The sequence below is a fragment of the Fringilla coelebs genome (assembly GCF_963513975.1).
Source record: "Fringilla coelebs genome assembly, chromosome: 19".
NCBI lineage: Eukaryota > Metazoa > Chordata > Aves > Passeriformes > Fringillidae > Fringilla > Fringilla coelebs.
This window is the reverse complement of record NC_140045.1, coordinates 12,411,526-12,481,423: the sequence shown is the minus strand read 5'-3', so window position 1 is coordinate 12,481,423 and position 69,898 is coordinate 12,411,526. Positions and strand designations below refer to the sequence as shown.

The 69,898-nt window shown below is 44.1% G+C and overlaps 3 protein-coding genes across 9 annotated transcripts in view; all 3 read left to right on the top strand.

Annotated features, from left to right (window-relative positions):
• LOC311161147 (myosin heavy chain, skeletal muscle, adult-like) overlaps positions 1-11,729 on the top strand; it is a gene marked incomplete at both ends in the record, with an annotated part of 15,646 nt that extends 3,917 nt beyond the window's left edge. For 2 of the 4 annotated variants that reach the window (XM_084218468.1, XM_084218467.1), the window contains 27 exons: positions 1-33; positions 707-877; positions 1,606-1,900; positions 2,028-2,110; positions 2,597-2,684; positions 2,778-2,895; positions 3,092-3,215; positions 3,302-3,438; positions 3,540-3,795; positions 4,771-5,013; positions 5,202-5,378; positions 5,464-5,609; positions 5,697-5,787; positions 5,876-6,265; positions 6,502-6,628; positions 6,728-6,846; positions 7,116-7,312; positions 7,674-7,857; positions 7,944-8,109; positions 8,277-8,401; positions 8,558-8,866; positions 9,589-9,792; positions 10,162-10,287; positions 10,382-10,552; positions 10,644-10,748; positions 10,886-10,981; positions 11,574-11,729. The exon at positions 1-33 is cut by the window's left edge and continues 117 nt beyond it. In XM_084218468.1, coding sequence (XP_084074594.1) covers positions 1-33; positions 707-877; positions 1,606-1,900; positions 2,028-2,110; positions 2,597-2,684; positions 2,778-2,895; positions 3,092-3,215; positions 3,302-3,438; positions 3,540-3,795; positions 4,771-5,013; positions 5,202-5,378; positions 5,464-5,609; positions 5,697-5,787; positions 5,876-6,265; positions 6,502-6,628; positions 6,728-6,846; positions 7,116-7,312; positions 7,674-7,857; positions 7,944-8,109; positions 8,277-8,401; positions 8,558-8,866; positions 9,589-9,792; positions 10,162-10,287; positions 10,382-10,552; positions 10,644-10,748; positions 10,886-10,981; positions 11,574-11,729 — 4,437 coding nt within the window. Of the gene's footprint in view, positions 34-706; positions 878-1,605; positions 1,916-2,027; positions 2,111-2,596; positions 2,685-2,777; positions 2,896-3,091; positions 3,216-3,301; positions 3,439-3,539; positions 3,796-4,770; positions 5,014-5,201; positions 5,379-5,463; positions 5,610-5,696; positions 5,788-5,875; positions 6,266-6,501; positions 6,629-6,727; positions 6,847-7,115; positions 7,313-7,673; positions 7,858-7,943; positions 8,110-8,276; positions 8,402-8,557; positions 8,867-9,588; positions 9,793-10,161; positions 10,288-10,381; positions 10,553-10,643; positions 10,749-10,885; positions 10,982-11,573 lie in introns of all 4 variants that reach the window. The other 2 variants (XM_084218466.1, XM_084218465.1) reach the window with 1 other exon arrangement.
• Positions 11,730-22,144: 10,415 nt separating this feature from the next.
• LOC311161046 (myosin heavy chain, skeletal muscle, adult-like) lies at positions 22,145-36,183 on the top strand (the record flags this gene model as incomplete). Of its 2 annotated transcripts, none has more annotated exons than XM_084218304.1 (38): positions 22,145-22,348; positions 22,437-22,580; positions 22,672-22,828; positions 23,145-23,172; positions 23,270-23,384; positions 23,470-23,562; positions 24,634-24,697; positions 24,790-24,888; positions 24,982-25,085; positions 25,166-25,304; positions 25,552-25,670; positions 25,767-25,916; positions 26,624-26,794; positions 27,035-27,341; positions 27,425-27,507; positions 28,002-28,089; positions 28,183-28,300; positions 28,511-28,634; positions 28,720-28,856; positions 28,958-29,213; positions 30,153-30,395; positions 30,497-30,673; positions 30,759-30,904; positions 30,992-31,082; positions 31,171-31,560; positions 31,676-31,802; positions 32,039-32,157; positions 32,432-32,628; positions 32,899-33,082; positions 33,169-33,334; positions 33,508-33,632; positions 33,890-34,198; positions 34,350-34,553; positions 34,804-34,929; positions 35,024-35,194; positions 35,286-35,390; positions 35,530-35,625; positions 36,028-36,183. In XM_084218304.1, 38 exons carry the CDS (start codon positions 22,145-22,147, stop codon positions 36,181-36,183), a joined length of 5,832 nt encoding a protein of 1,943 aa, XP_084074430.1. The 2 variants fall into 2 exon arrangements, with proteins under 2 accessions (XP_084074430.1, XP_084074431.1); XM_084218305.1 differs by having other exon boundaries at positions 27,035-27,345; positions 27,432-27,507.
• A 17,694-nt stretch (positions 36,184-53,877) lies between these two features.
• On the top strand, positions 53,878-68,313 carry LOC311161190 (myosin-1B-like; the record flags this gene model as incomplete). 3 transcript variants are annotated; one of them, XM_084218542.1, is made up of 38 exons in its annotated part: positions 53,878-54,081; positions 54,169-54,312; positions 54,404-54,560; positions 55,169-55,196; positions 55,294-55,402; positions 55,488-55,580; positions 55,679-55,742; positions 55,827-55,925; positions 56,031-56,134; positions 56,221-56,359; positions 56,706-56,824; positions 56,916-57,065; positions 57,639-57,809; positions 58,050-58,356; positions 58,540-58,622; positions 59,039-59,126; positions 59,221-59,338; positions 60,015-60,138; positions 60,222-60,358; positions 60,462-60,717; positions 61,654-61,896; positions 61,998-62,174; positions 62,260-62,405; positions 62,493-62,583; positions 62,672-63,061; positions 63,177-63,303; positions 63,540-63,658; positions 63,907-64,103; positions 64,469-64,652; positions 64,739-64,904; positions 65,078-65,202; positions 65,524-65,832; positions 65,974-66,177; positions 66,834-66,959; positions 67,054-67,224; positions 67,316-67,420; positions 67,563-67,658; positions 68,161-68,313. In XM_084218542.1, the coding sequence occupies 38 exons, from the start codon at positions 53,878-53,880 to the stop codon at positions 68,311-68,313; spliced, it is 5,823 nt and encodes a 1,940-aa protein (XP_084074668.1). The 3 variants fall into 3 exon arrangements, with proteins under 3 accessions (XP_084074668.1, XP_084074666.1, XP_084074667.1); XM_084218540.1 differs by having other exon boundaries at positions 55,294-55,408; XM_084218541.1 differs by having other exon boundaries at positions 55,294-55,408; positions 58,050-58,360; positions 58,547-58,622.
• Between the last annotated feature and the right edge of the window lie 1,585 nt (positions 68,314-69,898).

The following is a 69,898-nucleotide window of genomic DNA, read 5'->3' as shown; positions in this document are numbered from 1 at the left end:
GTCCTGGACATTGCTGGCTTTGAGATCTTTGATGTAAGGATTTCAGGTTTGAGGGCTGCTCTTGAAGGGAAGGATTGTTGTATCAGAGGACTTGCAAGTAATATTCTTCTGAAGGTTTAACATGATAGTCATTTGTGGTTTTATGCAGAAAAAACCCAGTCATTTTCTTTTCCAGGAGAAAAAAAAATCCTCAAAAGCTCCATCCATACAAGCAGAGAATCATGTTGTTTGTGCAGAAGCAGCAAATAGAATTTTATATATTGTAATATAACAACTATTTGAGCTTAATGTTAAGGATTAAATAACCCAAAATATTTTGAATAAATTTATAACAGAGCTTCTGGAGCAGAACTAGGAGATGCATTGGCAAATATATAATGAGTTAAAGATGTTCAAAAAAATTAAAGAACCAAGGAATAAATAGGGTTTTCAATTTGGAGACAAGAGCATGCACTCATCTTGTTTGCTGAATGAAAAAAGTATTTTATTAATTTTAGCAGATTCACTAAAAAAATCTGCTCTGGAAAAAATCCTTCATTTTCATTATATATGTATTTCTTTCCGGAGCTGCATATAGGTTCTTCTGTTATGGTGAGGTCCTGATAATACAGTTGTTTTAACTGGGGAGATTTATAGAGGGTGGAGGAGAATGGTAAAGAACTGGGCTTATTGATGAGGGTTGGTTGTGTTTTTTTCCACTGAGCAGTTCAACAGCCTGGAGCAGCTGTGCATCAACTTCACCAATGAGAAACTGCAACAGTTCTTCAACCACCACATGTTCGTGCTGGAGCAGGAGGAGTACAAGAAGGAGGGGATTGAATGGACATTCATTGATTTTGGGATGGACCTGGCTGCCTGCATTGAGCTCATTGAGAAGGTATGTTTTAAATTCAAGATGTCTTCCATTTTCAAGAACCCATTGTTTTAAATTTCCAATAGTTGGATTGTTGTATTTGGTTTTAATTGCAGAAATGCATCTTGACCTGTACTATTGCTAATTATGCATTACAGATATTACAAAGTCCACTGAAAACTATAGAAGTAATTCTAACACATTCTCTGCATGGAAGGTATCTTGTTTGCTTGGCTAAATGATATTATATTTAAAAACACAGGGCAGTTCCTAAAGTAAATTGAAAACATTTTCTTAGGGTTCTGGAATAAAGTTATCTGGAAATGGATAACTGGTTAACCATACAGTTATCTGTAAGGGTTCTGTGTGGTTCACAGCAAAGACAGTACAGTTCCTGAAATCTGAGAGGAAGAAACACAGATATTTTGTAGTTTCCTATAATTTAGGGCGCTGATTGAAAATTCAAAACCACAAGTAAATATGCCACGGACACATTTGTGAAAAACACTTTAAAATATATTCTTTCTCCTCATGAAGTTTAACATGGTCTTTGGCATAGAAAACATTCCAAATCATAATGCGAAAGTGTAAATCAAGGAGGTGAATCTTTTCAACTCGCTTTTTAGAAATAAATTTTCTACATGGAAAAGTTTGTTTTTCAGCTTCCTGTCTCTTACTACATTCCCTTTGAGACCAAGTCATAATCATATATTCTACAGGCATTCTCTTTTGTTTATTGAACTATCTTCCAGCCCATGGGCATCTTCTCCATCCTGGAAGAGGAGTGCATGTTCCCCAAGGCAACTGACACCTCTTTCAAGAACAAGCTCTATGACCAGCACCTGGGCAAGTCCAGCAACTTCCAGAAGCCAAAACCTGCCAAAGGCAAGGCTGAGGCCCATTTCTCCCTGGTGCACTATGCTGGCACAGTGGACTACAACATCACTGGGTGGCTGGAGAAGAACAAGGACCCTCTGAATGAAACTGTCATTGGGCTGTACCAGAAATCATCTGTGAAGACCCTGGCTTTACTTTTCGCTTCTTATGGTGGAGGAGAAGCAGGTTATTTTTCTAAATTTTCTTTTTCAACAATTGGGATATGTAACGATACAACAAAAATAGTTATATGGTTAAATTACAAAACAAAAAACTTTTTTTTTTTTTTTATTTTAAGAGGCCAGTGGTGGTGGTGGTGGCGGCAAGAAGGGAGGCAAGAAGAAGGGTTCTTCTTTCCAGACTGTCTCAGCTCTTTTCAGGGTAAAGTATGGATTTTCTATAAAGTGACATAAATATAATGTCAAAACTGAGCTAAATGCACTCAGATTTGTATTGTGGCATTGGTTTTATGAAGAAGTGATACTAAGTATGAAGTGCATTTCATTATGATTCTCTGTTCAAATTCAGGATTCAGTCTTCATTTGGCTCTCTGAACTTTTTATAAAAGTTCACTCCCATTTTTTGGGAAAAATATTTTTCAGAATCTGTCATGTAATATCCCAAAAGGGCTTGAGTTAAAATATTTATAGCATAGTGTTTTACTTCTACCAAAATAAGGCAAAGAATTTTTAACATTTTTTTAATGAAAATACTTTTTAATAAAAAGTATATAGAAGGTTTCATTAAACCTAGACGTCGAATTTGAAAGCTTCTTCTAAGATTTATTATATTAGTTCCTTGGCATATAGATACAAAGTATGCAAAAGTAAATTTCCTTCATCTAAACTACTATGCGTGATCCCACAGGAGAATCTCAACAAGCTGATGACAAATCTGCGGAGCACCCACCCCCATTTTGTGCGCTGCATCATCCCCAATGAGACTAAAACACCTGGTAAGAGCCCCAAGCTGAAAGATCCTTGCTCTGACACATCCATTCCCCTCTGCCCTGCAATCTGTGCCACTCATTTGTGCTCTGCATTGCCAGGTGCCATGGAGCATGAGCTGGTGCTGCACCAGCTGCGCTGTAACGGCGTGCTGGAAGGGATCAGGATCTGCAGGAAAGGGTTCCCCAGCAGAGTCCTCTACGCTGACTTCAAACAGAGGTGAGAGCTATGAAATTAAGAGAGAACTCAGGTGTCCTCACCAAGTGCTCTCCGACATAAAACTGAGTTTTTCAGGAGGGATGAAATTCCAACTTCCTCAGCCTGGTTCTGCTGCAAACACTGCTCTTGGTTTCAGTAAGCAGAACGTTCTTATTACTGGACATTGCCTTCATTTCTATTTCCTCCAATTCCACAGATACAAGGTGCTTAATGCCAGTGCCATCCCTGAGGGACAGTTCATCGATAGCAAGAAGGCTTCTGAGAAGCTTCTTAGTTCAATCGATGTGGACCACACCCAGTACAAATTTGGACACACCAAGGTACAAACCCCCACATTCACGGCCTGCCTGGGGGGGTTTGCTCTCTCTACCTGCCAGTGATGTGCTGCAACATTCCCTCTCTCAAGGTGTTCTTCAAAGCTGGGCTGATAGGGATCCTGGAGGAGATGAGGGATGAGAAGCTGGCAGAGCTCATCACCCGCACCCAGGCCAGGTGCAGAGGCTTCCTGGCAAGGGTGGAGTACCAGAGAATGGTGGAGCGCAGGTACACCTTCCTCTTCTTCTGTTAAAGTCATTTTGCTCATGGAAAAGTGTTGACACTTGTCAGACTGAGAATATTCATTGTACATCTTAATTATGCCTCAGGGAATCGATCTTCTGCATCCAGTACAACATTCGTGCATTCATGAATGTCAAACACTGGCCATGGATGAAGCTGTTCTTCAAGATCAAGCCCTTGCTGAAGAGTGCAGAGTCTGAGAAGGAAATGGCCAACATGAAGGAAGAGTTCGAGAAAACCAAGGAGGAGCTTGCAAAGTCTGAGGCAAAGCGGAAGGAGCTTGAAGAGAAAATGGCATCTCTGATGAAGGAGAAAAATGACCTGCAGCTCCAAGTTCAGGCTGTGAGTAACATTTTTCTATACTTTTATAAGTGAATATGATCTAACTCTCCTTTCTTAATACAGGACTCTCAAATTACATACTAAGCCTTCTAAGATACTTTAAGCCTAATACCATGTATCTAAAGGTAAAATTAAGACCACATTCTTTCTCCACTCAATCTTACTATTGCGAGCTGTAATTTAGAAAGTATGAGTTTTTAGTCTTCATACCTGCATGTGTCTGTGTGAGTTCATAAAGCCATATGAGAGACATTATGTGTGGCATAAGGCCTTATTGTAGTCACTGTAGTGTATCTCGTGGAGCACAGACAGTAGCTTGACTGACCTACTACTCTGCCTTAACTCAGCTGTCAAAATGAAGAGTGGATAAACATTTCTTATGGCAGATCTCACCTCACCTCCTGTACCTACTACTCCCAGAAAACACAGATGCCCATTACAACTTACAATACAAGCATCATCTCCATATGTCTGTCTCAAATGGCTTTTGGTCTCTCAGAACCATAAAAAACATTCTGGCAACACCCTTGAGCTTAAATGTCTGTTTTGGAGAATGATGAATCTCATTCTTTTGTCCACTGACACCATTGGCTAAATATAAAGCTACTAATGGGATTTTCAAATATTTCCTTGGAGGTAGAGTTATTTACATTTCTCAAAACTTCCACATAAATTTGAATTTAGTACATAATAAGAAACAATCACTTTCTAAGGGAGAAAATGAAAATATCAATTAAATCGAAGTGACTTTCTCATATACCCAAAATAAATAGATTGAAATGAAATGTAGTTAAACAGAGCTGTATTAATGATGCAAAAGGTCCAACAAGAAAACTAACTAAAAGCTTTTTCTAGATTTGTAGTTTCCAATGCAATTACACAGTTTGTTTTTTCCCCAAAAGTAATTATGAAAGTCTTGCCAATTTACATCAGTTCCTTCAGTACTAAATAACATTTCCTGCATCTTCCCACCAGGAAGCAGATGCTCTGGCTGATGCTGAGGAAAGATGCGACCAGCTCATTAAAACCAAAATCCAGCTGGAAGCCAAAGTCAAGGAAGTGACTGAAAGGGCAGAGGATGAAGAAGAAATTAACGCTGAGTTGACAGCCAAGAAGAGAAAGCTGGAGGATGAATGTTCAGAGCTGAAGAAAGATATTGATGACCTTGAGCTGACACTGGCCAAGGTGGAGAAGGAAAAACATGCTACCGAAAACAAGGTACACACATTGGCAGTCACATAAAGGGTCATGAAATTACAGACTCAGAGTAAGAGGCAACTTACCAAAAGACATGCTGACTTTGGAAAATCTTGAGCTGTGCGTCTCTGAGCATCCAAAAGATAAATGAAACCTAAAACCAGTGAACATGTTTTCTTCCAAATTTTAAAGCATGCTAATATTTGTAGGTGAAAAACCTCACTGAGGAGATGGCAGCTCTGGATGAGACCATTGTCAAGCTGACAAAAGAGAAGAAAGCCCTCCAAGAGGCCCATCAGCAGACCCTGGATGACCTGCAGGCAGAGGAGGACAAAGTCAATACTCTGACCAAAGCCAAGACCAAGCTGGAACAGCAAGTGGATGATGTAAGCACACAGAGATAGAGCAGGAACAGGACAGGTATGGAGTCCAAGCTGGCTGGCAGAGCTCTGATGGTCTTGTTGTGTTTAGCTGGAAGGGTCCCTGGAGCAAGAGAAGAAACTGCGCATGGACCTGGAGAGAGCCAAGAGGAAACTGGAAGGAGACCTGAAGCTGGCCCAGGACAGCATCATGGATTTGGAGAATGATAAGCAGCAGCTGGATGAGAAGCTGAAGAAGTAAGTGTGGCTCTGGGACTCCTGAGTTCTGGGCTGTAGCACTTGTCTCTTTTCTTGGAGCTCTAACGCGCTTCACTTGTCCCAAAGGAAAGACTTTGAAATCAGCCAGATCCAGGGCAAGATCGAGGATGAACAAGCCCTGGGCATGCAACTTCAGAAGAAGATCAAGGAGCTGCAGGCAAGTCTCTGTTCCTTCCCCTGCCTTGCTCAGGCTCAGCTCAGGCAGGAGGAGGGCACGGCTGTGAAGGGTCCCTGCTGTTCTGCAGGCCCGCATTGAGGAGCTGGAGGAGGAAATTGAGGCAGAGCGAACCTCTCGTGCTAAAGCAGAGAAGCATCGCGCTGACCTGTCCAGGGAGCTGGAGGAGATCAGCGAGCGCCTGGAAGAAGCAGGAGGGGCCACAGCAGCTCAGGTGGAGATGAACAAGAAGCGTGAGGCAGAGTTCCAGAAGATGCGCCGTGACCTGGAAGAGGCCACGCTGCAGCACGAAGCCACGGCTGCCGCCCTGCGCAAGAAGCACGCGGACAGCACGGCTGAGCTGGGCGAGCAGATCGACAACCTGCAACGTGTGAAGCAGAAGCTGGAGAAGGAGAAGAGTGAGATGAAGATGGAGATTGACGACTTGGCCAGCAATATGGAGTCTGTCTCCAAAGCCAAGGTATGGAAAAATATGAAAAACTAGAAATATGAATAATGTTGAAGTATATCTGTTAAAACTATGGACAGATTACCATCTAACTTATGTCTCTGTATAGAACTTGTTTCTAACCTTCTAACTCCAAGGTGCAGTCTATAACTTGCACAACTGTTCCCTTTTTTTGGTTAGAATGCTGCGGTTCATAAGAAGAAGGAATCCAGATAATAATGTTCTTTCATTTTCTGTGATCTCCACAGGCCAACCTGGAGAAGATGTGCCGCACTCTGGAAGATCAGCTGAGTGAGATTAAGTCCAAGGAAGAAGAACATCAGCGCATGATCAACGACCTCAATGCTCAAAGAGCTCGTCTGCAGACAGAAGCAGGTTAGAGAGACTCCCATATGTTTTGGCATGACTCCTAAACCAGCTTGTTTGGGTCATAAATGACAATAAGAATATCTCCTTATTTGTATGCTTCCCCAGGTGAATTTTCACGCCAGGTAGATGAGAAAGATGCTCTGATTTCTCAGCTGTCAAGAGGCAAGCAGGCTTTCACCCAGCAGATTGAGGAACTGAAGAGGCATCTAGAAGAAGAAATTAAGGTTATTCCTGCTTTCTTACCACTGGCCACTGAAAACAGCTGTAGCTTCACACTGCCTAGTGGAGACAGGATCTGCTTAGCATAAGCCATCCTGGGAGATGGCTTTTGTTTCTGCCATAAGTCTGATTAATAGATTTTGTCCCCAGTCTTACATCTGTCTTTCATTGCAAACATTCCTCCAGCAGTCATGTTTGCAGTGTGAAATTAATTCATTGGAAGAGATTTCATGAGACATTACCACTCCTTGACACAACCCCACTCCCTATCTAGGCCAAGAACGCCCTGGCCCACGCCCTGCAGTCTGCTCGCCACGACTGTGACTTACTCCGGGAACAATATGAGGAGGAGCAGGAGGCCAAGGGGGAGCTGCAGCGAGCCCTGTCCAAGGCCAACAGTGAAGTGGCCCAGTGGAGAACCAAATACGAGACGGACGCGATTCAGCGCACGGAGGAGCTCGAGGAGGCCAAGTACGTGGGGAAGCAGGATGGGAAATGACTGGAGAAGACTGAAACTGGTCATGGGAAATCAGGATCTCTGAGAGTGGGTTCAGACAAGAATGGGATAAAGGCATGAATACAGATTTGTAAAAAAAAAGGTGAGAGAGGAAGGCAGAGAAAAAGTGGAGATAGGAATGGAAAATGTAGGCTTTAGGACCAGCAGTGCTAAGACAGGTTTAATAGGTGATAGGACACAGGAAAGGATAATCCTTACATATCTGTGAAAAGTGCGCAGTTCAGAACCCTTAAAGTGATCTACTGTCCTTCCATGACGGAATACAACTTACACCCTTCCAAGCTCTAACACACAACTGTGCTTGTCTCCTCCCAGGAAGAAGCTGGCCCAGCGCCTGCAGGATGCAGAGGAACATGTTGAGGCTGTCAATGCCAAATGTGCCTCCCTGGAAAAGACAAAGCAGAGGCTGCAGAATGAAGTGGAGGACCTGATGATTGACGTGGAGAGATCCAATGCTGCCTGCACTGCTCTGGATAAGAAGCAGAAGAACTTTGACAAGGTCTTTTGGCCTCCAGCACCAGCCCTCCTGGCCAGAGCATGGCCCCGTGATGGCCACAGCCCTGCTCACCCCCCGTTTCTCTTCAGATCCTGGCAGAATGGAAGCAGAAGTACGAGGAAACGCAGGCTGAGCTGGAGGCCTCGCAGAAGGAGTCGCGCTCTCTGAGCACGGAGCTGTTCAAGATGAAGAATGCCTATGAGGAGTCCTTGGACCACCTGGAAACAATGAAGAGGGAGAACAAGAACTTGCAGCGTAAGGCCCTGGCCCTCTGATACTCACTGGCCTTTCTATCAGCAATTACCACCATTGTTCATGGCTCTGTGCCTGCAGGTCTGCAGATCTGCCTGTCACCTTGGTGGGACAGGGCCCTTCCCATTCTGCTCTGTGCCTGACCATGCCATTGATCTTTGTTCCCACAGAGGAGATTTCTGACCTCACGGAGCAGATTGCGGAGGGAGGAAAGGCAATTCATGAGCTGGAGAAAGTGAAGAAGCAGATTGAGCAGGAGAAATCTGAAATCCAGGCTGCTCTGGAGGAAGCTGAAGTACGTGACATCAACCACTGGCATCTGTAGTAAATAATTGAGGAATTAGGGCTGAAAAGGCATGGAACAGAGTTACCCTCTGTTCTGGCTGAGGACTGCAGCTGATATTTCTGAAAATATTTTTGATTTTATTAATGTTTGGGTCCACTTGTCCAGGCCTCCCTGGAACATGAGGAGGGGAAGATCCTGCGCCTGCAGCTTGAGCTCAACCAAGTGAAAGCTGAGATTGACAGGAAGATAGCAGAGAAAGATGAGGAGATTGATCAGATGAAGAGGAACCACCTCAGAATTGTGGAGTCCATGCAGAGCACTCTGGATGCTGAGATCAGGAGCAGGAATGAAGCCCTGAGGCTGAAGAAGAAGATGGAGGGAGACCTGAATGAAATGGAGATCCAACTGAGCCATGCCAACCGTGTGGCTGCAGAGGCACAGAAGAACCTGAGAAACACCCAGGGAGTGCTGAAGGTATGTTACACCAAGAATGTGCACTTTGGGTTTTACTTTTTCCAATACTGCCTTTGCCGCAGCCCTCTAGATACATTCTAGTTCCTTATTAACTCTCCTTAACTGAAGAGCCCAGAACTGGATGCAATACTCAATGTAAGGACACACAAATCAGGAATTCAGATCCAGCTCTGCCTTGGCTTTCGTAATCCTGTCCTCACACATCCTGGCAACATCGCTATATTCTTCCAAAGGCATTTGCTGCTTGTTCTACCATGTATGCATTTTCTTTTTACGCTTCAGTTTGACCTGAACATTCTTGCTCAGCCATGCTGATCTGCCTCTTTTGCCTGATTGCTTACACACATGAATTGAGAGCTTCTGCACACCAGAACAAACATTCTTAACTCTTTTTTTGCTTCTTTATTCTTGAGGGGAGTTTCTCAAGGGGTTTCCGTCCAGGAATTTCTTGAATGACTCAAGTCCAGTCTTCTAAAATTCCGGGACTTGAACTTACTCTTCAGCTATCCCAAATTCTCATGAATCAGCCTCCAACTGACTTTTCTAAGATACTGTGCATAGATGGACAATAAATCCACATATAAATATATTCCCATAATTATATTTATTATACGACCATAATCATTATGGGACTGGTGGCAATTGCCATTGCGTGACAATGCTGTGTCGTCTTATAATTTCTCTTGATTCTTCACCTTATAATTTTTCTTTATTCTGTACAGGACACCCAGATACACCTGGATGATGCTCTCAGGACACAGGAGGACCTGAAGGAGCAGGTGGCCATGGTGGAGCGCAGAGCAAACCTGCTGCAGGCTGAAATTGAGGAGCTCCGGGCAGCCCTGGAGCAGACGGAGCGGTCAAGGAAATTGGCTGAGCAGGAGCTTCTGGATGCAAGTGAGAGAGTTCAGCTCCTCCACACTCAGGTTAGATTCAAAATCTCATGGGCAATTTTTTTCCTCTATAGATCTTCTTCTGTGTAAATTCCTAAATCAACTCTTGTAATAAAGTAATTAATCTGATCCAGAATTATTACACTTGTACAAAGAAATGGATTACGGCAAAATGAGTAGGATTGCATGCGCAGTCAGAAGAGCTGCTTAAAATTTCAGTCATTCTCTACGATCTATCTGTGTATGATCAGACAAGACATCAGGAAGATATCAGATATTTATCAGATATTTATCAGATATATATCTGATATATTTAGAGGATAACTTTACATTGAAATAGTAAATTTCTTAAGTAATTGTTCTCTTTCGGAAACAACTGCACAAAATTTTATTGTTCAACAGAACACCAGCCTGATCAATACCAAGAAGAAGCTGGAAACGGACATTGCCCAGATCCAGAGCGAAATGGAGGATACCATCCAGGAAGCCCGCAATGCTGAGGAGAAGGCCAAGAAGGCCATCACAGATGTGAGTTGGACACTCCTGGCATTGCTGAGGATGAATGTACTCTCCCCAAAATATGTCCAATCCCAAAATGGCTCTGACCTTTCGGTCTGATCAGGCGGCCATGATGGCAGAAGAGCTGAAGAAGGAGCAGGACACCAGTGCCCACCTGGAGAGGATGAAGAAGAACCTGGACCAGACGGTGAAGGACCTGCAGCACCGTCTGGAAGAGGCCGAGCAGCTGGCACTGAAGGGAGGGAAGAAGCAGATCCAGAAGCTGGAGGCCAGGGTGTGTAGGGCTGGGGCTGTGCCTGAGTGAGCGTGTCCCTCCTTGGAGAGACCTTGGCAGGGCAGCTGCAGGGATGGGCTTGTGCTTGCAGGTGCGGGAGCTGGAAGGGGAGGTTGATGCTGAGCAGAAGCGCAGCGCTGAAGCCGTGAAGGGTGTGCGCAAGTACGAGCGGAGGGTGAAGGAACTCACCTACCAGGTAAGGCAGGAGCTCTCCTGCTCTCACTGGGCTTTCTCACAGTGAGTCACATTTTGCCCACACCATCCCCAAGGGCAATTGTTAACCTCAAGTGACGCAGAAACAAGAATTCACTCTCCATTTGCCAAATATTTTAGTCTGAGGAGGACAGGAAGAATATTCTCAGGCTGCAGGATCTGGTGGACAAGCTGCAAATGAAAGTGAAATCCTACAAGAGACAAGCTGAGGAGGCCGTAAGTATTGCTTGGAGAATGGGCAAAAATTCCACTGGGGCAGGACACAAATTGAATGAGGCTGAATACTGGGAGAGGTTTATGAAAGAAACTCCCAAGACATAACTGTCTTGGTCACGCTTTGTGCTATCGTGTCCTGAGGCCTTGGTGAGCTCTGGGCACCCTGCTGTCAGGGACATTCATTAAGGGAGCATCTGCAGCCTGTTTCACACAGGAGGCCAGAGTAAACAAACCAGGGGCCACACCCAGTGACTGACAAGTTCCTGAATCTCTGCTAATAATCAACAGCAGAAAACTTATGGGTCTTCCCAACCCAGTGATTTGCACTGACAATTGGGCAGGAAGCAGTGTGAGAATAAGTACAGAAATGATAAATTGAAGGGGTGAAATTTATTCTCACATGTGACACAGTCCCGGTGAATCTTGTCCCAGCAGGGTCCTGAAAAGGGGAGGAAGAGGAACTCTGTGTGAGGCTGATGTGTGAGCAGTGGTGGGAGGGGGATGGAGATTTGCAGCCCCCCAAGGCTGACTTGCAGCAGGAGTGAAACCCCTGCCCTGGGTTCCTCACCACTGACTCCCTTTCCCCACACAGGAGGAGCTGTCCAATGTCAACCTGTCCAAGTTCCGCAAGATCCAGCACGAGCTGGAGGAAGCCGAGGAGCGGGCTGACATTGCAGAGTCACAGGTCAACAAGCTCCGAGCCAAGAGCCGCGAGATTAGTGGCAAGAAAATAGGAGAGGAAGAGTGAGGATGTCATGAGGCATCAAAGCGACCTGAGGGCTGCACAAAATGTGAACCCTCTGTCACTTCTTCAAGTGTTCATAGCCATGTCTATATGTAGAGAATAAAGAACATAGATTTCGTCGCATACACAGCAGAATCTGTTATTTTGGTCAATTTATTTTCGCAGTTACACAAGTTTGGGGCATTTTCAAATGATATATTTATTTCACTTTAAGCCTTGCATAACAGTACAGCTTTACTTATCCCATCTCCAGCATTTCTCCACTCTGTCTTAGTCTGTTACCAAGAAGGGAAGAAGATTAATTTCATTTTCATATTAGGAAAGGATCAGGACAAAGGCAGGACAAGTACCTTTTCTGTCCTGGCATAGAAAAATTTGTTTTCCTTTGTGAATTGTGTTTCTGCATGGGTACAGTACACAGAGGTTCTCATTCATGGTCCCATTATCACTTGAACAAGTGGCATTTAGAGGGACGTTTCCCCAAGGGAAAACATCTGTAGTCCCAAAAGCATCTGTATGTCTCTGAGTCCTTATGGAGGAACTTGGGCAAGGGGTGATGTGCTGCCTTAGAACAAGGCAAGTGAAGGCCAGTAACTCTAGAAAAGGGCTTGTTACTGAGGAAATTTAAAGATCATACAGCCTTGTTAATACCTTCACAAATATGATGTTAATAATCGGTTTCAAAGAAAAACAAATAATGTATTATTTGGATAAGAGGATATTGCAGTGCCTCACTTCTTCTGTGAGGCAGAATAGCCAATACTAATATGTTCCAGTTGTAAATTAAATTGAACTTAATGAACAGCTTGGTAGAAGTGTGAACAAGAGGATAAACCCCAAGCAGGGTAACATGTAGAGCCACCAGAACAAACTGGGAACAGCTGCACTACTATATAGTTTTTCTAGTACTGAAATGTATGAGTTTTTGTTCTAAGGAATAATTAAGAATAATGTACAATTAAAAAAAGCTAAAAGAGATGGTTTTCATCATGCAAGATGTCTTCAAGTGGAAATAATACTGAGACCATTACAACTTGAAAGGAATCATAAAATCTAACTCTTACAGAGGTAAAAATCCATAGACAATGATGACAAACTGTGTCCTACCTGTCTGACTCTTGCAGCACTGGTGTGGAATGTAGATACCAACTGTATTTGAGCTGACCAAAGAGGAAACAAGGCATCCACACAAGGTTTACTGGTCTGAAGTCTTAAATGACAGGCTGTATCCTGCAAGGCAACAAGCAATACTTAAAATAACGAACCTCACTTGTACTGGAGCCAGGCACATTGCACAGCTGCCAAGGGCAGATTCTACATACAGATACCATTTTCCATTTTACCATTGTAAAGGAGACTTGGTTCTATCACACTGCAGGAGTATTTGTGGGTCCCTCAAGGTCCTGGCTAAGTTTACACCTCTTTATTTATGGGGAGTGCTTCAAGAGGCTGTGAAACTGGTGGGGAAGGGAGCTGGCGGTGTTGGAAAGCAGATGATGAGAAAACAGGAGGATTGAAGCCTTTTGCACTGCATCACAGCAGTCAGTGTTCAGGATTGGGAGGTCCTCCTCCTCCCACACACAGTGAGGTTTACACCCAAGGAATCCTCCCATTTTATAACTAAATATGGAAGTAGTCTTCTAGGCAGCAGTTAAATATATCTAAGGAAAAGCTGATGCCCTGGTTGATTTGTGTCTCTGTAAGTGATGCTCTTCAGAGACATCATCTCTATGTGTGAAGCTGTGAAAACTTCATCAGTGCCAGCAATATCTGGGCAACAAAGAAGGGAAATGACTCCTCTCCTTTTCCCTTCCCACAATATGCTCCTAAGAGATAGGTGGTATTCTTTCTTTCTAGACAAACCCTTAACCAACAAACAACCCCAAAAACGTAATTCAAAAATCAGTGTGTTACAACTGTGGCTCAGTGAAAACATGGAGAACTATTTCCAGCTCCATCCTTCATAGACCTGCTGACAGAGTAGTAAATACCACAACTTTGGGGACCATGTTTCAGTGCCAAGACTCCCTGTTCCCTTTGGACAATATTACAATCTCTCTCCAAAATGAACAAGCTGCTCTGACTGTAGAAGAATCAGGATGCACATGAAGCACATGAGACTGTTGGGGCTCCTCTCTCACCTGTATTTGTTACTATTTTGGCCTGAGGATTTGTTACTAATGCTCAGCTGATGAAAGGGAACATTGCAAGTTCCTTAAGAAACAACACCTGGGGCCAGCATTCCAACTGCACAGGTGGAAGAGAGAGAAATCACACACATTGCACTGTGCTGAGCTGGCCTTGCGTGCAGCCATCCTGGAAAGCAGGGCTGGAATCAGAGAGGAATAGTAAAGGGATGAGTAAGGAAAACCAATTTCTCCTCACTTTTGATTTGCTGCCTTGGCTGGAGGACAGGAGTCATTTTGCATCAACACACTATTTCTGGAGTCAGGCTGCTTGTGAGATAAAATGTGCTGATGCACAGGTAACTGATCTAGGAAGAAACATGGGCCCATAAGTGGCCTAAAGAAACAAGTCTCAGAGAAGGTTTAAAATAGATGCATCTGATGAACTCCACTAGAGCTGCTGCCCCATGTGGACTATGGAGTTCTCTGACCTTCAGCAGCTTGGGCATGGACAGCTGTGCCTCCTGGGCACCAAAGCATCAGCACTTTGAGAGGCACTAAGACATTATATGTGAGTCATACCTCATCATCATTTCTTTTTCTTTTCTGAGTACTAGCTGGCCTTTTTTTCTTTCTAATACTGAACTTTGAACACTGATTTCTGTCATTTCTGCTTCACTTTCCAACATCTCTGACACTTCCCGGCACTAATCTTCTCCCCATTGGCTTATCAGTCTTTCCACCCTGCTCATCTTCTATGTAACTGAAGCTCCAGTGTGTGGGGGAAAATGTATCCTCTACATCACTCTGATATTATTTAGAACTCTGCTCAGATTTCATCCTCTCATGTTTGCTGTACTGGAAGAAGGAGGGTGATTGATCAGCTAACTGTGATGCAATTTCAAGAACTGTTTATCCTAACATTCCAGGTCACAGTTTTTACCTTCCTCTGCTCAGTAAAATGACACCTTCCTCTTAACTGCAGATAATCTGCCACTGCAGCTTTTCAGGAAGCCACTTGGAGTCCCCACTGAAAAAGGATGGCATCACCTTTACAAACTTGTAACTCACAACAGTCCATACCAGGAAAAATAGCACTTTGATTTCTATGAACTGAATCAAGATTACAAGCATAGCAATCACTAAGACTAGAGGAAAAGAACTTGAAGAGAGAAAAGCCATCAATTCATACAAATTACCAAACAAAAAAACCCCAGCCTCCCCTGCCCCCCTCCTCCCCCAAAAAAGATCTCCACCTAAACAGCTGCCCCTACCCCCAAAATTCACCAGCAGCACTATCCATTATGCTTACCTCCCTGGATTTTAGCTCTCTCTCTCTCTCTTAGCCCATGCAGTGAAAATCCTGAACTGCTTTTCATCCCAGAGGATGCATTCAAGTCTGTCATTACTTATGAAAATTATACACTTTCTTCTAGGTCAGTTTATGTTTCTTAATTTATTTTTTTTTTCATTCCCTGCACCAGCATGGATTAGGGATGCCTCATAGATCTCCAAACCATGTTTCTTTGCTGGGCAACTCATCATGCCAGCCACAGTATGACACACAAACAGCTTGCAAGAAATACACTTTACTTTAGTCTGATCTGATTCTTACTGGGTTTTATATACAAAGTATGTCCTTACCATTGCAATGGTCCAGTACTCAGCTAGGTCTTAGCAGAAGAGTAGGGATGAGAAGTTTTGCTCCAGCAGATCAGAGCATCAGCATTTGTTCTCAGCATGTGCTAATGCTCCTGGGAGCTCTCATTTTACTCAGAGGCAGCAGAAATGCTGCTGCAGCAGTGTGAATATTCCCTGCCAGGCAGTAAATCAGAGTCCACAGGGTGCACTGATGCCTCCAGCACGCCCTGTTCATATGACAGCATGGCTGATTACAGCCCTAGCAAGCTGCAGGTCCCATGGGGAAGGTTTTTGAATAAAATATCTGGTGTATCTGATAATTTGAAGTAGTATAAAGCTGAAATGGAAATAGCAGTAGGTTTGTCTGTGTTATCTTTGAGGTTTTTGGAAAGCACAGGAAAAAAATGGAGAAGCCAGTGAATTTCTGGGAAAAATGTCCATCAAGGGCCATGAGGCTCCTGCAGGTCCTTCTCACAATGTGGGGGCTGTGGGGAGCAAGGTGGGGAGAACATTCTTCATCTTCCTTCAGGACACATCCACACTAAACACCTTAATCCTTCCACCACACATCCCCTCAATTACACATGGATGGTTCTCCCTCTGGCAAGGCAAAGCATCTGCTCACCATCAAAACAGAACATTACTGTTCACCAGTCCCTGAAACCTTTAAGATTATTCACATTCTACTTTGTGGAGTTTCCTCGGGACTGGGAATTATATTTAGGAAGTCCAAGGCTCAGGCACATGCAGTGGAAGCCCTCTATCAAAAACATAACATGATAACACAGGCAGTTCCTCTTCACTGCCTGCCTGTAGGTAAAAAAGCTGAAGTTCACCTATATCCCCTATTCTATCTGGAGCCTGTTCTGATTCAAATCTATAACAGACTAAATGATCCAGGATGGTGAGGAATTCTCAGTGAGGTTGGGAAAGATTCTCCCACCAGTCATGCCAGCCCTGAATGCCTCTGTAAATCATGAGATTCCGCTGTTCTGCCCACTGAAAGCTCATTCTGGAGGTGCTTGTGTGGCCATTTCAGAGACCAGACCATAGTTCAACATTTGGTGGGACCAGGAGACAAGCTGGGGAGAAATTCTCTTCTACAGGGACCATACCTGCTCAGCTCCCCTTCAGGAGGGATTTCCAGACCTGCCTTCGTACAGCATGCACACACCATATATGGACTAGAGTGAAGACTGGGAATGGCAAAGTCTGGGGAAGGAATGACTGTCCAAAGGGCTGTGACCTTCTGCAAGACCTGCAACAGAGTCCACACTACAAGGAAAAGTGGATGAAAGGCAGTTTGTCAAAAGCAGGCCGAGACAGATTAACCTTTCATCTTCTGCAGATGAGACTGTCCAGGCAAAGGAGCCGTGGCATTCCTGATCTAGCTGGATCAGAACAGCCAGGATCTGGAAAAAATCCAGCAGGAAAACTGCTGTAAAGGTGGAAAGCAGGCAGGCACTGAGCACTGGGAGACAGGGAAAGGAGCACTTCCCACCAGACAGCAGTCTGCCAGCTGATGCCCTTCAGCTAGCAGGGCTGCAGGGGCCTTTGCTGCTCAAAATATTCTGGCAGTGTCTGAGACAACAAGTGAATGACAAACATATTTAGCAAGTTCCTCTGGCTGACCTGTCTGGAAGGCAGCAACCTCCCTATTTCTTTTCTGTATTAGCCACTCGTGTTACTTGCTCAGTGCTGACAGGGAGGAAGTTGGATGGAAAGAAAATAAATCAAAATAAATGGGGGAGAAACCATCCAAAATGGTGGGTTTGTGATCAAAGGGTCCAGCTCAGAATGTCCTTAGAGAAATATTAGTTAAATCTTTGGCACAGGGGAGCCAAATTTGTTTATTTGGGACATTTCCTGGGTCCAGATGAAGAGAACAGGCTGTCAAAGGGCAAACCACAGAAAAGTGTTTTTTCCTGAGTGAAATGAAGATGTGTTTGCACACAGAGCTCACCCCGGGTGGCTGTGCAGGTAGCAGGAGAGGTGGGAGGGTATTTGGTTTAAGATAGGAGAAGGTGTGTGCAGACACTGCTGCCCCACAGCCTCAGACACCATCGAGGCTGAGCCCCTGCCAGGACAATGCCTGTAGGTCCTGGCAGGTCTGTCCCACCCAAAAGCAAGGGGGTGGCTCACTAGTGCTCCTTGGGTGCTGGCCAAGGGCAGGGGGAGGAGAAGCTCTGAAGGAAGAACGTGAGGCTGGCACATTTTGGAGAGGGAAGAAGCTGAATGACTGGCACTGATGGCAAGCCTGAAACACCATCCGCTGCCTTTGGGGTTTTTGAGGGGCCAGCAAGGTGTCATATCAGAAAAAGGAGCAAATAGGGTGGCAGAAATGTGTGGCAGCTGGGCAGACGTGGTGACCCTGAAGTACATTGTCTCAGGTCTGGAGCAGAGCAAAGGTTTGCTGCATTGGCTGAGTTGAAGCTCAAGAAATGTCTTGTCCCTAGAGTAGACTTGGCTGAGGCTGTACAGGGTATTTCTGTCTCATCAGGGTCTTACCCCATGCCAGTAGAGTGTTGGCTCATGAACTCAGCATTGTCTTGCCTCTTGGTGAAGACTTACAGCACTTCTGTGACTTCCTCTGATTGTTGGAACCATGGATGCTGAGAATTTTAAACTTTCTGTGCTTAAAGGCACAGACCCACAAGAGAAAACTGCAACTGCCCTGAGGCTGTGGAGAAGGCTTCCAAAATTGATTGATAGCACTGGGATTATGGGTGTGGAGTTGGTTAGAAGAGTGTAATATCACAGGGTGGAAAACTTAGAGTTTGGGGTTTTAGAATATAGAGATAAATATGAAGCAAGATGGAGGTTTTAGGGTGGAGGCTGGTTGTTCTTCTTTACCTTCTTCTTCCTTCTTCTTCATGGGTTTGGATGATGTTTTGTAATTGGGGAGAAAAGTCCCCATTGCGACTCTGTGGGATCAGTTATTGGGTTAAAAGGGAAAATAATCCAGGTGTCAATTCTTAATTGGATAGTTTAATCTTAAAAGACCTTGTACCAAGAGATTGTTGGCCATTTTGTGTGCTGCTAATAAAAGGCTGCAGAACTCAGGGTTGTGAGGCTGTTTTACTGATAAGAAATAATAAACACCTGAGTCCCAACACGAACTACTGTCTCAAGTACCTTCAATCCTGACCTTGGGAAACCAATATCTGATGATCTGAACTCTCTCCCAGCCATTCTTTCTAACAAGATCTCATCCCACTTCAGAATATATAGAATATAAATTTATTATAAATTTATGTTATTTTAATATATAATAGATATAATTTATATTCTTTAATTTCTATTATAAATGTATATATAATTTATATTTACCCCATTGTCACACAGCTTATATGGATCAAACATCAAGTTATCATCTCTGGTCTCATTTTAGCCTTCAGTACACACATACTTCAGGAAAATCAGAATTTTGTTTATAGGAACTGATTTGTGCTTTATATATGCCAGCATATTTTACAGGCATGGTGATTGTTAACATTCCACTTCCTAGGAAATATAAAAAAAAGCCTACTTTCTTACTTCAGAAACTGCAGTCACATTTACATCCAGTTGAGACAGTTTTTACATGTCCTCATTTCAAGCTGGGGACAATGTACCACTGCCTGGGAGTCCAAATTTCTTAACATTAACTTATTCCAGTTTTTTTTGCAAATATAATCTCAGTGTTGAATTCTCTGAATCTGTAATGTTTATATTTATGACAAATTCCATTCATTTTTTGTGCTAAAATAGTAACTATTTTTCATCTTATCTGCAACCTTGTTCTCTGTGGATTTTGCTGTCATTGAGAGCAGGAAGCTCACTTACAGCTCTTCAACAGCAATATGTGCTCTCTTTTTTTTTTTTTTTTGTTCTTTCTTTATATTTACTTTTTTTTTTAATTTAAGACACGTCTGTAGGCCTCAGACTTGGATAAATAATGGAACTTACTATGTAATACATTAGGTTTTGCACCAAAGTGATGTGCATGTCCCTTTGGTGTACAACTACTTGATGCCAGGCAATGGACAAATTCATAATAGAAAAATTATGTTTAGGTGAAAAATACATCAAGATGTTGTTGCTGACTCAGAAAATCTCTAAGGAACACATCAGAGAGGCTGTGGAAGCATTCTCAGCAGGATCACTACATGCATGTTATGTTTACATATTCTAACTGGGAGCCCTCTCATGGCAAGTGTCAGAGGAAGGAGGTACAAAGATCTGGGTGCAGGTATTCTTATTTATTAAAGAAACTGCCCTATCCAAGAGGAGTTGGGCCAGGTTCTGTCATTCTGTGATCTTCTCATCAAGAGCCTGCCACCAGGATGCCTGAATTCCCTTTTCTCCATGGAGAATACCAGCACTGCAGGGCTTTGCCCAAGCTGCATTTCTGGGCAAGCAGACTGTTCCCATACACACCCTTAAATTCTGCCCTGTCTCGTTCAGCTGGGCTGGGTTTTGCTTCCGGCATCGCTGGAATCCAGCCCTGCAGAGATATATGGATAGAGAGTAATATGAATACAGAGTAATATGTAATAATCTGGCTAAGGTAAGCAATGCAGACAACAGTGAAATCCACATATCATATCCTAGATCTGTAAGTAGAGAGCTCTGTGAAAGGACAACTGTCATCAGACATATGATGTCCTCAGAATAAGTTGAAGTATGCATCCAAATGTCACTGTGCTCACCCAGGGAATGGTTTTCCCTTGCTCCCTTAGCTCAGATTCATGGAGCATCCATGGCCTTACAGTTATTAGTGGTTACCCTCATTCCTCTAGTCATCATTAGCTGTATTTCCCTCCTTAGGAATCTTCTCGTATTATTTATAGGCGATTTATTCACATAGCTAGGAAGACACCAAAATTTTCTAATTATATCCAGTAACATCACTTTCCAGTTTTCAGTACATTCAGTTTGCCAGACAATGCTTTGCCAAAAACAAGGTTTGCCAGAAATGCTTTGCCCAAAGACAGAGGAGGCATCTGCAGCATGCGCTGACCAGACCTTATAAAAGAGTCCTTGGATCTGGGCTGCTCTGTCTGCAGAGGAAATTCATGGTAAGTGCACGTCTGTGGTTGGCAGAAAGGCACAGTGTCCCTGCAGTCCCACTCCAGTCCTGCTGTCCTGATGTATGTACATGTACCTGTAAGGGTTTGATATTTGTATCATAAAGCATGTTGGCATTTTCACTTTGTGACCTGTCTGGGGAATTGTGTGCAGCAATAATGAGAGATTTGCTGTTTCTGCTTTACAGCACTGATCACCTCCCAGCCTGCAAGGCATCTTCTCATAGCATAAGAGGTAAGAGCCACATTTGCTTGCATTTAAGGGACAGAGAAAAGTGGAAGATTTCTGTAGAGCAGATTTCTTCATGGTGACAAATCCCTTCATGGTGATAAATTGTCTACAAAAATTTTGTGGACAATTGCTGTGCATGTGTTCCTGGCCAGCGCTCTGCTATAACTAATAAAGCATGCTGATGGTTGGGCAGGCTGCTCACAGCTAACAAGGTTTCATAAGTGGCTGTGCTTGAAGACACAGCCACTATGTAATGCCAGGAAATGCTTCTTGGGGATTCCTTATGTTTAATTATGGAACACTGAGGTAAATGATCTATTCTGGCATGGAGTCCAGACAGACAGAGCTAGCCAGCAGAACAGAATGTTGCAAAACCTGACAGACTTGTGAATTGTAACTATTACTGCATATGAAACTGGCCAATCAATGTTATGAAAATGCTTTCCAAATGATACTCCAGGGTTATAATCTACATGTAGACCTCCTACTAGTAAACTTGATAAAAATGAAAAAATAGCTAACTAACCAAACAATGAAAAGGGAGGGGTACTGCTCCTATTCCTCTGAAAGAAGACTGAGTAAAATGGAAGATCTGCATGCTACTAAGAGTAGCTGCAAATATTTGTTATCATTTTGATTATTTACCTTACTAAAAGTTATGACATGACATCTATGACACGATCAAGCTGCCTGTCTAACTTCCTTGGAATTCAGATACTTTCTATTACTGGCCATGTGGTATTTCTTTGGAAGTCTAGTACTGGATTTAAATACCTGGCTTTGATTTATAAATTCTTCAGCTGAGATTTCTAGCTTTGCCTATAGTTATTTCCACAAACAATTACCACAAGAGGCTGCAATAAGGAGATTTGTCTACACTGGGGATGAAATTAAAAACTGTGTTATCTTAATATTGTCTTCAACAAAAAGAAGATGCTTATATCATAGAAAGAGGCAGACTTCTCAGATGGGAAGAGTGAAAGGCTGAGGGATAAAAACCACAGTTTTCAGCCATAGAAATTTTGATTAGACAATAAATAGAGGGGGAAATCACCATTAGGGTCATCAGACATGAAACTGGGATGCAAAGGGACTAAGAAATCTCTGTTCTTTGACATAATAAAGACTTCTCTGGAAAAAGCTGTGGGTGCCTGCTTCCAGCATTTGCCCTGGCTTCACAGGAAGGTGAGCTAAACAACTACGCAAGATTCTTCCCAAATCACACTTTCTATTACACTGTTAGGGTCTATCAATAAAGTCTGTGACAAGAAAAAATATTGACTCATTTGGGCAACATATCTGCTCCTCCACAGTGTTGTCTGCTGACAAGCCCCTCCATAAAGTGCAGCCATGTCTTCGGACGCTGAGATGGCCATCTATGGGGAGGCGGCTCCTTACCTCCGAAAATCGGAGAAGGAGAGAATTGAGGCCCAGAACAAACCTTTTGATGCCAAGACATCTGTCTTCGTGGTGCATGCAAAGGAATCCTTCGTGAAAGGGACAATCACGAGCAGGGAAACAGGCAAAGTCACTGTCAAGACTGAAAAGGGAGAGGTGAGTCAAAAACAAGAGTGAAAGAAAGCATATGATTCTAACACTGAGCTTTTCAGAGACACATATGGATCTTTCATTTCCTTGTCAGACCCTGACCGTGAAGGAAGATCAAATCTTCTCCATGAACCCTCCCAAGTATGACAAGATCGAGGACATGGCCATGATGACCCACCTGCACGAACCCGCTGTGCTGTACAACCTCAAAGAGCGTTACGCAGCCTGGATGATCTACGTAAGTGGCAGCAGCAGCTTCCTCTGGGCAGCCTCAGGAGCTGCTGGGCCAGGCTCAGGGCAAGCCAGCGAGCTGTGTCCCTTCCTTGCAGACCTACTCGGGTCTCTTCTGCGTCACTGTCAACCCCTACAAGTGGCTGCCGGTGTACAACCCCGAGGTGGTGTTGGCCTACCGAGGCAAGAAGCGCCAGGAGGCCCCTCCACACATCTTCTCCATCTCTGACAACGCCTATCAGTTCATGCTGACTGGTGAGTGGCTCTGTCTGCCTCAGGGGCCTTGGATCAATAAATTCTCTGAAGGGATACCCTGTCTCAGCAAAGTGAAGAGACTTTTTCAAACCTTTCTTGGATCTGACACACACATCTGTTGGAGTATAGCAAACTTCATAGCGTTGTTTCTGCTGTTTTAAATGAAAGATATCTCTGTACTCAGTGATGGGCTTTGGAGGTTTGCTTGTTGAAATGAAACTGACATCAGGCAAAACATTAGACTTACCTGACTATGTTTCATTCTTTCTCTGTTGTTTATTGAGTTTTAAGTGCTGTGTTTCTGCCTTGTTCACAGATCGTGAGAACCAGTCCATCCTGATCACGTAGGTACCCCCCTGCGCGGGTCCCTGCGGGGCTGCCCGGTGCCAGGGCACCTCCTGCCTGACCACGCACCCTCTGCTTCTCTCTTGGCTTTGGCAGCGGAGAATCCGGGGCCGGGAAGACTGTGAACACAAAGCGTGTCATCCAGTACTTTGCAACAATTGCAGCCAGTGGGGACAAGAAAAAGGAGGAGAAGTCATCAGGCAAAATGCAGGTGAGTCAGGAAGGACAGACTGAATGCTTGGACTGTCATTGCCCTGTCAAGAAAACACGGTCACTGAATAATGATGTCCCTGCAGGGAACGCTTGAGGATCAAATCATCAGCGCCAACCCACTGCTGGAGGCCTTTGGAAATGCCAAGACCGTGAGGAACGACAACTCCTCACGCTTTGTGAGTTTTTCATTAGAGAAGTCGTCATTTATACGGGAACAAGGATGTCAGAACGTGCTGTCACTTCTGAAGTGACAAAGTCAGATGGCTGTATTCATTAAACTAGTATTTTCCATGTATTTTAGCCAATTACAGTGGACTATCTAATTAAAAATACATCCTTAGAAGTACAATACAGTATTAAAAGGGGGATAATTTATATATGTTTTAATATCTATATAATTACCTACCTATAAATATATATACACATATTGTTAGTGTCGGTCATACTGACTGAAGGCACAATTTGGTGGAAGATGATGTAATGTATAACAAGGGGAAGATGGGGCATACAGGTGAGCAATTGCTGGATGGAAATTTTACCTGCCTTCATCAGACTAGCAGAAAAATGAATATCTGGGTTTTAGGCACAAAACTGGGCAGGTGTATCAATCTGACTGTTCAAACTTTGATATGAGTTGTTTAGAAAGGGGTAGGGACAGGGTTGCTTCAATACATCCTACCAGAAAACAAACTACTCTATGGAATGTTATTTTGATCGTTTTAATGCAAAAAGCCATTCATAAGCTCTTTTAGATTAACTGTGACTTTCCTTGAAAAATCACAATACCAATCCTCAGTCTCAGATTTAAGCTCCTTGTTTTGGGTGTGTTGCCTCTATCTCTACAACTCAAAAACAGCTGACTTCCATTTTCCACAAGACCAAAATTCCTCATTTAACTTTTATACCACCAGAATCTGCCTTCACAGAATGCTTTCTGATTTGAAAATGGCTTTCAGTGAATTGCAACATAAGTGACCCAATAAAATGCTCTGTTAGTGGTCTTCTCATTCATGTGCATTCATGGTTATCCATTAAAAAATAGTGGATAATAAAGCTCAGTTCTATCTAGTATTGGCAGTATAAAGAATTTCCTGAATTTGTTTTTGTTCTGTTTTGCTTTGTTAAAGAAAAAATAAAAGAGAAACAGCTTCTAAGATTGAAGCCTGTCCTCTGTGGAAAATGTAAGGTCACATGCTTATAGTCATGGTGAAATTTCAACATGTCTTTTTTTCTTTCCCCTCTAAAAGGGCAAATTCATCAGAATCCACTTTGGTGCCACAGGCAAGCTGGCTTCTGCTGATATTGAAACATGTAAGGGACCACCAGACCTGATCCCATTCCTTCCTCCCTTTCCACCTCAGTGTTCTCTCTCAGGTCTGACTCTGTCCTACCTTCCTTGCCAGATCTGCTGGAGAAGTCCAGAGTCACTTTCCAGCTCAAGGCGGAAAGGAGCTACCACATCTTTTATCAGATCATGTCCAACAAGAAGCCGGAGCTAATCGGTATGAAGTATTATGAATTGTTTGATAAAATCTGCATGTGTTTAATATTTATCTTCATTCTCACACCCAGATACCTCCTATTCCTCTTTACAGACATGCTCCTCATCACCACCAACCCATATGACTACCAGTTTGTGAGTCAAGGTGAGATCACAGTCCCCAGCATTAACGACCAGGAGGAGCTGATGGCCACAGATGTAAGTGTCACAGAGCATATTGGTGTGGTGAAACTTCCTTATAAAGGCCTGGAGATTTATTTGAGTAATTCTGTTGCCAGAGTGCCATTGACATCCTGGGTTTCACTGCTGATGAGAGAACAGCCATCTACAAGCTGACAGGGGCTGTCATGCACTATGGGAACCTGAAGTTCAAGCAGAAGCAACGAGAGGAGCAGGCAGAGCCTGATGGCACAGAAGGTATTAAAGCTTATAGAACTCCTAATAAAAGATATGGTTACCTAGCTGGAATTTGGAAATCATGTACTTTCCTTCTGTTTACTATCACAAGTGCATAAATCCCAGCCTCCAGAATATTCATGCTTCTAAAATTCCCTTCAAGATATCAAAAATTTCAGTGATGAGACCAACAGCTACATCAAAGAGGATATCTACTTTCATTTATCACTTCTCCTCTGTTGCTTCTTCCCTCTCTCTTTGTGTTAAGTTGCTGACAAGGCTGCCTACCTGATGGGTCTGAACTCAGCAGACCTGCTCAAGGCCCTCTGCTACCCCCGAGTCAAGGTGGGCAATGAATACGTCACCAAGGGCCAAACTGTGCAGCAGGTAACAACAACCAGCTGGTGACTGGGAACCTCTGACTTGATTTACTTTCCCCTGTTGGCTACTATTTTCCTTCTGCTCCATTCTCCTTTGGTTTAGGTATACAACTCAGTGGGTGCCCTGGCCAAGGCTGTCTATGAGAAGATGTTCCTGTGGATGGTTGTTCGCATCAACGAGCAGCTGGACACGAAGCAGCCCAGGCAGTACTTCATTGGTGTCCTGGACATTGCTGGCTTTGAGATCTTTGATGTAAGGATTTCAGGTTTGAGGGCTGCTCTTGAAGGGAAGGATTGTTATATCAGAGGACTTGCAAGTAATATTCCTCTGAAGGCTTAACATGCTAGTCATTCGTGATTTTATGTAGAAAAAAACCCAGTAATTTTCTTTTCTAGCAAAAAAACGAAATCCTCAAAAGCTTCATCCATGCAAGCACAGAGTCATGTTGTTTGTGCAGAAGCAGCAAATAGGAATTTATATGTTGCAATATTACAACTATTTGAGCTTAATGTTAAGGATTAAATAACCCAAAATATTTTGAATAAATTTATAACAGAGCTTCTGGAGCAGAACTAGGAGATGCATTGACAAATATAAAATGCATTAAAGATGTTCAAAAAGTTTTAAGAACCAAGAAATGAATAGTTAGGTGTTTAATCAGAGATATCAAGGATTTTCAGTTTGGAGACAAGAGCATGTGCTCATCTTGTTTGCTGAAATGCCAAAGTATTTTATTAATCTTAAGAGATTCACTGAAAAAATCTGCTCCAAAAAAAATCCCTCATTGTCGTTATATATGTATTTCTTTCCGGAGCTGCATATAGGTTCTTCTGTTATGGTGAGGTTCTGGTAATACAGTTGTGTTTTAACTAGGGAGATTTATAGAGGGTGGAGGAGAATGGTAAAGAACTGGGCTTATTGATGAGGGTTGGTTGTTATGTTTTTTTTCCACTGAGCAGTTCAACAGCCTGGAGCAGCTGTGCATCAACTTCACCAATGAGAAACTGCAACAGTTCTTCAACCACCACATGTTCGTGCTGGAGCAGGAGGAGTACAAGAAGGAGGGGATTGAATGGGAGTTCATTGACTTTGGCATGGACCTGGCTGCCTGCATTGAGCTCATTGAGAAGGTATTTCTGTAATTCACAATGTCAGGTATTTTCAGACATGCATTCATTTTATACATATTTCTAAATGCAGCTTGAAATGGTAAATGTGATAGTACAGATACATCAGTTTGTATTATTTTTGATTTGCTGAACAGAGCAATTCCTGATAGCAGTAATATTGCTCCACTCAGCAAGTTATTTCATCTCTGAATCTTTCTGCCTTTTCACCTTGTCCTCCCTCCTTCCTTGTGCTTCTCCCAGCCCATGGGCATCTTCTCCATCCTGGAAGAGGAGTGCATGTTCCCCAAGGCAACTGACACCTCTTTCAAGAACAAGCTCTATGACCAGCACCTGGGCAAGTCCAACAACTTCCAGAAGCCCAAGCCTGGCAAAGGCAAGGCTGAGGCCCACTTCTCCCTGGTGCACTATGCTGGCACAGTGGACTACAACATTGCTGGCTGGCTTGAGAAGAACAAGGACCCTCTGAATGAAACTGTCATTGGGCTGTACCAGAAATCATCTGTGAAGACCCTGGCTCTACTCTTTGCCTCTGCTGGAGGAGAGGCAGGTCAGTTCTCTGAAATGTCATTTCTTTGATGCCTGGATTTGGTCCCTGAAGCAACAGATGTTTCATTATCTTTACTTTATCAGAGGCTAGTGGTGGTGGTGGTGGCGGCAAGAAGGGAGGCAAGAAGAAGGGTTCTTCTTTCCAGACCGTCTCAGCTCTTTTCCGGGTATGTAAACACCTTTTCTTTTCATATATGCAGAGAATTATTCTGCATTTTGAGTTGGCACAGACTCAGAAAAAAAAAAAAAAAAAAACCACCAACAATCAACCAACCAACCAACCAACCAACCAATCAACCAACCAACCAACCAAAAAATATACTAAGTATCTTTAGACCACCATTGGAAACAAAAATCCCACGGAATAAAAAATGGCACTGTAAAAACCTAAGCTTACTCTTAATATAAACATAAAGTCTTTTCATAAAACATGCCCACTTTCTCTCCTTCATTAGGTTGATAGTAAGTTTTTCTTGTTCTACAAGGTGAGGCTTAATGCTGGGAATCAGAAGGAACTGAGCAATTGATTGAGGCATTCTCAGCTGACAATTTTCAGCCCAGTGTATCTCCATTGATCGGTCTTTCATGTTAAATTCAAGGAATGCAATGGGTTATTTTTTCCATTTTTTTTATAAATGCACACTAAATCATGATCCCACAGGAGAATCTCAACAAGCTGATGACCAATCTGCGGAGCACCCACCCCCATTTTGTGCGCTGCATCATCCCCAATGAGACTAAAACACCTGGTAAGAACCCCAAGCTGAAAGATCCTTGCTCTGACACATCCATTCCCCTCTGCCCTGCAATCTGTGCTGCTCATTTGTGCTCTGCAATGCCAGGTGCCATGGAGCACGAGCTGGTGCTGCACCAGCTGCGCTGTAACGGCGTGCTGGAAGGGATCAGGATCTGCAGGAAAGGGTTCCCCAGCAGAGTCCTCTACGCTGACTTCAAACAGAGGTGAGAGCTCTGAAATTAAGAGAGAACTCAGGTGTCCTCACCAACTGCTCTCCAACACACAACTGACATTGCCAGGGTCTCTAAGTATGGAGGGATGAAATTCCAACTTCCTCAGCCTGGTGCTACTTCAAACACTGCTCTTGGTTTCAGTAAGCAGAACGTTCTTATTACTGGACATTGCCTTCATTTCTATTTCCTCCAATTCCACAGATACAAGGTGCTTAATGCCAGTGCCATCCCTGAGGGACAGTTCATCGATAGCAAGAAGGCTTCTGAGAAGCTTCTTAGTTCAATCGATGTGGACCACACCCAGTACAAATTTGGACACACCAAGGTACAAACCCCCCATTCACTGCCTGCCTGGGTGGGTTTGCTCTCTCTACCTGCCAGTGATGTGCTGCAACATTCCCTCTCTCAAGGTGTTCTTCAAAGCTGGGCTGATAGGTGTTCTGGAGGAGATGAGGGATGAGAAGCTGGCACAGCTCATCACCCGCACCCAGGCCTTGTGCAGAGGCTTCCTGATGAGGGTGGAATACCGGAGAATGGTGGAGCGCAGGTACACCTTCCTCTTCTTCTGTTAAAGTAATTTTGCTCATGGAAAAGTGTTGACACTTGTCAGACTGAGAATATTCATTATACATTTTAATTATGCCTCAGGGAATCCATCTTCTGCATCCAGTACAACATTCGTGCATTCATGAATGTCAAACACTGGCCATGGATGAAGCTGTTCTTCAAGATCAAGCCCTTGCTGAAGAGTGCAGAGTCTGAGAAGGAAATGGCCAACATGAAGGAAGAGTTTGAGAAAAGCAAGGAGGAGCTTGCAAAGTCTGAGGCAAAGCGGAAGGAGCTGGAAGAGAAAATGGCATCTCTGATGAAGGAGAAAAATGACCTGCAGCTCCAAGTGCAATCTGTAAGTATTGTTAGTGTATTTCTTCCAGGTACCTTTACAGCGCAGAAGTCTCATGTTGCACAATAAATTGTCTGAGGAAATATTTTAATATGAAGAATGGAAGGTAGCATTAAGACCACTCCGTGTCACCATTAAAATGGGAGGTTCTAGCTTGGGAATGATTTTTGAAGCATGGATGCCATAGGTCTGTTTCTGCAGGCTCACAATATAGCATCCAGTGTGGTCACTGGAGATACAGAATTTACAGTTAGCAGAGTCTGTGGAGCAATTCATTTGACAACTTTCTCTGGTTTCAGAGAGTTGCCCAAAGACCCATATCCCATTTTATATGATACATGTTATGTCACCTGTCCTTCTGCAACCACTTTTCCAGGAGGACACAAAATCCCTCTGCTTTCTGTCACAACCCTGGATGTACCTCCTAAGTCCATTGGGAGATCGAGGGACTGGTCAATGTTTAAACATAACCTTGTGTATTTAGATGTTTGCTACACAGATTCAAAATATACGCAGGTTCAAACTGAAACCTCTGATTGCACCTAGACTATATATCAATTTATATCACTCAAAGAAAAATAATTCAAAGTCAGTCTTGCCAAAAAATGCTTATAAAAAGATAAAGAAAAAAATCCCTACACACTTATATACAGAACTTAACTTTCAGAGAAAGTATTCAAAATCCTTGAATATAAATGTACTACTGGCCATTATCATCTTATGCATGAGAAAAATGGAAGGGAATAATTGATGAGAGCAAAAAAATGAAATAGAATAAAAACCTAATTTGAATTAAAAGAGTCAGTGCAAAAAAAGTACCTTACTAGAAGAAAACCAAAAAGAATAATTCCATGTTTCTTTTCCTCAGTGAGAAATACCATTTATATATTTATCTTTAGCAAACAGTTGTGATTTGCAAACAAATCCTTGTTGCTCTACTAGGAAGCTGATGCTTTGGCCGATGCTGAGGAAAGGTGCGACCAGCTCATCAAAACCAAAATCCAGCTGGAAGCCAAAATAAAGGAGGTGACTGAAAGGGCTGAAGATGAAGAGGAGATTAATGCTGAGTTGACAGCCAAGAAGAGAAAGCTGGAGGATGAATGTTCAGAGCTGAAGAAAGATATTGATGACCTTGAGCTAACACTAGCCAAGGTGGAGAAGGAAAAACACGCCACCGAAAACAAGGTAGGAGGTAGAACCTGTCACTCGCACACTGGAAAAGAGCCCTGTGCTGTTACTGGACTTCTGTAGCTACTATATTTACATTTGCTCCTTTCTTCCCCAAGGTGAAAAACCTGACTGAGGAGATGGCAGCTCTGGATGAGACCATTGCCAAGCTGACAAAGGAGAAGAAAGCCCTCCAAGAGGCCCATCAGCAGACCCTGGATGACCTGCAGGCAGAGGAAGACAAAGTCAATACTCTGACCAAAGCCAAGACCAAGCTGGAACAGCAAGTGGATGATGTAAGCACACAGACATAGAGCAGGAACAGGACAGGTATGGAGTCCAAGCTGGCTGGCAGAGGCCTGATGGTCTTGTTGTGTTTAGCTGGAAGGGTCCCTGGAGCAAGAGAAGAAACTGCGCATGGACCTGGAGAGAGCCAAGAGGAAACTGGAAGGAGACCTGAAGCTGGCCCAGGACAGCATCATGGATTTGGAGAATGATAAGCAGCAGCTGGATGAGAAGCTGAAGAAGTAAGTGTGGTTCTGGGACTCCTGAGTGCTGGGCTGCAGCGCTTGTCTCTTTTCTTGGAGCTCTAACACGGTTCACTTGTCCCAAAGGAAAGACTTTGAAATCAGCCAGATCCAGAGCAAGATCGAGGACGAACAAGCAGTAGGCATGCAATTTCAGAAGAAGATCAAGGAGCTGCAGGCAAGTCTCTGTTCCTTCCCCTGCCTTGCTCAGGCTCAGCTCAGGCAGGAGGAGGGCATGGCTGTGAAGGGTCCCTGCTGTTCTGCAGGCCCGCATTGAGGAGCTGGAGGAGGAAATTGAGGCAGAGCGAACCTCTCGCGCTAAAGCAGAGAAGCATCGCTCTGACCTGTCCAGGGAGCTGGAGGAGATCAGCGAGCGCCTGGAAGAAGCAGGAGGGGCCACAGCAGCCCAGATTGATATGAACAAGAAGCGTGAGGCAGAGTTCCAGAAGATGCGCCGTGACCTGGAAGAGGCCACGCTGCAGCACGAAGCCACGGCTGCCGCCCTGCGCAAGAAGCACGCGGACAGCACGGCTGAGCTGGGCGAGCAGATCGACAACCTGCAACGTGTGAAGCAGAAGCTGGAGAAGGAGAAGAGTGAGCTGAAGATGGAGATTGATGACTTGGCCAGCAACATGGAGTCTGTCTCCAAGGCCAAGGTACACCATTATTTTCTTGGTTCATTGACCCCATGGAGTACAACACAATCCTTGCTCCTTGCTCTTTTTAATGTGTGGGTGGTTAACTCATCGTTTTCCATATGCTGAAATACAGGCCAACCTGGAGAAGATGTGCCGCACTCTGGAAGATCAGCTGAGTGAGATTAAGTCCAAGGAAGAAGAACATCAGCGCATGATCAATGACCTCACTGCTCAAAGAGCTCGTCTGCAGACAGAGTCAGGTGAGACACCCACATCTACATGTGCAGATCAATAATGTCTCAGAGTTATTGGAAAATTTTCTCTTCTGGGCACATGGTCTTTTCAACACACTTTGTGTCGCATCTTCTGTGAAATGCTTGAAATGGGATCATAAATTTCAGCATGGACTAAAAATTATTTGGTTTTACGTCTCCAAGTATTTTCTGTGTCACCATGAATGGCATTAAAACTGTTGTGTATCTGCAAATTTTCTCAGGTGAATATTCACGTCAGGTGGAAGAGAAAGATGCCATGGTGTCTCAGCTGTCAAGAGGCAAGCAGGCTTTCACCCAGCAGATTGAGGAACTCAAGAGGCATCTGGAGGAAGAGATAAAGGTGATTCCTCCTCTCAGAGGTGCTCCAGATTGTTATGTGACTACTGAAATACATGATGAGAAAGGGAAAAATAAAATCATGTAAATTGGTGCAAGTAATCTGCTAACTTTTACTTCAAGTTTATCCACTATTCCTATTTTTCAGTCCCAGCTTCTTTCCTCATTGAGTGCATGGCTGTCCTTTTGCATAGAAGCATGATCCAGTTTCCAATGAATATTCAGTCATATTTCCTGGGATACTTCTCTTCCATGACCCAATACCATTTTTACCACAGGCCAAGAGTGCCCTGGCCCATGCCCTGCAGTCTGCTCGCCACGACTGTGACTTGCTCCGGGAACAATATGAGGAGGAGCAGGAGGCCAAGGGGGAGCTGCAGCGAGCCCTGTCCAAGGCCAACAGTGAAGTGGCTCAGTGGAGAACCAAATACGAGACGGACGCGATTCAGCGCACGGAGGAGCTCGAGGAGGCCAAGTACGTGGGGAAAGTGAGCAAGGCAAGCAGAGATTAAGACCAGAAATTCTTAGAGACCGCTGTGACATTGTTGGGAAGAGGTCAGTGTTCTGTTTGGGGTTGGGGCACAAGGAGAATAGCAAGTAAATTCTATAATGCGTGTTGTGTTGGAGAAAAAGTCACAGGCAAACCTGTAGAAGACAGGGACTGGTAGAGAGACTGGGAAAAGCCCATCAACCACATGCAACAACTTCTCTTTTTCTCTTAAACCATGAGCTATATTTAACACAGGAAGAAGCTGGCCCAGCGCCTGCAGGATGCAGAGGAACATGTTGAGGCTGTCAATGCCAAATGTGCCTCCCTGGAAAAGACAAAGCAGAGGCTGCAGAATGAAGTGGAGGACCTGATGATTGACGTGGAGAGATCCAATGCTGCCTGCGCTGCTCTGGATAAGAAGCAGAAGAACTTTGACAAGGTCTTTTGGCCTCCAGCACCAGCCCTCCTGGCCAGAGCATGGCCCCGTGATGGCCACAGCCCTGCTCACCTCCCGTTTCTCTTCAGATCCTGGCAGAATGGAAGCAGAAGTACGAGGAAACGCAGGCTGAGCTGGAGGCCTCGCAGAAGGAGTCGCGCTCTCTGAGCACGGAGCTGTTCAAGATGAAGAATGCCTATGAGGAGTCCTTGGACCACCTGGAAACAATGAAGAGGGAGAACAAGAACTTGCAGCGTAAGGCCCTGGCCCTCTGATACTCACTGGAGTTTCTCACAAACTTTTCTATCTGCCACATTTATCAGCTCTGGGCCTGCAGGGATAAGATTGTGCCTGGCACCTTGATGCAGCAGAGCCTTTCACCCTTCAGCTCTGTGCCTGACCCTGGTGCTTTTCTCCCTTCCTTGCAGAGGAGATTTCTGACCTCACTGAGCAGATTGCGGAGGGAGGAAAGGCGATTCATGAGCTGGAGAAAGTGAAGAAGCAGATTGAGCAGGAGAAATCTGAACTGCAAACCTCCCTGGAGGAAGCTGAGGTAAAGCCTTCTATGGTTAACAGCTCGGCAACTTCAGGTAACATTTAAATAATTCTATGCACTGAGAACTGAGCAGAGGCATAGGAAGCAGGTTTTCTTCCCACCAGTAAAATCATTGAATCCACAGGTATGCTTTTTTCTTTCCTTTCTTGAAGTCTCAAACCTCTTGTTATACATTATTCTTTGTGATAACAATTCATATAAAGTTGTTGACATTGCTATTTTTTATATTTAACTGGATTTTATACTTTTTTTAGGCCTCCCTGGAACATGAGGAGGGGAAGATCCTGCGCCTGCAGCTTGAGCTCAACCAAGTGAAGGCTGAGATTGACAGGAAGATAGCAGAGAAAGATGAGGAGATTGATCAGATGAAACGGAACCACCTCAGAATTGTGGAGTCCATGCAGAGCACTCTGGATGCTGAGATCAGGAGCAGGAATGAAGCCCTGAGGCTGAAGAAGAAGATGGAGGGAGACCTGAATGAAATGGAGATCCAGCTGAGCCATGCCAACCGCATGGCTGCAGAGGCACAGAAGAACCTGAGAAACACCCAGGCAGTGCTGAAGGTATGGCATTAGAGACCAGGTTCTCGTGGTTTTCTTACACTGCTGCAAATATTTCTCTTGTACTGTTCTATCTTTTCTATATTAATATGAAAATGGAAAAAGGGTAAATAGGAAGGATATGCCTCCCAAACATTCTTGTCTCTCTTTCCAGGACACTCAGCTGCACCTGGACGATGCTCTCAGGACACAGGATGACCTGAAGGAGCAGGTGGCCATGGTGGAGCGCAGAGCAAACCTGCTGCAGGCTGAGGTTGAGGAGCTCCGGGCAGCCCTGGAGCAGACGGAGCGGTCGAGGAAATTGGCTGAGCAGGAGCTTCTGGATGCAAGTGAGAGAGTTCAGCTCCTCCATACTCAGGTATATTCTAGAATTGAAGACATATAAGACCTAAAGTATTTTGAGAACTAAAGTTAACAATAGGTTTGTTTTCCTTTTTTAATTGCAATACAGCAATTAGTCTTCAGCAGTCTACCATTGCCATTTATCAGTTATTTGTATTCTTCATGTGAAACTGTAACAAAAATATAAATAAAAATAGGTAATTTGATTTTCCTAGAAATGATGTGAAGCAACTGGAGAAAGAGAATGTGCTTATTTCCTTCCATAGAACACCAGCCTGATCAATACCAAGAAGAAGCTGGAAACAGACATTGCCCAGATCCAGGGTGAAATGGAGGATACCATCCAGGAAGCCCGCAATGCTGAGGAGAAGGCCAAGAAGGCCATCACAGATGTGAGTTGGACACTCCTGGCATTGCTCATAGTGAATGTACTATCCCCAAAATATCTCCAGTCGTAAAATGGCTCTGACCTTTTGGTCTGAGCAGGCGGCCATGATGGCAGAAGAGCTGAAGAAGGAGCAGGACACCAGTGCCCACCTGGAGAGGATGAAGAAGAACCTGGACCAGACAGTGAAGGACCTGCAGCTTCGTCTGGATGAGGCCGAGCAGCTGGCACTGAAGGGAGGGAAGAAGCAGATCCAGAAGCTGGAGGCCAGGGTGTGTAGGGCTGGGGCTGTGCCTGAGTGAGCGTGTCCCTCCTTGGAGAGACCTTGTCAGGGCAGCTGCAGGGATGGGCTTGTGCTTGCAGGTGCGGGAGCTGGAAGGGGAGGTTGATGCTGAGCAGAAGCGCAGCGCTGAAGCCGTGAAGGGTGTGCGCAAGTACGAGCGGAGGGTGAAGGAACTCACCTACCAGGTAAGGCAGGAGCTCTCCTTGTGCTGATGCACCCTTATTCCATCAATCAAAAGAGATTCTCATGTTCTGCAAGGAAAATGGCTATATTGAGGCATGCAGAAAGCAATAATTCACTCTTTTCACTCTGCCAACACTCTAGTCTGAGGAGGACAGGAAGAATATTCTCAGGCTGCAGGATCTGGTGGACAAGCTGCAAATGAAAGTGAAATCCTACAAGAGACAAGCTGAGGAAGCTGTGAGTATTGGTCAGGGAAATAAAAAGCACTGCTTCCTCCAATTGTCCAGGTGTCCAGGAGAGGAATATCAAAAGTTTTAAAATGTTAAAAATCATCAGTTGAGGAGGGGACTTTGTCAACCAGATATGCCTCCCCCACCACATGAGCACTAAAGAAGTGGGAGAATAAGTACAGAAATGATAAATTGAAGGGCTGAAATTGATTCTCACATGTGACACAGTCATGGTGAAGCTTGTCCCAGCAGGGTCCTGAAAAGGGGAGGATGAGGAGCTCTGTGTGAGGCTGATGTGTGAGCAGTGGTGGGAGGGGGATGGAGATTTGCAGCCCCCCAAGGCTGACTTGCAGCAGGACTGAAACCCCTGCCCATGGCTCCTCACCACTGACTCCCTTTCCCCACACAGGAGGAGCTGTCCAATGTCAACCTGTCCAAGTTCCGCAAGATCCAGCACGAGCTGGAGGAAGCCGAGGAGCGGGCTGACATTGCAGAGTCACAGGTCAACAAGCTCCGAGTGAAGAGCCGGGAGTTTCACAGCAAGAAAATAGCAGAGGAAGAGTGAGGGTGTCATGAGGCATCAAAGTGACCTGAGGGCTGCACAAAATGTGAACCCTCTGTCACTTCTTTCTGCAATGAGGCTTTATAAATTAGTCAATGTCTAAAGACAAAAACCGTAGATTCCTTTGCATGAAAAGCAGTAGTTACATTTTAGTTCTGCAGTTATTTAGGTGTTGATTGTGTTCAAACAGTTAATATTCAGGGGTAAACTCCTGAATTTTCTAGAGTATGATTCAGAAACTCTAGTACTCCAACTATAGTAAAAGTGATGGGCATGAGAGCAAACAAAAATTTTTGCACTGTACTAGTGTTTCCCTGAAATGGATTTGTGATTTAAAGTTAGAATAAATAAATATTAAATAAATAATGCTTTTCAGGAACAGCAATTGTAAGCCTATGTGTTAGAAATTTACAAGCATACATATCAAAAGAAACTGTTTTTATTTTTTAACACCGGAATGGAGAGCAGCTCTGATAACACGTCACCATAAAGAAATCTCCAAGTCTGGTACCCTGAGAATTCAGAGAAGCTCTTTACATGGCCTTTCCACACTGCCAAACAGTGCTTGCTGTCTTCCTTTGGCAGCAGTGCCTGAGCTTTGTTGTATAAGGAAACGGAAAACTGGATGGAAAAAAGTAGCTGATAAACCCTGGCTTTTTTTTTTTCCATCCCACATGAGTTACACTGCAGAATATAATGCATGGGCAGGACAAAAATGAGGAAAAGGTGACCATGAGGAAGAGCAAGGCAGGAAGGATGTTCCCCATTCTCATTCAGTGCCCCAGCAGGGGCTGTGCAGCCTGAGCAGGTGGTGAGTCTGGAGAGCACAGGTACCTCCACCCTGAAGCAAAGAGATCAGTGCCCACTGGGACAGCACAGTGACATTGGAGCTTCCTTTGTCTGGAATAGGTGTTTAGAGGCAACCTGCACAGCAAGAGGCAGCTTAACAGACCTTTCACCAGTTCCTGGCATGTCAGGAAGCTGCTGAGGGAAGATTCTACAAGCAGATGTAGAGAATGGTAAATGAGACTTGGCTTTAAATACAGGGACACTTGCAGGGCCCTCAGGGTCCCTAGATATCTCTACACCTCTCCATTTACAGGGAGTACTCCAAAGAGCTGTGAAATGGCTGGGGAAGGGAGCTGGAAGTACTGGAGAGCCTTTTGCACTGACCACAGCAGTCAGTGTGTTTGCAGCAACGTTCAGGTCTGGGAGATCCTCCTCCTCCCAAACACACTGAGGTTTACACCCACAGAATCCTTCCATTTTACAACTAAATATGGAAGTAGTTTGCTAGGCAGCAGCTAAATATATTTAAGGAGAAGATGATGCCCTGGGTTGACTCTTGTGTCACTGTAAGTGATGCTCTTCAGAGACATCATCTCTATGTGTGAAGCTGTGAAAACTTCATCAGTGCCAGTGATATCTGGGCAACAAGGAAAAGAAACCTTGGGTACCTTTATAGACCTGCTGACAGAGTAGTAAATATCACAACAACTTTGGGGACCATGTTTCAGTGCCAAGACTCCCTGTTCCCTTTGGACAATATTACAGTCTCTCTCCAAAATGAACAAGCTGCTCTGACTGTAGAAGAATCAGGATGCACATGAAGCACATGAGACTGTTGGGGCTCCTCTCTCACCTGTATTTGTTACTATTTTGGCCTGAGGAATTGTTACTAATGCTCAGCTGATGAAAGGGAACATTGCAAGTTCCTTAAGAAACAACACCTGGGACCAGCATTCCAACTGCACAGGTGGAAGAGAGAGAAATCACACACATTGCACTGTGCTGAGCTGGCCTTGCCAGCAGCCATCCTGGAAAGCAGGGCTGGAATCAGAGAGGAATAGTAAAGGGATGAGTAAGGAAAACCAATTTCTCCTCACTTTGGATTTGCTGCCTTGGCTGGAGGACAGGAGTCATTTTGCATCAACACACTATTTCTGGAGTCAGGCTGCTTGTGAGATAAAATGTGCTGATGCACAGGTAACTGATCTAGGAAGAAACATGGGCCCATAAGTGGCCTAAAGAAACAAGTCTCAGAGAAGGTTTAAAATAGATGCAGCTGATGAACTCCACTAGAGCTGCTGCCCCATGTGGACTATGGAGTTCTCTGACCTTCAGCAGCTTGGGCATGGACAGCTGTGCCTCCTGGGCACCAAAGCATCAGCACTTTGAGAGGCACTAAGACATGGAGAAAGTCTTTCTGCCCTGAAGACACAGGTTCCTCACCAAGGCTTCTTGCCAGCAATTCATCTTTCCAGTTCTCCAAGTACTCATTGTCTACCCCTCAGCCCACAGTAACATTGCCTTGACCAGAAAGGGTTTCTTCCCCAACAGCAGAAAATAAGGGGGCCAAGGAGTGAAGGCCAGAAAGGAAAAGAGAAAGAAATGGAGGGAGAGACAGGTGGAGCCAGAGAAGGAGAGTAGAGGAGAAGTGGGTTGGGTAGATACTGTGAGAAAGAAATGGAGAAAGAGAATGAAACACAGAAAATGCTAGAGAAATAGAGGAAGGGAGGAAGATACTGAGAAAGATGAGAAAGAAAGCAAGATTGAGAAAAAAATATTCAGATGGGGAGCAAGAAAAGTCATGAAGAGGAGGGGAGAAAGAGACAGAATGTAGAGATGGCAGGAAGAAAAAGAGAAAGGAAGAGAACAAACAATTTAGCATTGTTTGGGTTTTGGTACTTGACAAACTGACAGTGGACTGAACTTGGCTGATTTGATCACTGCTCTTGTGAGGCCCCTGTTCACCAACCCACATCACACCCAACACCCTAGAATGGGTGCCTTGCTAAGGACAGTAAGAGAGTGCCCTAATAAACAAATCTGTTCTCTGAATCTCTGCTCTGTCCTGGCACTGCAGGAGGGGCAGGCAGGTCTGGTGCTCCCTCACTTCCCAAGGCCTTGTGAGCAGTGGTATTAAAAGAAAAGGCTGAAAACACTGAAGTGGGGCAGCTTGGGAAAGCAGAAGTGCTCATGTGGACTGGGAAGGATGAGGAGAATGTGGGACTCTGGTTGGAGAGAGGAGAGAATGGGTTCACACTGCAGGCTTTGCATGACATCCAACTACTTTGCAAGCTGGTAATACTTCTAGACACAGAGTCTAAATGTGACGGTGTTCATGGCAGATACACGAGCCAGTGCACAGAGTATTGGAATTTAAGCTAGGCAGGAAGTTTTCCCAGCCTTAAATGCTCTTGGAAATGTTCATAATTTCCTCCTCTTTTGGTATTCCAAAACACTTTTTAATGTTTGTGTCATCCTGAAAGATACCTGCCTCGGTTAGCCAAAACTCTGGCCTTAGTGAAGAATGGATTATGTCCACATTGCAATACAGAACTTCTGGAATCAAACTAGAAGATGCTTAGAACTAACAGAGAGAAAAATCTGTTTTTCCTAGGAGTGATTTGAGATTGTGAATCAGCCCTTATGGAAGTGAGGGGAAAACTGGCATGAAAAACATAACACAACATAACCCACAATAGTTCTGTGAGTAACTGCCTGAACCTTACTCTGTTGCAGGAGGTATTATGGGTGCTAAAACCGGTTTTTAGGTCATAAGTAACATGTGACAATTCTTAAAAAGAGTACAGCCACATCTCAGACAAGGATAATATGTATGCTTCTTCAAATAACAGCATTCAAAAGCAAGGTTATCAAAACCAGATGCCTTCATGGCACCTGTTATCTCTCAGTGATTTCAACTGCTCATGTTCTCCGATGTTTTCTGGGAGGAGCAGTCACTTTTTCAAAATTGCACTATTTCAGTAACCCTGATTCCCTTTTGGTCCAGGTCCTTCTCCACCTTCAACTCCTTTACCACCTGTTGCCTTTCTTCTTGACTCTTCCACCCAGACTCCACCCAGCCTGCTCACCCCACACACCTGTTCTGTAACAGGAGCTCCTCAGCTGCTTTGCTGAGAGATGGAAAGGGCATCCTGAAGGTCGTGTCCTCATCCAGGACCCACTCTCCAGCTCTCTTCCATGGAGGCTTCCTGGAGAGACAGGAGGAGCCTAAGTAACTGTGCAGCTTTGATACTCACTCAGCACCTGCCCAGGTGTTCTATTTTTACCTTCTGCTCCACTTCACAGTTGAGTGATGCTGAGATATCTTTGAAGTTTCTCTCTTCCCGTTCTCATTTCTGAAATACACAAGTGTGAAATACTGTACAGGCTTATGTGGCATATTATGCTATACCATTAAGCTTTACCTTAAATGAATTGAAAAATTAACCTTGAAGCAATCTCAAGAGAGTAGAATGAGGAGACAGAAGGATCTTCAAAGTCCCTCCATGTTTTGGTGCATGGGACAGAGCACCCTTCACAAGTAAATTCTAGCCCCAGAAATACTAGCTTACCTTTGCCATGGCCAAAACTTCCCTGCACCTATTCTGTACCTCTCCCCCTGAATATTTTTAAGATTCTGGGGGGTTCTGTTTATCAACCTGCTTTACTCAAAAATCAATTAACCCTCCCAGTCTTACCTGATATGGAATTTCTGAACCACACAGCACTACAGCACCACTTTGGACTGGACACTTCCTGCAGGGAAGCATGCATTTCACCAAACCCATGCACTTCATTAGCCACCAAGAGAAAGGGATGTTAGGTTAAGGAAAGTGTGTCCTACCATCTCCTGAGTCCAGTGCCCAGCTGCATCTTAAAACTGGGAAGTGTTGGGATGAGAAGCCTTGCTCTGAATGATCAGTGTTTCAGCAATTCTGTTTCTTTGCTGCTAACATTCCTGGCAGCTCTCGTTTTACACACAGGGCAGCAGAAGTGCTGCTGCAGCAGGAGCTGAGCATTCCCTGTCAGAGGGCTCATCAGGGGTCCACAGAGCACACTGATGCCTCCAGCATGCCCTGTCATACTGACAGCATGGCTGACAACAGCACAGGCAAGCTGAAAATCCCATGAGGAATGCTTTTCAAATAGTGTTGCACTGAATGCCCTCTTTTTGGCATAGTTACTTTTAACTTTGTCTGTTCCTTTATTCAGTTCAGGTTCAGATTCAGAAATATCTGTCTTTCCCTACACAGGAGGGAAGAAGTTTGAGATAAGAATTTGCTTAAACAATATTGTTAGCAAACCCCCTCACAGACATTATCAGAAATATCAAAATGTTGGAGGTGGACCAACTTCAAATATTTTCAAATCAATTACTAATCACTAACAATCACTAACATTATCAGGTATTCTATTCTGATTAGCCCATGGGAATGATTGGCAGGAATGGGTTCCCAGCAGAACAACCTCAGAAAGGAGGGAGCTACAAGTAGGCCAGAGAGGAAGAAATTGAATAAAAATAAAGAAGACAGAGTCCCAAATTGTGGATTAGAATAAGTAAATTAACTTCACCTTAAGAAAGAATTTCAAAAAGGAAACATATAAATGAAACAGGAATAGTGAATAAGACTCCCTATGAAATTAAATGTAACAGGAATTAATGGGAGTAGGGCAGTCTCTGGGCTGAACAGCAGCATAGGCATTCAGGGCTTTTCTCACTTTCTGACACCAAGACTGGGCACAGTGCAGCCACAGCATGAATTTGCTCTGAAATTTCTGCAAGCAGACAACATTATCTCAAAAGCTTTGGGGAAGAAAATCCTTTGGGATACCCATATAGACATGGCTCTGGTTTCTGACTCACAGATGTGGGAATGGGCAGGGTCAAAGTGGACCAATTACTTTTCTCAGCTGAGGAAATGTGCAGTGCCATGGTATTTTTGGGGGTCTCCCATCAGGAATCTATACACTCCAGTCCAGTCCTACACAAGGGAAGGAATATGTAACTCAAATTTATTTCCTCCTTTTCATTTTCCAGCCATTTAGCCCTTGCTGAACAATGTGGAAGAGTTTTATCCACGTGAGTGACAGCAGCTGATCCATCATGCAGTGCAGTTAAGCAGCAGCACACTTGTCTTCTGCTCTAGAAAGGCAAGCCCAGAACAAACCTGGTGACAACTACAAAAGAATTATTGTCATCAGAGAACTGGAGCTCCTGGAGCCCAGACACACAAACACTTCTGGAAAAAATCACCGGCTGCAGGTTTCTGCAAGTTTCAACCTGATATAAGTCAGGAGTTTGGAAAAGCAGTATTTTACACCCAAAAAAAAAAAAAAAAAAAAAAGCAATTGATGTTAACAGGCCAGTAAAAGAAAACACTGAAGCGCACCCAAAAAATTATATAAATTATACCCATAATTTGCTTTGTACAATTGCAGTAGGTTACCTGAAGAAGTGGCAAGGTCCTCTGATTCCTCAGATATCCAACACCTCTCTGCTGCCTTTGTACAAGTTGTGAGGAACACACCATGTGGCCTCAGGAGACTGGGATCCAGGGACAGGTCTTGGGCACATGGAGTGTCTATGCCCAGAAAGGTTCCAGAAGGTTCCCCTTGTACTTAGGAGCATCTCTGCTGGGACCTCATCCTGAACTGCCCCAGGGGAACGAGGTGAGGTCTCTGTGCTCTGGTATTTGTGGGAATGCTCAGCGTGTGCACCTGCTCTGACATGTGGCCAGCTGTGTTATGTGCTCTCCATGTGCCTGTGTCCTCTGGGAATTCTTGCTCAGCCTCACTGCTTGGTTGGACCTGGACCTGGATCTGTGGCAGTCTTGTCTCTGCCCCAGAGCCAGACAAGAAAACCTGGGGAACAAATCCTGCACTGAAACTGCTGTAAAGGTGGAAAGCAGGCAGGCACTGAGCACTGGGAGACAGGGAAAGGAGCACTTCCCACCAGACAGCAATCTGCCAGCTGATGCCCTTCAGCTAGCAGGGCTGCAGGGGCCTTTGCTGCTCAAAATATTCTGGCAGTGTCTGAGACAACAAGTGAATGACAAACATATTTAGCAAGTTCCTCTGGCTGACCTGGCTGGAAGGCAGCAACCTCCCTATTTCTTTTCTGTATTAGCCACTCGTGTTGTTTGGTCAGTGCTGACAGGGAGGAAGCTTGATGGGAAGCAAAGAGATCAAAATAAAAAGGAGAGAAACCAGCCAGAATGGTGGGTTTGTGATCAAAGTGTCCAGTCCAATATGGCCTCATAGAACTATCAATAAAAGCCTTTTGCCACAAGCAATCCAGGCTTGTTTATTTGGGACCTTTCCTGGCAGAAGAGATGGCAGAGCATTTGGTTCAAGGCAATAGAAAATGCAGGTGTGTGTGAGAACCCCCGTTCATTTCCACAGACTCTCAGACATACAAACACTCTCCTGCACAATTCTATAGCCCAAAAATGCATCTGAAATTTGACCATTGCAATTCAAGGAACACAATTCCAGCATTTTCTTCTCTGAGTCTTACAACCAAACCATTAATTTCCCTTTTCCTTTCTGAGAGGACAAAGCTGTGCCAGTATCAGCACCCAGCCTGTGCCTGTCCTTGCTCTGAACTCCTTGCTCTGTGCGTGCCTCCCTGCTAACACACTGCCTGTGCTGGAAGCACCCTGAGTGCTTTGCATGATGTGGAAGCCAATCTTCCTTGTTATGCAGATTAATGGATGCCATGCCACAGCCCGTTCCCAAACAACCCAAGCAGCCATTGCATAAGTGGGATTGTTTCCTGGGCATGTTAACTGCCCTTTGGCACTGGCAGGATTGCTGCATGGACAGCTCAGGGAGCTGCTGCTTTGGCAAGAGCAAACTGCAGGAAGCCCAGCACCTCCCCTGTAGCTAAATTCAAGTCAGGGGAAACCACAGCCCAGTGTTGTCCAGTGTAAGAGCTGAAATGAGGGATGTGGGACTCCAGGCTGCTCTCCAAAATGCAGTTTATTGTACCCAAGCTGTCACAGCAGCCCAGGGTGGTGGGTGACAGAGCTGTGCCCACAGCTGTCAGCTCCAGCTGCAGGCAGGCCTGGACACCCTTTGGTTTGGTTACAGTGCATTTTATACTTTTCTTTGCTGAGCATCTTCATACAGCAGAACCAATCTATACCTTAACTTTTACCTATAGCCCACCATAACTGCTGTCATTGCCATATTCATGGTGCTGCTCTCCAATCACTCACAGTCAGCACATCACAGTTTCAGCCAGAAGTTGTTTTTCAGTTTTCTTGCAGTGGAAAATTCTGAGACCTTTTTTCTCCTTGCCACATTTGCTGCCTTGTTTGCCTGTGCTCTCTTCCTCCTTGGTAAAAACGTCTTCTTGTTTGGGGTGGGTTTATCCTTTGCTCTGAGCCATAAAACCCCTTCTAACTCACACACCCTTTGGCTCCTTGGTTACCCAGTGAGACTGGCTCAGCAATTCTTTTCTTCTATATCAAAACTTGCTTCCATCTCTATTCCTTCTTCAGTTCTGCACTCAAAAATCTTTCTGCTAAGCACACACATCTGTGAGACTTTCCTGTCAAACTTTCATCCTTCCCAACAGTCCAGTCTCTGTGGTACATTGTCAAATTCCCAAAAACAGGACTCTCTTTTCTGCAATACTTCTGTGACCAGGGAGCACATGCTGTTTTCTCTGGCACGGACGTATCATTCCTGGCTGAACAGAAGGAGGATAGAACTCATTTGAGCATGAAATAGGTTGCTAAGTGAAATCTTCCATGACATTTAAATATGCAGTCTACAACTTTCCTCTGTTTTTTTTCTGAGTTAGTGCCTCTGGAGACTCCTGATATTGAAGGCTCAGAGTAGAGAGATGATGCTGCAAACACTTCTCATGAGCCTAACACATGATGATTCTGGTTCCCTGTGGAAATCTGATGCCACATAGGATACCTGCCTCCTGTTACACAGGTAGGAGTTAGTCCAACAGAATACAAGGGCCCTTTTTCTGCAGTTCCACAGCCACACTTCTACTGCCAAAGGAGGAAATAATTCCAACTCCCAGTGCAAAAGTGGAGAAATTGCTCTCTCTGGAGCAATTTTATGACCTGATAAGAGGAAAAAATTTACTCTGTGATACACAGGAGCCTCTTTTCTTATCAGAGACATCTATGAATGCTGTTTCAAATACTTAGGTGAGACTTGGGATGATGAAATAGAAAAAAAATGAGAGAATATGGCCACAGTCAACAGTCTCTATAGTTCTCTGAGGAAAAACTAATCCACCTACAGTAACACAGAGATTCATTCCCTGGAGGGCTTCAGACTCTGCACAGCAACAGCAAGGCAAATACAGATCAGAAACATTAGAATACCATAAATGGTGTGGGACAGGCATATGTGGGTATGGTTGTGAGGAGAACTATCACTTTAAATAAAATTCTAGCATCTGAAACAAATGTATAAATCCCTGAGTTCTTATATTTGGCCCAGATCATATTCCCTTTGCAGCTGGTGGAGTCAAATGCTTCAGAGACCTCTAACCTCCCCCTCAAATTTACAATGTCAGCGAAAAATTAGATTCTTTCTTCTGAAACCTGACCCCTGAGAGCACTGATATCAATAGTCTTAAAAATAGGCCCATCAGCTGGGGTCATCAGAGATGTGTTTGTATTGGATTTGCTAAGCCAAGAGATTTTCATACCAAATCAAGCTCCAGTGGGTTTCCCCAGCATAGGCAGGCTCATTTTGAGAAGCTCGCAGGCTTTATGCACACTGCAGACAGACACACAGCTTTTTCAACTCTCCAGCACTAACATGAACCAGAATGAGGGGTATTTTCAGGCATCCTGCACTCCCACTGAAAGCAGCATTCAGTGTCACCCGACACAGGCGTCTGAAATGTCAGCTCTTGAAAATGCTCCGTCATCCCTGTGCCCCTCAAGCTGAAGAGGAGGCAACCTGCAGATGTAAGATGAGGTCTGTAAAATCTAGATAGGACAATGAAAGGGAGTGGATGGATTGCTGAACTCGGGATTGCTGTACCAGAAGAAGGGGCATCAGGTGAAGTCAGCTGGTGGCCAAACACAGAGGGACAGGAGGCTTCAAACCAGCCGTTGTTATCTGCTCAGATCATCACCACCAACCCAGGGGCTACTGAAGGTTTTCATTAATTCCAAGATCTGCCACACAAATGCATGGGAGCAGAACCAGGTGCAGACTCCTGATCCCTCCTGATCCCTGTTATCTGCTCAGACCATCACCACCAAGGCAGTGGCTACTGAAGGTTTTCATTAATTCAAAGATCTGCCACACAAATGCACAGGAGCAGAACCAGGTGCAGACTCCTGATCCCACACAGAACAAAGACAGCAGGACTGGGATGTGCCTGAGCCAGGAGCACTTGAGGAATGGGGCAGTTTTTAGGGACAGCCTCAGCACATCTGTCTGTTCGTAGTTCCCACTCTGCCCAGCCTCAGCCACCACCAAGCCACTGCCAGGAGAGTGCTCTGGGCTGGCCTTTGTGTCCTGACATGTCTGTCCCAAGCAGCCAGCAGGCAGCAGCAGGGCAGGGATGTCCCCCTTGCCAAGTGGCCATGGAGAGCCTGGAGCCCAGGTGCTGCTGCTCTGCAGCCAGGACAGCCTCTGTTTGCACAGGCAGTGCCAGACACAGCCACTGCTTGTGCCTCTGGGCAGAGCACACACCTGGCAGGGGAAAAACTCCTTGCATCCATCCCATGGGGCTTGAGCCACAGTCCCAGATGCCCACTGGGTTCAGGTGCCAATGTTTGACCACAGCTGGGTGTGCTCACAGCTGAGCAAAGCCCACTCCTGGGCTGCTGTGGGCAGTGGGACGCACCAGCAGGGCTTTCAGCAAAGCTGCTGAAGTTTATCATAGATCCTGGGTTTCTTCTTCAGTGCCTGGCCCATAACCTCAGTGTTAATGCTGTCTGATGAGATTCCAAGCTAATTTAGTGAGCCATGCTGTTACTGCACATCTGTGCCATGATCTGCAAAGCCAGGCAGCAATGCCTGAACCAGATGTGTGCTGCTTCTTCCCTCGAGCCTTGCCATGCTGATCGGCTGGGATCATGAAATCATTCAGAAGAGCTGAGATTTCAAGGCTCTTCAAAGGTCACCTAATCCAACACCCTATTCAAGCCAAATTACTTCAGGTTGCTCAGGATTTGTCCAACCACATCCTGAGCACCTCTAAACGTGGAACCTCTCTGACTTGGATCACTATCATGGTAAAAACAATTTTTCTTAGATCTAATCTGAATTTCCCACGTTCCTGCTAGTGGCCACCCTTTCTCACTGTTTCAAATACCTGGAGATAGTAAATCTCCCTTTTAGCCTCTTCTTCATCAGATTGAGTAAACACATTTCTTTTAACTGGTCCTTACACATCATGTGCTCCAACCCCCTGACCTTTTTGGTAGCCCAAAGACTACAAATCAGTCTTCAGAAACCAAATTCTTACCCAGTTATTTGTGACCATGTTATGTTCTTGGCAGTTTTACAGTGTTTTTTAAGAACAGCTCTTTAGACCAAACACTTTCCTGCCACTGGAAAAGTGTTTTTCAGGTATCTTTTTTCACTGACAGCTTTGGTATTGACTACCCTTCACATACAAGCCGGGTTTTGCTACTTCTTAAGTCAGTGGTTTCTAAATCACTTTTTTCATGCACCAATTCCAGCTTAAGCCTCTTTTTGTGCAGAGATGGCTGCCCAGACAGGCTTTTAACCCATTTGTGTGTTGCTCTCACAGCCATTACAGAGTGGGAAGACAGCTCTGTCAGCAGCATGGGAGGGACAATCCTTCCCAGCACCGGGGTCCCTCAGTGATGCTGAGTGTGTGGAGCAGGACTCAGCTGTGATTTGTGACCCCACTCAATATTGCAATCACTCTGCTGTGTTTGCATTGTGACTCCATCACACTGCAGTGCCATTGTGCTGAAGCAAAATCGCATGAAACATCAAACATCTTCAAATAAGTAAAGTTGGTATTAAACATTAAAAACCCTTTACATGTGGAATATCTAAGAGGACCAAACCTGGTCCCCGTAATAATTTCCTAGGAGGTGCTCACCTATGGATTTGTTGTGGGAGGTGGGTGAGAGTAGGCTGCCTTTCACAGCAGATAAAAAGGAATTAGGCTCTGGCATGACTTTTACAGGAGAGCTAGTGACACTGCTGAATCTGAATGGGAGGCAAATCCCTCTGGAAACTTATGTCAGTTGGGAAGAGTGAGAAAGAACTAATAAGAACTCAATGAAAGCCAAGAATTCCAAAGCCCTGTATTCCAAAGAATGCCATGACAAATGCTGATCACATCATTCATTTTATCTGGGTTTATCTTCAACAAACCATAAAGCAGCTGAGAAAGGTCACAGTCCCTTTTCTAACTGCACTCAAATCTGCAAATCTAAATAATTTCATCCTACTCCCAGCTCCTAATACACTACCCTGCTTGCAGAAGGAGTAGGGAAGGCAGTTAAGCAGCTTGTCCAATTGTCCTAACACACCTAGTTAGATAGTTATTCTTGTCTTTGAGGAAGATGTGCTCTTTCCAATTAGCCCGCAAAGAAGGATTTTCACAGTAACTCAAGATGAAATCGTGGCTTGAAGTGAGAAGGTGTGAACAAGCTGCAGATTTGCAGGCAGATGGGAGCGGGCAGGGAGGAGGACATGGACAATGCAGGCTTTTTTGTGGATCTCAATAAGAAAGGTCCAAGAAAATCTGGTTTAATAAAAAAGGCAGTTGAATAAGATAGTGTTGTGAATGGTATTCTCCAGATTAGTACTCCCTCTAAAACCATGGGCCCTTCCTCCCTCTCCCTCCTCTGTAAAGCACTGGAGAAGGAAATTGGAGGCACAAAAAGCAAAGATCCCAGATTAAGATAAGGGCAATTTACTGGAAATAGCAATGAGATAAGAAAAAGAACAGTAGCAGCAGCTGATGACAGAGAGCACAAGAAAAGATGTGATTCACACAGAAATCAGCACAGCCCCAAGGTGGTGCAGGATGGGCAGCACAGCTCAGTGTGGGCCTGGGCACTCTGAGGTTAACTGGGATGCAGATCCTTGACTTCTCCACCTACAGTGGTCTCCTGGTCAGGACTGAGACATTCTGCTCCTTGATACAGACACAATTTGCCTTTCTCGTGGATGTTTAAGTTAAAGCTTACCTTAGTAACATATGGAATTCTAAAGTTCACAGTGCAAGGACCAACCGAGTGGGTATCACCAGCTCCTTGAATACATTTGTCTTACACAAGGCTCCAAAGGCAAATGGTCTCTAATAAGAGTCATATTTCCACCCATGACGCCAAATCAAATTCCTAGCACAGATCTAACATGAAATTTTCACTGAAAATTAATTGTAACTGAGGACTATTAAAATCAACAAATTCACACATCTTTTCAGGTGTAAATAATTTTTGTAATGGGATAAAATCAACACTATTATGCCCCTAAGTCTAATATTAATGTGAAGAATAGTGTGTAAGAACAAAAAAAAATTGCAGAAACAGCACATCTGGCTCTGGGAAGCAGCCAGTGAGCCAGGAGATCCAAAAAAACATATGAGAAAAGATATAGCTCAGATATCCCTAGCAAAATAAATCAGTACATAGGATAAGTGGTCATATCTTCACAAGCTGCAGAAGGCCTCATCCAGCCTACAATATCCACTGTCTCAATTCCATCAGCCTTAGATCTCTCAAGAAGTGTAAAATGTCCATCAAGATTTCCCACCTTCTGCTCTACCCTAATTTTCTGGTTTTGTGGTATATTACTCAAGTTTCTGAATTAACTTGTCAGACTTATTCAGTGGAGGCAAAGATCTTCATGGAAACTTATTTCATCTACACTGATTGACAAGAAGTTCCTTTGCAGAAGAAATAATACCTGATCAAGCTTTCTGTGATGAAATTACTATTTTAGTGAATAGGAAAAGAGCAGCATCTGTTGATGACTTTGACCTTAGTGAGTGTTTTGCTTCTTTTGATCCTGTGCTCTATCTTGTCAAATCAGAAGGAGCAGCTCCAGGCACTGGGGCAGAGATTTCCTTGCAGCCTGTGGAGATGACCACTGTAGACAAGATACCCACATGCAGCTCAAGGACTCAGCCCTGGAGGAGGTGGAAATTTCCTGGAGAAAATTCAGCCCATGGAGAGCCCATGTTGGAGTAAGGGAGAAGTATGAAGAGGAAGAAGAAGCAGAGAGAAACTGTTACAGAATGACTTCTAGCTCCCATTCCCTACCTAACTGGACTGCTTGGAGATGGAGGCAGAAGAATCAGGAATGAAGAAGTGGAGTCTCAGATGTCTTGGGTAAACATGTTGTTTTAATTTTTGTTTCACAAAGTAGCTGCTGTAGACAGATGAATTTGGTGAGTAAAAACCTGCAAAGCATCAAGCAGAAGCTGTCAAAGGAGAAAGATGAGTTGAAGATTGAGGTAATTAACTTTTCCAGCAGCATGAAGTCCATCTCTACAATCACAGGAGAAGTAGAACCCTCACTTCTCTGTATTTATGAATCTCTTTTCCATCTACAAGTGAAAAGCTTTTATGCAATCCTTTCCAAAATTTGAAAACAGCAGAAAATAGCTTAAGCACAAGTTGACACCATTTCATCCTAGTTAAAAAAAATTGTGTAAAAAGTCTGAAATGCAATGGGCTCATGAGATGTCACAAAGATGGAAAAATATTCAGAAAATTCACAGAACATGAAGAGGCAAGGCAATCTATGAGAACTCAGAGCCCTAGAATGGCTTTGGCCCTGATGTTGTGCTCATTGCAGGAAAAAATATAGATGAGGTGCCATTTCCTGAACGAGGCAGATGAAAATCAGTAGCCCTTTATTGTCAGGCTTCTAGGTTAGGAAGAAACAGAAAAACAAGTCATCTGTCATTCCTCCTTGAATCTGTTGCCTTCCCAGATGATTCCCATGACTCTAGGAGGTGAAACAAAATGCAAGATATCAAACTGGCAGAGAGGATGATATACTGCAAGTGTGACCTTTGAACCAGTGCGCTGGAATCCATGTCATCTTCTTTAATTGACATGCTCAGAGAACCCAGGAGGGAAATTGAATTATGAGGAATCATTTTGCAGATGCAACTAGACACCTAAACACAGTAATAACTGTAAAAGGAGATATTGGATGGGAGCTTTCCGATGGCTGTATGGCTGTCAGCTGGAAAGCTTTAAGTTCCCACACAACTCAGGAGTCAGCAGTGAGAGACAAGTTTATCAAAAAGCTGTAAATTCATCTTGGAGTTAATTTCATATGACACATAAAGAACAGTCAAGTATATTCTTTGTTAAGGTAATATGTAATGCATTAGAAGAAGAAGAAGAAGGAGAAGAAGAAGAAGAAAAAGAAGAAGAAGGAGAATAAGAACAAGAAAAAGAAGAAGAAGAAGAAAAAGAAAGAAGAAGAGGGGGAAAATCTCTCTTTGTCTCCCTTTACCCACTTTGGTATACAGGAGGATGGTGTTTTCTTCAGTGACAGTTCAACAAACACACAATATTATTTTTCAAACAGAAATTATCTCTACACATATTTTTCAGAAAGGCATTGGCAATCTCTTAAAAGAATACTTGATCTCAGATGTTTCAGTCATACATGCAGTGTTATACGCACACAAATGTTTTTTAAAGTGAGTTGCAAAGACTGGTCATCCTTCTCACATTGCTTCAGTTTCCTGATGTTTGAGAGAAAATGTGAGTCTTCCCAATATGATAAACACACCACATCCCAGGTCCATGGAAGAACTTTGAACAGCAGATCCTTCCTAATTCTTTGCAAAGGAAATACTAAGGCTCCCAGGAATTCTCTATATTTCAGTGGCATTTGTATTTGTGCTTGGGATGGCTGGAGGACAGCTTGGGATCTTAATCCCATTCTTGCATTTGGTAACCACAGCCACTGTCCAAGGTTTCTAAAATAGCAGGAGGTTGGTGAGTTAAAACTGCCAATAAACATAAAAGATGAAAGATGTAAACTGCATCCTTGGGAATTCCTGCTAGTGTGAGCTCACTGAAATTTCTGCTGGACGTATATCAGAGCAAACCAGCACAGCCAGATACTGAGAATGGCAAAATAATACCTCTAAAATTGAATTTCAAATCACAGCCACTCAGTAATACTTCAGAAGAAGGCAAAAGATGTAATTAAATGTATGAATCAAGGAGAATAATCTGTCTTATCTGCTATTTTGAAAGTACCCACCAAAAAACTAAGGAATTGTAAATAGGTGCTGTAACACAAGCATGATATGGTCATCCAGTCTTGGAATTAGACTATACTAGATTATTCCTATTATTTATTTCCAGAATATTTTAGAATAGGTTCCCTCCAATGCTCTTGAAATAGTAATCCTTCTAACTACTGCTGAGTCCTGAGACACACAAATCTTATATGTCAAACAGCAATTAACAGGAGAAGAGAAGCCAACAATTCCAAGATCCAGTGTCGTGCTCTATTTGCTGGACTGCACTTCCTCCTTCCTAGATTCCTAGTCATAATATTTATAGGAGATTTATTCACATAGCTAGGAAGACCTCAAATATTTCTAAATATATCCACAAGCACTCGGTCAAGTTTGCCAAACAATGCTTTGCCAAAAATTTTTTGACCTAAGAAAGAGGAGGAGGGAATTGAATGTGCAAACCAGAACCTATAAAAGTGCTGGTAGGACAAGCCTCTTCTGCCTCTGTGGAAGGATTAAAGGTAAGAATAGGGACAGCTGGGTGCTGGCAGAACCCCACAGCATTCCTGCTGCCTGTGGAACTGCTTTCCTCAAAGCACTAGCTGTCTCCATAGGCATGCTCCCTCTCTGTTGAAGTCACTGGCATGTTTTTTGCCCTGTGGCTTATTCTTGGGAGTCTGTGCAAAGATAAGACAGAAGTTGTCACTTCTCTTTTTCAGTATTGACCAACTTCCAGGCTTAAAGTCAACTGGTGACACAAGAGGTAAGACTGATTTACTTACTCCATAGGAACAGACTCCAGGTTTGCTTTTTTATGCATTTTTAAGGCCACTTCCCATAACCCTTTACATCTGTGCACACTAAAGCAGTGAAATTCTACCTGACCTGTGCTGTCTAAAAGAGCAAATTTCCTTTTATAACTGTGTTGGACACATTTGTTTGGTACCTGCTGGGAAATAATTGACCTCTTACACACAGAACCCCTAAAAGGAGATTGACTGTAAACAGAAATCCAGGAAAGAAAAGGTGAATGAAAAGCAAATGTATAGTTAAGATTTTGTCAAATCTCTCAAATGCTTTTTATTGAGAAGTTTTCCTTTTTCTATGTAAGTTAGTATTAAAGGGTGAGCTTGAACAGGAAAGGGCAGAACAATTGGAGAAGACAAAACTCTGATTTCTCTACAGAGGAAAAAGGTTTGCATAGACTACTCAGACCTCTGCTTCTGCTTACTCCACATCTGTTCCCTGATGATACTACATCTCTATAATTGGCACAAATTACAAGGGCTGAAATGAGAGAGAGAGAAAGAATATAAGTGGGCTTTCATAATTTTGATAAGATGGCTTCTCTTGGTATCTCTTCTGCTTGGTATTTCTACTGGATCTTTGATTACCACTGAATCTTCCAATCGATCTAATTTTCTGCATAGCCTTCTAAAACATGGTGAGATCTAATGAACTGAAACTGTAAAATGGAAAAAGGGAAAAAGCCTTGACCTCAATCAAACACACCTATCTTCTTTAAGATTAAAATAAACTTAAAGACATCTAGAGTGAAAAGCAGGTAAAGCAGAAAGGAAGACTGGAATAACAGGCACAGCAGAACACAACAATGCCTAAGGTAGCTGCTGAAAAGAAATTTCCCCCTTCACTCAGAATTGCCTCTCCTTTTCAGCGCGGTGCCTTGCTGCACGCGGTAAACCACAGCCATGTCCACGGACGCTGAGATGGCCATCTTTGGGGAGGCTGCTCCCTACCTCCGAAAATCGGAGAAGGAGAGAATTGAGGCCCAGAACAAACCTTTTGATGCCAAGTCATCTGTCTTCGTGGTACATGCAAAGGAGTCCTATGTGAAGAGCACCATCACGAGCAGGGAATCGGGAAAAGTCACTGTCAAGACTGAAGGGGGAGAGGTGGGTAAAATACAAAACTTATGAACAGCAGTTCATTCCCACTCTGGCTCTTAGCTGACAAGCATGTACCTTCCTGCCCTCTGACAGACCCTGACCGTAAAGGAAGATCAAATCTTCTCCATGAACCCTCCCAAGTATGACAAGATCGAGGACATGGCCATGATGACCCACCTGCACGAACCCGCTGTGCTGTACAACCTCAAAGAGCGTTACGCAGCCTGGATGATCTACGTAAGTGGCAGCAGCAGCTTCCTCTGGGCAGCCTCAGGAGCTGCTGGGCCAGGCTCAGGGCAAGCCAGCGAGCTGTGTCCCTTCCTTGCAGACCTACTCGGGTCTCTTCTGCGTCACTGTCAACCCCTACAAGTGGCTGCCGGTGTACAACCCCGAGGTGGTGTTGGCCTACCGAGGCAAGAAGCGCCAGGAGGCCCCTCCACACATCTTCTCCATCTCTGACAACGCCTATCAGTTCATGCTGACTGGTGAGTGGCTCGCATCATAAGCATCAGAGCACAACTGTTCTGCTTTGTCTTGATAAAACCTGCCAAGAAAAATGAAATAGGATTATGTAGAGTTGCTAGTTTTGCTTCTGCCTTTTTCATTCCTTTCTTCCTCTGTGCTGTTGAGTTCCAAAGTGTTACCCACGGTCAGCAGTCCTTTGTCATAGGTCTTTAATCTCTCTTTCTCTGCTGCTGTAAAAACAGTCTGTGTAGCAGAAAATTAAAACAATTTACTGCATGCAAGAGAAGGAAAAAACTATACCGTGGAACAAAGAAGCAGCATATGGCTCTTAGAGGGTTTTCAATGTCCATGGTAAAGCTTTATAGAATAACAGAATGTTTTGTGCTTGAAGGGATCCTTAAAAAAGCCATGGGCCTTCCCTATGACATTTGGAGGGATATCCGTGAATATGTTTCAAGGAAAGAGTGCAAGTACAAATTGCTTTGCAAGGAATTGAAGTGGAAAAAAAGACTTAGGAGTAAACAAAGAAAAAAAATTGCGGGTGTTTTAATTGTCAGAACTTGTATTCATTTTCAGTATTAGTGTGTTCTTCATTTACAAAGTCTACTTGTTTCTGCCTTGTTGACAGATCGTGAGAACCAGTCCATCCTGATCACGTAGGTACCCCCCTGCGCGGGTCCCTGCGGGGCTGCCCGGTGCCAGGGCACCTCCTGCCTGACCACGCACCCTCTGCTTCTCTCTTGGCTTTGGCAGCGGAGAATCCGGGGCCGGGAAGACTGTGAACACAAAGCGTGTCATCCAGTACTTTGCAACAATTGCAGCCAGTGGGGACAAGAAAAAGGAGGAGCAGACCTCAGGCAAAATGCAGGTGAGGTCCCAGGGCTAGGAACCTGCAACTATCCCATTTCCTCATGAGCTAGATCACGACAAGAAGACTTCTATTCTAGGGGACACTTGAGGATCAAATCATCAGTGCCAACCCACTGCTGGAGGCCTTTGGAAATGCCAAGACCGTGAGGAACGACAACTCCTCACGCTTTGTGAGTTATTAATTGGCACAGCTGTCAACACCAATTTGGATATTCTTGCTGTCCAGATTGTTAAAATAAGTCTCCATTGACTTTCCTGCTGCTTTCAGGGTAAATTCATCAGAATCCATTTTGGTGCCACAGGCAAACTGGCTTCTGCTGACATTGAAACATGTAAGACACCCTTCTGGCCCGATCCCCTTTCCCTCCATCCTTCCCCACTTATTGTGCTTGACTGTGTCCTACCTTCTTTGCCAGATCTGCTGGAGAAGTCCAGAGTCACTTTCCAGCTCAAGGCGGAAAGGAGCTACCACATCTTTTATCAGATCATGTCCAACAAGAAGCCAGAGCTTATTGGTAGGAAAAATCAGTAACTCCTCCAGCCAAAGGTCATGGAACAAGTTTGAGTTCTTTTCTGTGCCAATTGCATTTGACCTGTCTCTGTTTTGTCCTTCTTTTCAGAGATGTTACTGATCACCACCAACCCCTATGACTATCTGTACGTGAGTCAAGGTGAGATCACAGTTCCCAGCATTAACGACCAGGAGGAGCTGATGGCCACTGACGTAAGTAGCAGAAGTTTTCTTAAGTGAGCTTTCATTTCTGTGACCTTTAACAGTTGGGGTACTCACCTTAACAACTCTTTTGTCAGAGTGCCATCGACATCCTGGGTTTCAGTGCTGATGAGAAAACAGCCATCTACAAGCTGACAGGGGCTGTCATGCACTACGGGAACCTGAAGTTCAAGCAGAAGCAACGAGAGGAGCAGGCAGAGCCTGATGGCACCGAAGGTACCAGCACCACCCATCCCAGAGCTCAGGAGCTAGTGAACACTCACTGAGTTGAAGGCAGCATGTGAGGGTCAGAATGATTGACTCAGCTTTTGCATTTCCTCAGTGCCAGTACTGTAGAATAGCAGTGGGTCCTAGCCACAGGACTTCTCTGGAGGAACTCAAATCAGATTATTTTGTATAATGCAGATTGTAAGGTCCAGTGTCTCTCCCAAAGAGTGCTGCCGTTATTACCTATGCCTTTTTTATCTTTACTAATATTTTGATTTTTACTGGAATTGCCTTTGATATATTTTTTAAAGGAACAGTGATTTCTACTTTAACAACCGATTGTTTTTGTGTTAAGTTGCTGACAAGGCTGCCTACCTGATGGGTCTGAACTCAGCAGACCTGCTCAAGGCCCTCTGCTACCCACGAGTCAAGGTGGGCAATGAATACGTCACCAAGGGCCAAACTGTGCAACAGGTAACAACAACCCCTTGTTTTAAGGATAGATTCTCTGGACCTTCTCTTTTGTCCTGCATGATAACTACACTCTTTCTGTTTTGCATTTCAGGTATACAACTCAGTGGGTGCCCTGGCCAAGGCAGTGTTTGAGAAGATGTTCCTGTGGATGGTTGTTCGTATCAACCAACAGCTGGACACGAAGCAGCCCAGGCAGTACTTCATTGGTGTCCTGGACATTGCTGGCTTTGAGATCTTTGATGTAAGGATTTCAGATTTACTAGCATGATTGTTAAAATCACATTGCTGAGTGACAAAATACTTCAGGAGGAATGCTGCTGGTTTGTTGGTCATTTTTTATTTTCTTTTTTTGTTTTAGTTTTTTAAATAAATGCTTTGACCTTTTATAGTGTATCTAGAGCATTCTGATTCTCACAGGGTTTTAACTGGAAATAGCATTTTGTTTTGTACATATGCCAAAGAAATCCCTAAGTGCAGATTTTTTGCTGAAGGCTGGAGACATGATTTGTAATCAACGTTTGTGAATGTTGGATATAGTGTTGTGCGGTGGACTCTCCTGTAACTGAATTAGCACAGTCTAGTAGATATCAAAGCCGACAAAATCTGAGTTATTCCAAATATCTAAGCTTCTAGAGTAATAAATATATGGATAAAGTTCAGGTTGAGAAACACTGACAGAAATTCCAAACTTACGGATCAAATAAGACAGAGCACTTACAGATCCTCCTGTGTTTGGTACAAATAGGCAGCACTGTTCTCTATACCTAACTTCCTTAATTTACATTCATAATAATCTTGGTTTGTAATTGTGCAGTTCAACAGCCTGGAGCAGCTGTGCATCAACTTCACCAATGAGAAACTGCAACAGTTCTTCAACCACCACATGTTCGTGCTGGAGCAGGAGGAGTACAAGAAGGAGGGCATTGAATGGGAGTTCATTGACTTTGGCATGGACCTGGCTGCCTGCATTGAGCTCATTGAGAAGGTATTTCTGTAATTCACAATGTCAGGTATTTTCAGACATGCATTCATTTTATATATATTTCTAAATGCAGCTTGAAATGGTAAATGTGATAGTACAGATTCATCAGTTTGTATTATTTTTGATTTGCTGAACAGAACGATCCCTGAGAGCAGTAATATTATCCCTCTCAGGAAGTTATTTCATCTCTGAATCTTTCTGCCTTTTTACCTTGTCCTCCCTCCTTCCTTATGCTTCTCCCAGCCCATGGGCATCTTCTCCATCCTGGAAGAGGAGTGCATGTTCCCCAAGGCAACTGACACCTCTTTCAAGAACAAGCTCTATGACCAGCACCTGGGCAAGTCCAACAACTTCCAGAAGCCCAAGCCTGGTAAAGGCAAGGCTGAGGCTCACTTCTCCCTGGTGCACTATGCTGGCACAGTGGACTACAACATCTCTGGGTGGCTTGATAAGAACAAGGACCCTCTGAATGAAACTGTTGTGGGGTTGTATCAGAAGTCATCCCTGAAGACACTGGCTTTACTGTTTGCCTCTGCTGGAGGAGAGGCAGGTCAGTTCTCTGAAATTCATATTTCCATGTTTATTTAATGACTCTACCAAAGCCATGAATATCAACTATTGTTCTTTTCCATGTTCCATTCTTATCATGACTAGTATATACGATAAAATGTCGTCTTAACAAGTCATAAAACCATCTTTTTTTTTTCCTTTTTTTTTTTTTGGTGTTCTTCAGAGGCTAGTGGTGGTGGTGGTGGTGGCAAGAAGGGAGGCAAGAAGAAGGGTTCTTCTTTCCAGACTGTCTCAGCTCTTTTCAGGGTGAGTACCAAAGTCATTCTCTCTACTTCTTTTCTCGTTTGCCTTTTTTTGTTTGTTTTGAGTTGAAGATCGTAAATTCTCACTCTAGCTGCAATAAGGCCATTTAACTGCATCAGTTAACATTTTTCTGTATCAAGAATAATTCTTTATTTATTCATAAATGAGCTGACATAAAGTCAGCTGAGGCCAGCTGAGGAAGGTATAGATATATTCCCCAGTCTCATTAAAGCACATTGCAAGGTTTTGTTACTTTCTCTCCTGCTGAAGAGTGAAAGACAAAAGAAAACTCACATTAAAAATTGCTATAGTTAGGAATTACAAATCTGTTAATGTTTTAAAAGACTTTCCTCACATCTGAAAGAGTAACTGAGGAGGTACTATGTGTTAATTAAAAACCTTAATTAATGAACCCACAGGAGAATCTGAACAAGCTGATGACCAACCTGCGGAGCACCCACCCACATTTTGTGCGCTGCATCATCCCCAACGAGTCTAAAACACCTGGTAAGAGCCACAAGCAGAAATAAAAAACAGTGTGATGCACCTATTATTCTCTATGTTTTATCATGAATTATCAAATATTTGCCTTATTGCTTAGGGGCCATGGAGCACGAGCTGGTGCTGCACCAGCTGCGCTGTAACGGCGTGCTGGAAGGGATCAGAATCTGCAGGAAAGGGTTCCCCAGCAGAATCCTCTACGCTGACTTCAAACAGAGGTCAGTTTCCTGTCTGATTTCAATTCTGTCTTTCCTGATGACTTTCCTGCCAACTATTTTATCCCTTTGGGATATTTTTTAACACTACCTCTTTCTGGCTATAATTAGAAGAAAAGGAAATGTTGACATGCATAACAAAAGGCAACATATATGGCTTGGAAAAGAAAAATTGTTGAGAAGTGAAGAGTGTCAGGTGTCCTAGCTGACTGCAGGGGCATCGGAGTATGGAAGTATTGTAGAGCTGCATAAGCCAGTGATTACAAGATTATTAAATGTAGGCTGGTATGTGTTGCAAAATGTACTCAGGTAAAAATTACAAACCATGAGTTCCTTGACCATTACACCAGCTGCAAGTTTCAGGGGAAGAGGTTTTTCTCCAGTACAGAGGGTATAGGAAAGTGGCAATTTTCTACAGAATAGTTTCAGTAAAAAGATATGGATTGAACTCACTGGAAATCATTGTCTTCTTCATGGTGGCTGGTCCTCTAAGGACTGGAAAAGTTTCCTTAAATTTTGTTACCAGGTTAAGACTTCATCAGAAGGATAGCTCTAAACAAGGGATGAAATTCCAAATTCCTCAGCCTGGTTCTGCTGCAAACACTGCTCTTGGTTTCAGTAAACAGTACATTTTTATTACTGGACATTGCCTTCATTTCTATTTCCTCCAATTCCACAGATACAAGGTGCTTAATGCCAGTGCCATCCCTGAGGGACAGTTCATCGATAGCAAGAAGGCTTCTGAGAAGCTCCTTGGGTCAATCGATGTGGACCACACCCAGTACAAATTTGGACACACCAAGGTACAAACCCCCCCATTCACAGCCTGCCTGAGCTTTGCTCTCTCTACCTGCCAGTGATGTGCTGCAACATTCCCTCTCTCAAGGTGTTCTTCAAAGCTGGGCTGCTGGGGCTCCTGGAGGAGATGAGGGATGAGAAGCTGGCAGAGCTCATCACCCGCACCCAGGCCAGGTGCAGGGGCTTCCTGATGAGGGTGGAATATCGGAGAATGGTGGAGCGCAGGTACACCTTCCTCTTCTTCAGTTAAAGTGTCATTTTGCTCATGGAAAAGTGTTGACACTCGTCAGACTGAGAATATTCATTGTACATTTTAATTATGCCTCAGGGAATCCATCTTCTGCATCCAGTACAACGTTCGTTCATTCATGAATGTCAAACACTGGCCATGGATGAAGCTGTTCTTCAAGATCAAGCCCTTGCTGAAGAGTGCAGAGTCTGAGAAGGAAATGGCCAACATGAAGGGAGAGTTTGAGAAAACCAAGGAAGAGCTTGCAAAGTCTGAGGCAAAGAGGAAGGAGCTGGAAGAGAAAATGGCATCTCTAATGCAGGAGAAAAATGACCTCCAGCTCCAAGTGCAATCTGTAAGTATTGTTAGTGTATTTCTTCCACGTACCCTCACAGCACAAAAGTCTCATGTTACACAATAAATTGTCTAAGAAAATATTTTAATATGAAGAATGGAAGGTAGCATTCAGACCACTCCGTGTCACCATTATAATGGGAGGTTCTAGCTTGGGAATGACTTTTGAAGCATGTATGCCATAGGTCTGTTTCTGCAGGCTCACAACATAGCATCCAGTGTGGTCACTGGAGATACAGAATTTACAGTTAGCAGAGTCTGTGGAGCAATTCATTTGACAACTTACTCTGGTTTCAGGGAGTTGCCCAAAGACCCATATCCCATTTTATATGATACATGTTATGTCACCTGTCCTTCTGCAACCACTTTTCCAGGAGGACACAAAATCCCCCTGCTTTCTGTCACAATCCTGTATTTACCTCCTAAGTCCATTGGGAGATCAAGGGATTGGTCAATATTTAAACATTACCTTGTGTATTTAGATGTTTGCTACACAGATTCAAAATATACGCAGGTTCAGATTGAAACCTCTGATTACACCTAACTATATATCAATTTATATCACTCAAAGAAAAATAATTCAAAGTCAGTCTTGCCAAGAAAAGCTCAGAAAAAGATAAAGAAAAAAAAACCTACACATTTATATACAGTATTTAATTTTCAGAGAAGCTTGTCTAAACTCTTGTATATAACTGTCTTGAAAGATATGATCATCATATCCATAGGAAAAATAGAAGCGAATTATTGATGTGAGTAAAAAAATGAAATAGAATAAAAACCTAATTTGAATTAAAAGAGTCAGTGCAAAAAATAACTTGCTAGAAGAAAACAAAAGATAGTATTTCCATGTTTCTTTTCCTCAGTGAGAAATACCAATTCTCCATTCAGCTTTTAAAAACAGTTGCAATTAACAAAAAAATTGATGCTTCTCTAAAAGGAAGCTGATGCTTTGGCTGATGCTGAGGAAAGGTGCGACCAGCTCATCAAAACCAAAATCCAGCTGGAAGCCAAAATTAAGGAGGTGACCGAAAGGGCTGAAGATGAAGAGGAGATTAATGCTGAGTTGACAGCCAAGAAGAGGAAGCTGGAGGATGAATGTTCAGAGTTGAAGAAAGATATTGATGACCTTGAGCTAACATTGGCCAAGGTGGAGAAGGAAAAACATGCCACCGAAAACAAGGTAGGAGGTAGAACCTGTCACTCGCACTGTGGAAAAGAGCCTTGTGCTGTTACTGGACTTGTGTAGCTACTGTATTTACATTTGCTCCTTTCTTCCCAAAGGTGAAAAACCTGACTGAGGAGATGGCAGCTCTGGACGAGACCATTGCCAAGCTGACAAAAGAGAAGAAAGCCCTCCAAGAGGCCCATCAGCAGACCCTGGATGACCTGCAAGCAGAGGAAGACAAAGTCAATACTCTGACCAAAGCCAAGACCAAGCTGGAACAGCAAGTGGATGATGTAAGCACACAGACATAGAGCAGGAACAGGACAGGTATGGAGTCCAAGCTGTCTGGCAGAGGCCTGATGGTCTTGTTGTGTTTAGCTGGAAGGGTCCCTGGAGCAAGAGAAGAAACTGCGCATGGACCTGGAGAGAGCCAAGAGGAAACTGGAAGGAGACCTGAAGCTGGCCCAGGACAGCATCATGGATTTGGAGAATGATAAGCAGCAGCTGGATGAGAAGCTGAAGAAGTAAGTGTGGTTCTGGGACTCCTGAGTGCTGGGCTGCACCACTTGTCTCTTTTCTTGGAGCTCTAACACGGTTCACTTGTCCCAAAGGAAAGACTTTGAAATCAGCCAGATCCAGAGTAAAACCGAGGATGAACAAGCCCTGGGCATGCAACTTCAGAAGAAGATCAAGGAGCTGCAGGCAAGTCTCTGTTCCTTCCCCTGCCTTGCTCAGGCTCAGCTCAGGCAGGAGGAGGGCACGGCTGTGAAGGGTCCCTGCTGTTCTGCAGGCCCGCATTGAGGAGCTGGAGGAGGAAATTGAGGCAGAGCGAACCTCTCGCGCTAAAGCAGAGAAGCATCGCGCTGACCTGTCCAGGGAGCTGGAGGAGATCAGCGAGCGCCTGGAAGAAGCAGGAGGGGCCACAGCAGCCCAGATTGATATGAACAAGAAGCGTGAGGCAGAGTTCCAGAAGATGCGCCGTGACCTGGAAGAGGCCACGCTGCAGCACGAAGCCACGGCTGCCGCCCTGCGCAAGAAGCACGCGGACAGCACGGCTGAGCTGGGCGAGCAGATCGACAACCTGCAACGTGTGAAGCAGAAGCTGGAGAAGGAGAAGAGTGAGCTGAAGATGGAGATTGATGACTTGGCCAGCAACATGGAGTCTGTCTCCAAAGCCAAGGTACACAATTATTTTCCTGGTTCATTGACCCAGTGGAATAGAACACAATCCTTGCTCCTTGCTCTTTTTAATGTGTGGATGGTTAACTCATTGTTTTCCATATGCTGAAACACAGGCCAACCTGGAGAAGATGTGCCGCACTCTGGAAGATCAGCTGAGTGAGATTAAGTCCAAGGAGGAGCAGAATCAGCGCATGATCAATGACCTCAATGCTCAAAGAGCTCGTCTGCAGACAGAGTCAGGTGAGACACCCACATCTACATGTGCAGATCAATAATGTCTCAGAGTTATTGCAATAATTTCTCTTCTGAGCACGTAGTCTTTTCAACACACTTTGTTTCATATCTACTGTGAAATGCTTGAAATGGGATTGTAAATTTCAGCATGGGCTAAAAAATATTTGGTTTTTCCTCTCCAAATGTTTGCTGCATCACCATCAATGGCATTAAAACTGTTGAGTATCTGCAAATTTTCTCAGGTGAATATTCACGTCAAGTGGAAGAGAAGGATGCTTTGGTTTCTCAGCTGTCAAGAGGCAAGCAGGCTTTCACCCAGCAGATTGAGGAACTCAAGAGGCATCTGGAGGAAGAGATAAAGGTGAGAAGGCTTTTTCCTTAATACATTAAATCAGTTAATCAAAGAGATGAAAGGGACAAAGAAAACCCCTTACATAAAGGAGTGCAAGTTTTCCCATAGATGCATTGCTTCTCTTTCCCTGCAGTCTATCCATTAAGTCTTTTTCAAATTTGCATATTTTTCTCATCAGAGGTCTTTCTAAGTTCTTCTCATTAAGGAGATTTGCCAGGATGTTTCCATTCATTTTCCCACCGTTTTTTTTCATCAAGGCCAAAAATGCCCTGGCCCATGGCCTGCAGTCTGCTCGCCACGATTGTGACTTGCTCCGGGAACAATATGAGGAGGAGCAGGAGGCCAAGGCAGAGCTGCAGCGAGCCCTGTCCAAGGCCAACAGTGAAGTGGCCCAGTGGAGAACAAAATATGAGACGGACGCGATTCAGCGCACGGAGGAGCTCGAGGAGGCCAAGTAAGTGGGGAATGTGAAGAACACTGTCAGAGGGTAAGAATGCAAATTTGAGGAGCCCACTGTGACATTGTCGGGGAGCAGTCAGTTTTCTGCTTTGAGTGGGTTCAGAAAGTGACAAAATATGACAGAAAGCAGGAACACAATGGGGAAAAGCAGAAGGAAACCGAATAGCAGAGAGAGGTCAGCAGAAAGGGAAATGCTACAGGATTGTTCCAGAATTCAGACATGGAAATAGAGTGGCTGTCTGGAAGAAGTCTTACACCTCTCTGTGAATGTGGATCACACAATACCGAGACGCTAAGTTTACTTTTATGAAAAACATGCTGCTTCATGCCACAGTCTTACTTACGATTACTGCTCCCCAGGAAGAAGCTGGCCCAGCGCCTGCAGGATGCAGAGGAACATGTTGAGGCTGTCAATGCCAAATGTGCCTCCCTGGAAAAGACAAAGCAGAGGCTGCAGAATGAAGTGGAGGACCTGATGATTGACGTGGAGAGATCCAATGCTGCCTGCGCTGCTCTGGATAAGAAGCAGAAGAACTTTGACAAGGTCTTTTGGCCTGCAGCACCAGCCCTCCTGGCCAGAGCATGGCCCCGTGATGGCCACAGCCCTGCTCACCCCCCGTTTCTCTTCAGATCCTGGCAGAATGGAAGCAGAAGTACGAGGAAACGCAGGCTGAGCTGGAGGCCTCGCAGAAGGAGTCGCGCTCTCTGAGCACGGAGCTGTTCAAGATGAAGAATGCCTATGAGGAGTCCTTGGACCACCTGGAAACAATGAAGAGGGAGAACAAGAACTTGCAGCGTAAGGCCCTGGCCCTCTGATACTCACTGGCATTTCTCACAAGCTTGTCTATCTGCCACATTTATCAGCTCTGGGCCTGCAGGGATGAGATCTGGCCTGGCACCTTCATGCAGCAGAGCCTTTCACCCTTCTGCTCTGTGCCTGACCCCAGCGCTTTTTTCCCTTCCTTGCAGAGGAGATTTCCGACCTCACGGAGCAGATTGCAGAGGGAGGAAAGGCAGTTCATGAGCTGGAGAAAGTGAAGAAGCAGATTGAGCAGGAGAAATCTGAAATCCAGGCTGCTCTGGAGGAAGCTGAGGTACATGACCACAATCACTGGTTTCTGCAGTAAAGAAATGATGAAATAGGGCTAACAAGGCCTGGGTTGTCGTTTCTCCTGGCTGGGGAGTGCAGACAGCTGAGATATCTAGAAATATTTTGCAATTCCCTAGAATGTAAGATGAATTTTTATCGATGTTATCAATGTTTGTGCAGGCCTCCCTGGAACATGAGGGCTAACAAGGCCTGGGTTGTCGTCTCTCCTGGCTGGGGAGTGCAGACAGCTGAGATCTCATAAAATATTTTGCAATTCCCTAGAATGTAAGATGAATTTTTATCAATGCTATCAATGTTTGTGCAGGCCTCCCTGGAACATGAGGAGGGGAAGATCCTGCGCTTGCAGCTTGAGCTCAACCAAGTGAAGTCTGAGATTGACAGGAAGATAGCAGAGAAAGATGAGGAGATTGATCAAATGAAGAGGAACCACCTCAGAGTTGTGGACTCCATGCAGAGCACCCTGGATGCTGAGATCAGGAGCAGGAATGAAGCCCTGAGGCTGAAGAAGAAGATGGAGGGAGACCTGAATGAAATGGAGATCCAGCTGAGTCACGCCAACCGCCAGGCCGCAGAGGCACAGAAGAACCTGAGGAACACCCAGGCTGTGCTGAAGGTATGGCACAATGTGCTGATTTCTGACACAGCTAAATTTTTTTCCTCTGTTACAAGTCTTTAATTTCTATGTTGATGGGAAAATACGAAATACAAAAAAAGAAAACACACACCTCCCAGTCTGTTGTATCTCTTTTTCCAGGACACTCAGCTGCACCTGGATGATGCTGTCAGAGCACAGGATGACCTGAAGGAGCAGGTGGCCATGGTGGAGCGCAGAGCAAACCTGCTGCAGGCTGAGGTTGAGGAGCTCCGGGCAGCCCTGGAGCAGACGGAGCGGTCGAGGAAATTGGCTGAGCAGGAGCTTCTGGATGCCAGTGAGAGAGTTCAGCTCCTCCACAGCCAGGTCAGTTAATAAACATAGTTAATATTTATACTATTGCTCCATACGTTTAAATGGCAGAGTTGAAACAGTATTTTGTTAAATGCATGGGCTTTCATAGTAAATAAGAAGTAATAGATGATAGATAATATTAGGAGTTTTGTTTAAGATGTAGATAGAGTATGAATTCCAGTAGACTCCAGTACAGATACCTTAATAAATCCAGAGATGTTTGTTAGGTTCTTACTCTTTTACTTGAGTTCAACACCTTTCACATTTCCATTTGAGACTCTAAAGGCAAATGTAGGCTGACCATGAACAAAATAGGACCACACTAACTCTGTCATTAATGTAATTTAACAATGTCACTATAAGTATTCTATAGAGCCATCTCAGAGTTTTATGGTCACCAGAGTGAAAATGGTAAGGAAAACATTTTTTTCATTTTTCAGTCTAAATTCCTTTTTTGTTGTCTGAGAAAAGACTTCTTTTCTTCATGAGAGGATGCTCACGAAATACAAAAGTACATCATACCTGAGAAATTAATAGCTACAACAGTAGTTCTTTTGGAATCCAATGTGACCTGATGGCACCATCTATATTAAAAAGAAATACTTATGCTGTACTTGATATGATACTGCAAGCTAACAAAAAAAAATCATGTTCATGCTCTTCAACAGAACACCAGCCTGATCAACACCAAGAAGAAGCTGGAAACGGACATTGCCCAGATCCAGGGTGAAATGGAGGATACCATCCAGGAAGCCCGCAATGCTGAGGAGAAGGCCAAGAAGGCCATCACAGATGTGAGTTGGACACTCCTGGCATTGCTGAGGATGAATGTACTCTCCTCAAAATATCTCCAGTTCTAAAATGGCTTTGACCTTTTGGTCTGATCAGGCGGCCATGATGGCAGAAGAGCTGAAGAAGGAGCAGGACACCAGTGCCCACCTGGAGAGGATGAAGAAGAACCTGGACCAGACGGTGAAGGACCTGCAGCACCGTCTGGAAGAGGCTGAGCAGCTGGCACTGAAGGGAGGGAAGAAGCAGATCCAGAAGCTGGAGGCCAGGGTGTGTAGGGCTGGGGCTGTGCCTGAGTGAGCGTGTCCCTCCTTGGAGAGACCTTGTCAGGGCAGCTGCAGGGATGGGCTTGTGCTTGCAGGTGCGGGAGCTGGAAGGGGAGGTTGATGCTGAGCAGAAGCGCAGCGCTGAAGCCGTGAAGGGTGTGCGCAAGTACGAGCGGAGGGTGAAGGAACTCACCTACCAGGTAAGGCAGGAGCTCTCCTGCTCTCACTGGGCTTTCTCACAGTGAGTCACATTGTGCCCACACCATCCCCAAGGGCAATTGTTATCCTCACGTGATGCAGAACCAAGAATTGACTCTCTACTCTGTTTACCAACTGCTTTAGTCTGAGGAAGACAGGAAGAATGTCCTGAGGCTGCAGGATCTGGTGGACAAGCTGCAAATGAAAGTGAAATCCTACAAGAGACAAGCTGAGGAGGCCGTAAGTACCAGTTTCTCCAAACCAGACTTTCTTCTGGTGGAGGTGGAATTCTGTATTCATGTTTTCCTCTGTGCAGCTTTTTGGAACCTTGTCTGTTTTGATGCAACATGATGATATTTTGATACAGTGTGGAATGTGAGAATAGACTCGCTGAGTTTGTGAGGAAATATACTTCCCCAACCCTATGTGTTTTGCTGCAAGCCTCTTTTCTCACTATTTCTTTGCTTATACCTTGCCCTGGATGCCAGAAACAGCCATCAGTCTGTGTATTCAGGACTATGACATGAACTCTTCCTAGACCATGCTGTGTATAATGTCTTTTTGACATTCCAATATTCTTTTCTCTTCTCACACACATAACACCCTGAGCAGCTTCTCATCTTAGTTTTGAATCTGCTCTGCCAGCCCCGCTGTGGCTTTTGAATTTTTGTTTGCCCAGTTTCCTGGTAATAAACGTCCAACATGCTGAGTGTTGTTTTCACAACTCCCTTTCCCCACACAGGAGGAGCTGTCCAATGTCAACCTGTCCAAGTTCCGCAAGATCCAGCACGAGCTGGAGGAAGCCGAGGAGCGGGCTGACATTGCAGAGTCACAGGTCAACAAGCTCCGAGCCAAGAGCCGCGAGATTCATAAGAAGATAGAAGAAGAGGAATGAGGTTCCCAAGACTAAAAAGTGACCTGAGGCATGCATAAAATGTAAACCTCTGTGTTGCTTTCTTTAGTAATTATCATTTATGACTAGGTAATAAAGACAGTAGAGACCCTTGCATATGAACAGTGACTGTGATGTTTTATTTATTCATTTATTCTAGTATTCATTACTTTTGGAGTACATGTACACAGTCATCTTCACATTTAGAAGTATATCACACAGCAAAGCATTTTTACATTTGCATTTTTTTAAATGCATGAAGAATAGCAATAATTATATGGGTTTTTTATTCCTATTGCAATGAGAAGTATGCATTTCTTTGACGTATTAAGACTACATTGTTCCAAGTGATTTTCGTCATAGGGAAGAAAAAATAAAATAACAGGAGTAAAGATTCCTGAAGCATTTAGCCTACACACAGACACATATATGTATATATATAAATATGTATATAACTACATATATATATATATTATTAATTGAAAAATATTAGTTATTTGGTTAAGATTAAAAGTATGGGAAACTCAAATTTCATTCCAAACAGTGACAAGCAGTCAAACCAACATGGTGAGGAAGTAGCATGAAGAGATATCCCCACTCCCTTTCTCTGAAGTAATTCTATTTCATGCATAGCCCAAAATTATATCCATTCACATGTGGGATGAGTGAGAAGAATCCACATTTAAAATACTATAAGAAAAGAAAGAATAGCTGAGAGCAAGGACTCTATTTAAAATTTCAGTGAAACTTTCCACTGCCTTTCTAGATTCAACCCTTCTGCTCTGTCCACAACCTAATTGTTCTGATTATTGTCATTCTCACCCTACTTTGCCTGCTCATTTTCCTAAGAAATTATTATTAGCCCACAATATTGTATTTAGAATTAAGCTCAAGTAGACAGTCAAGATTTGTATGTTGATGTGAAATGTAAGATAAAGTACAACATTGGTTGATAAGGTATCTAATACTGATCACACTTTACAGATGGGTAAGTAAATTTGTTGGTTGGGAACACATTCAATGTGTCTAAGGGCCTGGTAAATTAGAAGCAAAGCTGGATAGGTTCTCCTGCTGTGATAAACTTGTTTTTGCCAGACACAGAGTGGGATACTGACATGGTTGGTATTTTGTGTCAAGCTTTAGCAGCTCTCACAAACTTGCTGTTTATTTAAAGCAAGTCCTAAACATCTTTGGGCATCCCACCAGAACTGTCAGTCCCTAGCTGACCTTCATATGTCCCTTTTGGATATCCTTTCTAATCCTTCAGCCAGTCTACAAGCGCAGTAAAACCACTGCTTTTATATTATAAACATTCCTAATTCAATATGAAAATAACATTTGAGCGCAGCTGACAGCTGGAGCTGGGAAGGGACACTACTCCATCCACTGTAGAAATGATAGTTCAGGATCCACCACAGCTGAGCATCTCTGGGATTTTTGGTGCTCCCTGAACCCTTTGTGCCCCTGCTGCACACTCTGTGTGAGCAGGACCTGTCTTCCCCGTGACTCTGGTGATGTCAAGCACAGCCCAGCTGCACTGCCCAGCACAGGATGTGTCAGTGTGCTCCCAAGTGCCCTGCTCTTCGAA